Source organism: Oryx dammah, unplaced genomic scaffold, assembly GCF_014754425.2.
Source record: "Oryx dammah isolate SB20612 unplaced genomic scaffold, SCBI_Odam_1.1 HiC_scaffold_13, whole genome shotgun sequence".
Lineage (NCBI taxonomy): Eukaryota > Metazoa > Chordata > Mammalia > Artiodactyla > Bovidae > Oryx > Oryx dammah.
In genome coordinates, this window is record NW_024070197.1 from 40449381 (window position 1) to 40510328 (window position 60948).

Sequence of the window (60948 nt, forward strand, 5' to 3'; positions counted from 1 at the left end):
GAGTGTCCACCCGGCTTGCCCAGCAGCGGTCAAGGGCGGGGGCATACCCGTCTGCTCCGAGGAGTGGCCGCTGGCAGAGGACAGCCTGCAGGGGCTGGCAGACTTCTGGTCCCCTATGAGCACTGGTTCAGGCTTCTTTGGGCAGGACCCCCAGGAGGAAGCATGTTTGTGTCAGGAACCTGTAGGTGCATCTACAACAGTTGAAACAGGAGTTCTGTGAAACAGCACCCCACCCTTAATGCCGGTGAGGCCCAGTGAGGTCTGTGCTCTCGCTTCCTTCATGTTTTAAAACTGGACATGAGCTGCGGACTTGATTTCATAACCCACTGTTGATTGCGCTGAGCTGTCGTTAGGTTCCTCCTGCAAGGGAGTCACTAAGGGGCCCCCGGTGTCCACTCCCTGGCCTGTGGCCTGACTGGCACCCAGGAGGGGGCCTCGCCTCACCAGCTCCTGACCTGGTCTTTCCCGCAGGCCCCAACTCCTTCACAGAAGCCGTGGCTTATATCCAGGCCCAGTATGAGAGCAAGAACAAGTCCGCCCACAAGGAGATCTACACCCACGTCACCTGTGCCACCGACACCAACAACATCCAGTTTGTCTTTGATGCCGTGACGGACGTCATCATCGCCAAAAACCTTCGGGGCTGTGGCCTCTACTGAGCCCCGGCCTCGCTGCCCAGCCCCCTGCCGCCCTGCTGCCCCAGCCCACCCTGGAGCCCATGCTCCACCACCTCCCAGCCCACTTTCTGCCCTCGACAAGGAAGCGCCAGCGGCTGGCACCGGGGGGGTGGACAGGAAGCGCCCTCCACGGCCACCCTGGCCCCAGACGCCAGAACATGTGGTAACGGGGCTGGTCGGGACGCCGAGTGCCCACACCTGCTGCGACGGGTGACTCGCCGGCCTCTGCTTCGTCGCCGGGTCTTTTCCCTGGGGGAGAGGGCTGTGGGGTCAAGGCCGCCGGAGTGGGTGTGTGCTCTATGTGCGGTGATTCATGCTTGAAGTCTTGGGGTCTCCTCCTGTCGTCTGAGGCTGTGCAGGGGTGGGGGCGGTGGGAGCCACTGCTCAGCTTTCTTGGGGTCTCTCTGGTCGAGGGCAGCTCCGTCACCAAAAAGCCAGGGTGGGACCAGGCCACCAGCTGTGTGTGGGTCTGGGGGTGCTCAGGCCTCGGCCACTGCCTCCCTTCCTCCTCCCCTTCGATCTCCACCCCCTGGAGCCAGCCCTTCCTTCTCTGGGCTCCCCAGTACCCTCCTGGGGAACCCCCACCCCCGACTCTCATAGGTCTGCAAATGCTTCTGAGACTGACTTCTTGCAGAGGTGTCTGGGGGGTGGTGGGAAGGGTCGAGTCCCGCGGTGCCTGGACAGAGGTTGGTGGGGGAAAGCCGTGGGGAGGGGAGGCCCAGACTGCCATGGGGGCCTCACACCCTGCCTTTGCAGGCCCCAGGGTGGCTCCTCTACTTCTGCCCTCAGCCAGGTCTCAGGCGGCCATTCTGGAGTGTGAGCGGATGTGCTTTTTTGTCTTGAATTCAGGGTGAATCCAGTGCAAACATGCCGGGATCCCAGGGGGCCTGGGGACTGGAGATCCTGGGGTGGAGGAGGCCCAGGAGAGGTGTGGACACCGCCCCTGTAGCCAATGTCCCAGCCTCCTCCTGTCTTGGTGAAGAAATAGAGTCTGTTTGCAGCCTTTGGGGTCCTGCCAGCTCAGGGGCCAGAGGAAGGCATGTGGACAGGCCCACCACACTTGAGTGCCCTGTGAGGGGCGCAGCCTGGCCCCCGCACACACACCCAGTCCCCTCCTCTGGACCAAGAGTCCTCAGACCCCTTGGAGGAGCTTTGCTTCTGAGATACCTGAGCAGAAAAGGATGGGGTGACTCCTCCTGGTGACTCAGGGCCTGGCTGGCCTGGGATGGTGAACACACCACCCCCTCTCTCCCGGGTGCCCCTCGCTGGCTGATGCTGCCAACCCACAGCCTGGCAGACACTCCATGTGCTTGGGTGGTGGCTCTGCCCCTTGAATGATGGCTTTGCCTAGGGAGACATATGTGCCCAGGGGAAGAGAGAGGCTACCCCTCGAGGGGGCTCCAGCTCCTCCCTCCTCAGGCCCTCTGCTCCTCCAGCCCCCACACTGGGCTCTGCTCGGTCCCGGGTCAGGCAGCACCCCTGAACTCCCAGCGCAGCCCCCGACTGTCCTGCAGCCAGGAGCCCTGGGTTTCTTGTTTCCCACAGGCAGAGCTCTGGGTGGTGCATGGGAGAGCCAGGGCACCTGCCCTAGTGCCAAATGCCCTCAGGGGTGGCTGAGCCCCATCCCCCACCTGGCTCTCCACTTCTGCCCCTGGTCTCATGGGCACTCGCCAAGCATCCAGGCCACAGGAGCCATCCTGCCAGCCCAGGTCCGTTTCAGTCTTGTCTGCCTTGCTGTGTGCTGTGCCTTGTACCAGGTGCTGGGTCATGGCAGAGATCAGGCCCCTGGAGCCAAATGCCTCCATGTCCCCTGTGGGCAGCCCAGGCCATCTTGCCCAGTGCTTAAGACGTTGCTGTTAGTTCTGGGCACCACCACTCTGGGTATGACCAACGGTGCCCCTCAGTCTGCCCTATGACCCCAGGCTCAAAAGCAGCTGACAGGCCCCATCTCTGGCGGTCACCAGCTCTCCTGGACAGCAGGCAGGTGGGAGGTCCCCGGACCGCAGCCCACCCTGCCTGCAGCATTAGAAGGCTGGGAGCAGGGAGCCTGGGGCCTTCCCGCCCCTCTGTCCCCTGGGTGGCCTGTTCTGTCTCTGCCCTGCTCAGCTTCTTGTGCTGTTCCTGCCCTCTGACCCGGGCCTGCCCAGGCGTCCCTGGCTGTCTAGTCACGGCCCCCACGGAGCAGGTGTCTGGGGTGAAATTCCCTCCTGTCCACTGCATCTCCCATCCGCATCGTCACAGGCGGCTCCACCCTGCAGAGGAGCAACTGAGGTGACAGACGAGTTTTGGCTCCGTCGTGGGTGTAGGGGTGCTGGGGGCGGTGTTATGAGTGACCAGACCAGGTGGCCCCATGTGTGGCTCCCCAGAGGCCATGCTTCAGCCCTCTGAGGGCCTCTAGTCATCAGGCCAAAGGGAACCTGATTCTGGGAGGGGCGCCCACGCCGAGCCCTTGAAGGCTGCGCCTGCCACCTGGATGCCCGTGGGCAGCGTCTGTGTCCTGCGCCAATTGCCCCGGAAAGAGCGGGCGCTTGGCCTTCCCACCGAGAGCAGGGAGAGGCCCCAAGGCGCTCTGGCCTCACTGGAGGGGCAGTGCCTGAGGCCCGCGAACGGCCTCAGTGGGGCCAGTGGAGCCCCCTCCCTGAGGAGGGGCAGGGGCTGCCCCAGCCCTGAGCAGACAGCACGGCTTGGGGCCTCTCGCCAACAGCTCGGACAGTACGGTTCTGGGGCCTCCTTCCACGGAGCATAGAGGCCTAGCGCCCTGGTCCCCTGTGTTCTCTGGCCGCAGCAGAGCCTGGGGGCCCATGGCCACATGGGGGTAGGAGGCACAGCTCGGGCAGACGACCACCCTGGTATCTGGTGCCGGGATACCCCAGTATCTGGGCCTCCCAGCGCCCAGCGACCACCCCCCCACCACCATATCCAGCTCCACGCCCCAGAAACTGGAGGCACCCTGCCCCCATGGCGGTCCTCTGTGACTCCACAAGTGCCCTCCCTACCTGGAGCCCTCACAACAAGGCTGTCCGTAAACCCCCAGCGGGGAGGACCCAGGCATCAGCTCGCCTAGGCCCTTCCCTTCTGCTGGGGTGAGTCCTGCAAGGGGAGACTTCACCCCTCCCTGCCCTGGGACAGTTTCTGCCTGGTGCGTGATCCTGCCGATTCTCCACCCTGGCCCACGTCTCTCCTGGCCCCTCCCTCTTCTCTGACCTGACCCAGGGCAGGCCAAGCACATGCCTCTTGGTGAGTAAATCCACTGCAGTCCAGGCCCCGGCCTTTTCTCCAGACCAGGCAGTGTTTTGCCCCCTCTCTGCAAGGTAGGGCACACGAAGCCTCCTCGGGTGGCCCCTGCCCTTCCCTGAGCCTTCTGGATGCCTTCAGGCACAGCCTGGCAGTTCTCAGGAACTGAGACCCGAGGCTCCAGCTCCAGGGCCAACAGAGATTCAACCTGGGGTGCCAGAGGCCAGCACCCCCCAGAGAGTCCTCCTGACGTCAACCCACAGGCCTACAGAGAGAAGGGTCCAGCTGCCCATGGCAATGAAACCAAATAGGACAGCCAGATCAGGAACAGGGTCTGTGAGCTGCTGCCCCCGACTCCACCCTCACCCCCAGAAAGGCGAGTCTCAGTCCTCTGGGCCAGGAACAAAGTAAGGCCTTCCCCTGGGGGCTCCAGGCAGACCCCACCCCAACAGGTGGGAGGGCCTGGCCCGGGCAGAAGCAGAGAGAGCCCACCCAGACCCTGTGCACCCAGACCACCAGCCTGAATGCGCAGCCCGTTCCCTGCAGAGCCAGCGGCTCACAGGCCCCGCTCTCCTATGGCCTGTCCTCTCCTCATTGCCCCCCACACCCCTGCACCCCCATGCCTGCCGCCTCCCCGAGCAGCCAGGCCTTTCACCTCCCTGTCTCCTCTGCCTCGGTCCCCCTGCGTCCTCCCATCCTGTGCCCGGCAGAGGTGGGCCTGGACACCCCCTTCCTTCCTTAGCAAACCTCCTGTCTTAGGTACAGTGGTCCCACCTCCCAGCCCCACCACCACCCACCCCATATTAACTGTAATTTTGTAAGAAGAGTGACTCATTGGTTTAATAAATCTCTAGTCATTGTAATAATTTATTGGCTGACGTAATGTATTTATTAGTCACCTACCATTAATAAAAAGTGCCAGCTTTTTCTAGTGTGAGTGTGGTGTGTTGTATCAGTGCCCAAGTTGCTTCTGCCGGGCACCCCCCCGCATGGTGCGTGTCCTGGGGCTGGACTGCGGGCCACCCGGCAGAGGGCACAGTGCACCAGGGTAGGGGGATTCCAGGTGCGAGGGGGTGTGGTGAGGGCAGAGGCTGCCCTGTCCGTCCAGAGGGCTTGGCGCCAGCCACTGGCCATACTCTGCTGGCGAGTGGGAGAGACAGGAAGGTGACGCTGAGCTGGGGTGGGTGCTGTCGCCTGGCTGTGACCCCTGGCTTCCTTCTCTGCTCTCAGATGTTGACATCTCTTCTGAACGTGTTCTGGCGTCCGTGTTCTCTGGGCAAGTATGTACGGACAGGCTGGGCTCTTGGTTCCTTGGCAGTGGGTTCAGAGTGATGAGCGGTGAGGCCTGCGGGGTGAGGAGGGGGTCTCAGTGCCGGCGCCTCCCCTCCCCACCACCATCCCTGCATCTCCCTCCATCCAGGCTCAGCCCCCAGGTCTGACCAGGGAGCCTCACTGCCTGCAGGCCCCTCTCCTGCTCTGTGCCGCTCGCTCGGAACCGGGACCTCTTCAAGGGTGTGCATTTTCTCTCCGTGACTAGACTGTGCGCTCTCTGTGAGCAGGAGCCTGTGCTGGTCATTCCTGCAGCCCCACAGACGGTTGCACACAGACCCCGCTGGTGTGAGTGGGAAGAGCACCCGCCTGCAGCCCCGGGGCGGGGAGGGGCCGAGCCTTAGCAGAGTGGGACTTGAAGCCGGGCAGCTGGCCTGAGTCGTTCCTTTGGGCCAACACTTGGCGGCCTCCAGACCTTTCAGCCCAGCCCAGCCCATGTGCCATATGGTCAGAGTCCCTACTCTCAGCTCAGGTCTCCCTGGGGGCCTCTTCTGGTCCTGGGAATGCCCTCGGCATGTGTCCCCAACATGCCCCCCCCATGTCTATAGCTCGAATTGAGCTAGTTGGGCAGCGAGGTGGGGCCTTGCCTCTGGCCATGGGCTTCCAGCTTGTGGTTGAGCAGCTGTAGGCCGAGGTGTGCTGTGTGGTGGGGAGGCATTTCCTGTGGAATCCTTGGCTCTGCTTCCCTGGTGGTCCGGGGACCCTGGGTGTTCCCAGCCCTGTCCCCGAGCAGCGTCTGCTTGACCTCCTAGGAAACCTCTGCCTGCCCCCTTCTGAACAGGCTCCACTGAAATGGCACCAGGCGGAAGTGTCATGCGTTTTCTCTACTCGAGGGTGACTATGCAGTGACCGACCAGCAGAAACTGGGTGGGAGATTGAGAATGAAATGGACTGGTTGAGGCCAGGAGGATAGTAAGACCATAGGAGTCTGCTGGATTTGTGCGGCAGGTCCCAGAGGCTGCAGTAAAACCATTGTCTAGGGGCCCCTGAGGGGCAGCTGAGACCTGAGACCACCGTCTCCACCAACTGGCTTTGGCTGTAAGAACAAGGGTTTGGTGCCAATGCCTCTTCTAGGTCACCGGGTTTAACAACCCAGCCATGCAAGAGATGAACAAAGACTTGCGGGGCCGGCCGTTTATTCTGACCATTTATTCTGGCGCCCACAGGCTACTCACGCTGGCCGGAGAGACCCACTGTTGCAGAAGCTGTGGTCTGGCCCAGAGTCGGGGGCACGTCTCTGTCCTTCCCAGTTCCAGCCCTGTCACCTCTGTGTCCCCTAAGGATTAATGGGGTTAAATGACACGAGGCAGGGAAGAGCTGGCAGAGTGGGACTCGGTGACAGGTGGTGGTCACTTCACATTCAAGCAGCCCACTCAGCTCCACTGCCTGCTTGTCTATCTCTGGGGATAATGCCCAGAGATGCCCACACCACTGCTCTGCTTATTCTTATTCTGGTTAGAATAAGGCCGTCCTTGCCAAGGGCAGAAGGCTGTCCCCAGGGTCCTGCTTGATTGGGAGTGCACATCCTTTTGGTTCATTTGCTAAACAAACTCCTGCGTGCAAAGCAGTTCTGCACGGCTTTCAGCTCTCGTGACCTGACCTGTGGTTGAGTTTGACCTAGCCCAAGGGAGTGCGGCCATCCCCCAGGCAGGCCTGCAGGCAGCCTGTGCAGTAGCGTTTCCCCAGTCCCCGGAGGATGCTGGCAGGAGCCTGGCATGACTTCTCCCCTCAGACCACAGGAGGGGGCTAGAGCCCCTCTCCACTCCCGGAGGACACCCCCACCCACAAGTTAGGCCCAGCAGGAAAGGTGTGGACCGGAAGGCCAGAGCACAGATCTCACGCTCCTGTCCAGCAATCCCCTCAACACACACACATGCACGTGCACAGACCCACCTGGGGGCCACACACACGTGCACACAGACGCAGGGAGACCCTCTCGTGGCTTTGGACTCTGCAGAGAGGAGGGTTAGTCTCCCTGTCCTCAGCCTCTCCCAGGGCGCCCTGGTTGGTTCCCAGTCCTGTCTCTGCCACCGGCCCCGAGACGGGAGTGTGGGTTGCTCTGAACACTGGACACAAGAAGCGCCGTGCTGTGTGGGACGTTCTACCTGTCCGCCTTCCAAGGAGCCGTTGGGGCCCAGCAGCCCCTCCTGAGCTTCCAGGTAGCCCCGATCCTCCCTTTCCTGCCTAACTGTCGTCTTCTCTTTCCCTGTCTCCCTGTCTGTCCCTCTCGCTGTCTGTCTGGCTCTCTCCCCTCCCCGCCTGGGGCTGCAGAACCGCATGCATGAGTCTCTCATGCTCTTCGACTCCATCTGCAACAACAAGTTCTTCATCGATACCTCCATCATCCTCTTCCTCAACAAGAAAGACCTCTTTGGGGAGAAGATCAAGAAGTCACCTCTGACCATCTGCTTTCCCGAGTACACAGGTGGGTGCCGCATGGGCCTGCCAGGGACCCGCATCTCCCGGGCATCTGGCAGGTGGGGAGGGGCTAGAAGAGGCGAGGGTGCCACCCTGGGCGTAGTGGGAAATGAACGCTCACAATGCACGCACGTTGTGACCAGGTGACTCGGAGGGACGTGGCAGGATCGGGAGGCCGGACCGCCCCCCAGATTCCCCCTCTGCTTTCGTCCTGGCCTCCCATCTCCCCAGCACCCCTCTTTAACTCCTGCCCTGGGCCTCTGCTGGGCCACAGCCCATTTTCCTGCACTAGAAAGGGTGCACATGTGCCTGATGAGGGGGCCCGGGCCGCCTCAGCCCTGCTCCCCACCTCCACCAGCGTCTCACCTACCTACCCTCTCCTGCTCTCCCTCCATCCTGGGCTTTTCCCCAGTCAAACCACCCTGACTCTGCAGGCCTCCTCCCACCCTGCCTGTTTGCCTCTCTTCCATGCCTTCTTGAGGGCTTTTCCTTCCCAGCTGGCTCCAGGGGAGTGTGTCACACACCCCCGTGATAAGGCTGTCTCTGGCGGCTGACGGAGGCTGGCTGTGTAGGATGGCCCAGCTCTGACCTGCTGCTTAAAGCCTGGAGCAGCACTGATGGGAGGCCAGAGCCCAGCCTTTATTGCCCTGGGGACTGGGAAGCTTCTAGAGGCTCCTCAGGTGGCACCGGAGGATGTGTCCCAGGGGGGCTCAGTTGGGAGCCCTCTCTCCCTGACAGCCCCAGGGCGTAGGCTCAGCTCCCAGGGTGACATGGGTCCTCAAATCCAGCCCGATTCCAGGAGCAGTGGATGCTGCCCCTCAATCCCCGCCAACCTCTGCCATTACTGGGGAGAGTCCGCCCTCACCCTTGGGTGTGGAGGAGGGTGCGCTGGCCTGTTCTGAGCACTGCCTGTCTCCCCTGTGTGAACCTGCCGGCTACCCACCCTTCCCAGGCTGTAGGGAGGCTGAAGCAGCCCTCTGGAGCCAGACCACAACCTGGGGCAGGTTAATCTGTGTGTGTGTCCTCAGGGCCCCACAGTAGGCAGGAACCCCCACTGCTTGGGGGGAGCACAGGGAGGAATGGAGAGGATGGCACCCAGTTGCCAGGCCTGCCCCACGCCTGCCATCAGCACCTCAGTACCATCCAAAGGATGGATACCACAAATGGGGGGACTGACCGTGTTTGAGGTGCCCTCTGCAGGGTGGGGTGAGTCCAGGCGGGCACGGGGCAGGGCCAGGGTGGGATGAGCCAGGCCGTATCCCCTCTTGGCAGCTACCTCTCCCAGCCCCAGCAAGGATCTTCAGGACCCGCTTGGGTCCTCAAAAAGTGGTCACTAGATGGGGCTCGGCAGGCCCTCTCAGGCCGGTGCCACCTCCGAGGGCTCTTCCTTGTCCCCAGCGACCTGGTGTCCCTGGAGCCCAATTCAGGTCATGGGGCGCTGGACACGCCCAGGTGAAGTCGGTCTGACTCTGGGAAACACTTGAGTGCTTCAGGATCTCCAGAGAGATCCAGCTTGAGTTTGGGGAACATGACGGGTGACAAATGGTCAATGAGGTGGCCCCTGGGGGTGCCTAGGCCTGTGGGGACGAAACCAGCTGGAGGGGTTGGGGTGGGCCGGTGGGTGTCGGGATGTCTCGGGAGCTCTGAGGGACCGTCAGGCTGTGTAAGGGCACGGACTCGATGGACGCTGAGAATGGAGGAACGGGCACCCTCAGAGTCACTCCTGGGCACTCTTCACCTCGACGGGTGCTGTCCTGGCCCCCTCTCCACGGGAGGGCCGTTGGTGGGTCCTCCCTGGGACTGTGTCTAGTCCCTGAGCCGCCCCCAACTTAATGCTTCACTGGTGGCCAGCCAGCGGTGGAGTTGAGGCTCTCTGCCCTGTGGGCTGTCCGGAGCTGGTCTCCGCCCTGACCCCCACCCAGGGGTGTCTCCACCCCTTAGCCCTGATCCCTCACATTTAATTATCTGGCTGCAGACACTTTCCAGCGCCCAAGCCGCAGATCCCCCGTGACTCACTGGAGACTAGGGCAGCTGTAGGGGTGGGTGGAGGAGGTGTAGCCGCCAACCCTTAACGGCAGACTGTATCATCTCCATGCTGGGCAGCTCCTAGGGGCACTGAAGAAAATGGGGCAACTATACTTGGACGAGCTTTTAGGCAGTTCTGGGTTGGTCCATGATTTTTTTTTTTTTTTTAATGTTGTTAGAAAACCACAGAATAGAGATATGGGGCTTGGGTTGCAACTCATGGGCAAACTGTCCTTACATCATCCAGATACCCCCACCAGACCCCGGCCAGGACCGAAGGAGCATCCAAGGAATTGGGGGTGCCAGTGGGGCCCCAGTTAGTATTACAATGCCACCAGCCCCTCAAACTTCCCACCTGGGGATGGAGGGTACCCATGCCCCCAGTCCTGGTCACTCACTTTAAGCATGGGGACTGCTTAAAGACAGTCCCGGCCCTACCAGTGGAGGAAGCATTCAGGAAAGTGTAGGCATGGCGCCCCGCACGCCCAGAGCCACCACCCCACCCAAAACACCTGCAGGAGCAGCAGCAGGCCTGGTTTGGACCAGGGCTGAGCGCTGTGAAGGGCAGACCCGCCGGCCTCAGTGTGCTCCTCTGGAGGGCTAGCCTGTGGCCACTGTCCGCCCAGGGCCCGTGGGGGACCGCGGGTGAACAGAGGGAAAGACCTGGGAAAGCCAGGTGATCGCGCAGCTGTGTGTGGTTTTGAACGTGAGCTGTGACTCTGCCTTGGAGGAGGGCCCCAGGTAGCCTCCTGGAGAAGGTCACGGCTGAGTCTCCAGCCCACCCACCCCCAAGCCCGCTCTCACCAGGGCGTACCCCCAACCCCTGCTCTGTCTCCTTACAGGCTCCAACACCTATGAAGATGCCGCCGCCTACATCCAAGCACAATTTGAAAGCAAAAACCGCTCACCCAACAAGGAAATTTATTGTCACATGACTTGTGCCACAGACACAAATAATATCCAGGTGGTATTCGACGCCGTCACCGACATCATCATTGCCAACAACCTCCGGGGCTGCGGCTTGTACTGACCTCTTGTCCTGTATAGCAACCTATTTGGTAATGATTCCAGCACTCACAGAAAAGCTTGCACACATACACACACACCCCGCCCCGCCCCCACTAACAAATGCAAGTTGGTAAATTCCAAAAAGGCATAACAAACCTTATATATATAGACAAATATATATTAAAGTTTTTTTAGTCTGTACTAGAAAGAGCTTCAGACAGAACTGACCACCATTCCATTGCTCATCAATTTCCTGGGACAGCACCTGAGCGTGCACTTATGCGCATACACACACATAGACACGCACTGCGATCCAAGTCCTAATTTGGGAGTCCGTCCTTTTAAGAACAACCACATGCTTTCTCACTCTGAGACCCATTTCTGCGAGCAGGAGGAAGGCGAGGAAAGCCCTGGCCTCAGTCCAGCCTTTTCTCTGCTTCACCCACTCGGGCTGTGTGCTCTTGGTTCTGTCCTGCACTTGTGTGAATTCCAAAACTGTTTTTTTAAAAAGTGGCCAGCACCCCAAATGTCTCCCTGCCCCATACTTTGCAACAAGAGAAAACTTAAGGATGCTTCTCTTTTGGGTGGCAGAGGTTGTTAACTTCAAGAATTTAGAAGAATCATTGCTCCGATCAATCCACTGTCTCCTGAGTTTTCTTTATTCATGTTAACAAGGCAAGAGTCAGAGAAAAGGGAGACTTGGTCTGCTTCCCACCTGCAGCTGAGGGGAGGGGCCGTCACAGCACAGGGTCACCTGCAGAGCTGAAGCCACTCCTCAGGCTCCCCTCCCAAGAGGGCCGGGGCAGGGTCCCTGGGGTGAGGCCTCCCAGGGGGGCCTGGGCAAGGCTTCCCTTGGGTTCTGGATGCCCCTGCAATGCTGCCCCATCCTGCCCCCACCCCACGTCATTAAACACGCTGGAGGGTTTTTCGGTCGGTTGGTTGGTTGGTGTTCTAAATCAAGGAAAATGGTCCGACTGGACCCCTTGTCTCTCTCTCTACAGACTGCTTCACGGACTCTTTGCTGTTGACGATCTCCTGGTAGCATGACCTTTTGGCCTTTGTAAGACACACAGCCTTTCTGTATCAAGCCCCCTGTCTAACCTACGACCCAGAGTGACTGACGGCTGTGTATTTCTCTAGAATGCTGTAGAATCCAGTTTTAGTTTGAGTCTTTACATTTAGAATTTGAAAGGAAAGGAAGAACATTTCTCATGTGCTTTGTAGTGTTAAAAAAAAAAAAGGATAAAGGAAAACTCACCATCTCATCCATCTTTTTTTTTTTGCCCTTTGTGAAATAAACATACACACCGGCAGCCTCGCCCACCCCACCTGCAGAGGTGCCACCTGTCCACACCCTGGGCGCTGGTTCCCGGCGTGTGCTCAGGCCCTGCTTTCCCAACGAAGTCTCCATGCCCACAGCACACCCCCTGCCCAGCCCCGAGCCACTCAGACCACATGCTCACTCGGGGTTTGTACAGATAAAGCACAGCTCTCACTGGCCAGTAGCTGCCCCCAAAGGATACAGAACATATACATAAATAGAGCCCAACAGAAAACAGTTTCCCCCTCATTCCCTTCCTACAGAGTCCCTTTATCTTTTTTTTTTAGTTGTTTTAGGTTTTGGTTTTCTTTTTGTCCTGATGAGCACTATGTATTACACACCAGATAAGCTTTCGTAGTCTTTGGGAACCGGGTTGTGGTTTTTCCTGCTGACATTTTCGCTTCTCCGTCTCTCAGATGGATGCTCCGTGTGTGTGTGTGTATGTGTGTGTGCGCGCGTGTGCGTGCGCGTGTGCGCGCGCACACCCCTCCACCTTTTCCTTTGTTTCAGTGACCTGTGTTCGCTCTTTCTCATGTGGGGATGTTTGTGCTGCAGATAAAAACAAAAATTTTTAAATACCACAAGATGGAAAAAAAAAACAAAAAAAAAATTTAAAAAAAAAAGATGGAATGTAATGTTTACATGAAAGCCACAGTTCTCATGATCAGTCCAATGTCATTTCTACTTTGACTAGTATCCAAACCCAAAACCTCTTCACGGTTCACTTTTAAGACAATATTTGCTGAAGAAGACCAGTCACAGCCATTTCAGATAAAGAGGCAAAAAGACAAAACACAAAAAATTTAAAATGCAGAAAAAAAAAAAAAAAAAAACTTGGAAAAAAAAAGGAAAAAAAAAGAAAAAAAAAGCCCACGGGTCTTTCTAAGCCTTTCTATTCCCAATCGGTGAGGTTTCTGTGATATCTTACACACTGCCAGTCTACTTCTCTGACTAATGGAAAATTCATGTGTAGCTCAATAAAGAGAATGTTTGTCTGTATTCCTGAGTCTCACCCTCGGGCTTCATTCTGACACGGAAGGGAAGGAGGGACTTGACTGGGCCACAGCCACCGGGAAGCTGGTGTGTAGGGTTGTGCCAGATTAAGGACCCTTCATCGTGGACCTTCTTCACGCCTGTGCCAGTGTTGCCATCAAGGGGGAACCGGCTGAGCGCAGCCCCCTGGGAGCAGGGCGGGTAGAGGAATGGGCCACTCTAGCCTGCAGTGCCCTCTTCCTCCTGGTCCAGCACCCCCTCATTGGAAGGGCAGGTTTCCTGCTAATACGTGATTCTGTACCCAGGGGCTCCACCACAGCATAATGGGTGGTCCCAAGGATGAGGCCAAACTGCCCCAGCCCTCTGCACCCAAAGGGTCATGTGCACTCACTCGGACATCTTGAAAAGCCTCCCCTGTTGCACCTGAATGCCAGCAGTCCCCAGCAGGCCAAACACACGGGACGACTGAGACCAGCACAGCCTGGCGCACGGAGTCGGTTCTCCATTCCCTGGGTCTGCTGCAGTTAAACTGCAAGTCAGTTGAGGCTGGGATCTGGAGGGAACACAGCTCAGCAAAATCCTGCATCAGGTCCTTGGATCACTTAGTAGCCAAGCAGTCAAGTGCTCCACCCAGGAGATGGCAGGGGCTGGGTGAAGTCAATTAAGTGGACTCCTTCACACACCAGCAGCCCAGGAAGGCCTCTCCCTGGCACTGCCAGTGGCCCTTTAAATCTGGTGAGGATGGCAGGTAGGGGCTAATACTGCTGCAGAGATCGTGGAGTAATAAGAGACTAGTCCCCTTCTGTAACAAAGAATGGATCCAGGAGCTCCTTAGCCAGGACAAGCCTGCTGGTAAGCCAGCCAGGCCCAGCCCTCGCCCACCATTTTCCCTCACCCCAACTTATCTGCAGAAGGAGGCGCACAATCTCAGTTGATGGGAACCCTGTACTCTCAGGACTTGACTGAGAAGAAGCTTGACTTCAGGACACAGGTCTGGGGGGGTTACAGATGAAAGGCTGAAGGATACCATGATTTCTACATGTGGCATCACTTGAATTTCTCAAAAAAGGAGCCATAGGGTAACAGGGTTCTTGCCCAATTTGCTTGTGAATTCTGTAGCTAAAAACAACAGACGTTTCTTTGCCCTTACTTAAAATGGAATCCAGAAGCATTTTGCTAGGAAAGGGTGCAGGGAAAGCCCAATTATTAGAACAAGACACGTGGGGGTGGAGCCTATGCATCATGGTTTCCAGATGTTCCACAAGTAACTCTAATGTGCAGTCAGGTTCAGAACCACTCCTAAGAAAGAAGAGTGAGGAGATGGGAGATGAAGGTGTCCAGAGGCAGGCAGGCTGAGCTGTCCCTTGGCCTAGCTGGGCAGCAGGGCCAGGGCTCCTTGTGCGTGCGAGGCCCTGTCCAGAGAGCTCTCAGCTGTACCCAGAGAGGACCACATCTGCTGGCCAAAGATCGAAGAGCACACGGTCTACCCGGCTCAAGCGGGAAGCCAGGTCCATGCGGCCACCTGCACACCCAGAATCCACATCAACAGAACTAGAACATCCACAAAGATCATGGGTCTCTACGGTACATAAAAGCCTCAAAATCAGAGCGGGGAAAAACCAAACTGGGAACCCAAGATGTCAAAAGGGTCAAAAGAAAATGAAGGGAGTGAGGGAGACCACTTCCAGAAGAGCCCAGAGAGGGCAAGGGCCCCTCCACCACCATTCACAGAGCACCCAGACGCCCTCGGTTTACAGACCTGAACCAGCTGCCTGGCCTCCTCAGCAAAGCATGCTGGAGAAGCTGGCACGGCCAAGGGGCTGGGGGCGGGGGCCACCCCATGGAGTTGGGGGGCTGGCCCAGCATCCTGCCCTTGCCTTTAGTCTGTCCCAGATATCCCCAAGAAGCAACAGAAGCCAAGAGACAGTAAGTGCACAGAATCCTTTCCTATGCAGGCATAAAATCCAAGGGTGAATTTAGGACCTCTCTTTGGGGTCGTTTTAAAGGCATGTCTCTCCTGTGATCACTGTCATATTGCTGTATTCCATTGTCTCAGGACCCTCTAAAATTGACTCCAAAACATTCTTTCACACATTTGAACCATAAGAACACACGGAATTGGTATCATCTTTAAAGGGGCACATCGCACACACACACACAATTCTAAAGAAAAACCCACCAACCAAAACAGAATACACAACATCAAAACACAATCTAATTTCTGCACTTCTGAAGAAAACTGCCTTAGCTCCAAGCTACACGCACCACCACCTTAGGACAGTTTGCTTTTTATTATTATTGTTGTTGTTCTTTTACAGTAAAAACAAATAGCTATGCTCTCAGCAAAATAAATTTTAAAAGAAAAAAAAAATCACAGAAATTTACTAACAGCATTTCAAGATAAGGCTTTTGAAAGATTTATTGAAATAAATTATCTCAGCCTAAACACGTACTCATCGTGCTATTTTCAATTACTTCTCAACATCCTAAAAACTTTGTTATGTAAAATACATTTAACTTTGCCAATTTTAGGTAATACTGGATTCTTCCCAAAAGGACTACCATAAAACTATGCTTTCCAACATTAAAAAAAAAAAATTAATCCAGTAGGACATAAAACTGAACTATGTAAGCTATGATTGCGTGTTTCAAACCCTTCAAGTGAAATTTGTCAAGGATTTGAAAAAGTTCAGATCTGGGTCTGCTCCAAGGCAGGTGGAGACAATACCTCACCTTTTAACCAACACAGTTATGAAAATGAAGGGCTCCAGGGAAGAAAGCTACAAAAGGTATCATTTATTTCTTCAATGAAGCCCTCCAAGAAGTACTCTCCCATCCCCAAAGACCAAACCCACAGCCTTTGGCATTGCCTAGTTGACTTTACCAAGGAATTAAAACCACGAACCAAAGCTTGCTGCTTAACCCTGTCAGTGCTGACCTTCCCCATGTCTAGGGGCAGGTGGGCAGGGGACAATGAAATACAGAGAGGAGAGGATGGACACGCAGGGCGTACTCATAGATGGAGGAGCACCAGCATTAATGGAAGTAAAGCCAGCTCTGGACAGGGGGCTCGGAAAGTCCCAGATGTCCTGGGACACAACTGTCACCTCCTCACACCACATCCCTGGGCTTTCCCTTGCTCTGCTCCAGTTATCAAACCAAACACGGTTTTTCCATGAGGCCCCGCCGGCCCAGGGGTCCAGAAGCCTGTAGCTCTGGCCTCACTCTGTGACATTCTGAATGCCTCCTCACTAAGAACAGCAGCTGGACAACAGAAATTACCCAGAGGTGTGGAGTCAGGCTCTGTCTGTCCATCTCCACGCTGCTTTGTATGGATCCCCCTGCCTCCAACCTCCATCTGCTGCGCACACACTTCCTGCCACATTTGGAGCTAAAGACACCGGCATCTGTTAGGACTTCTGCATAAGGCAGTCATGGACATTGCCTGCTTCAGGTCTTTGGTTGCCCACCTCCTCTTGATCTTCCCCACCCCTCCAAAGTCCAGTCAATACAGAAGAGATCATACCTAGAGTTAAAATGTGCAGTGTTTCTAAGGGAAGAGAAATGTCACATAGAAAGTATTACAAAAAAGGATTAAATCTGTCAGCTGTCCAAACACTATTAAGACCACATGCTTTATACAGCGGTGATGCAGTCAAGCCCGCTTCTTCACACAGCAGGCCCAACTGGGGACAGGCCTCTTCAGCAGGCCGGGCACGCGGCTCGGGCTGAGGCGGCGAGGAAGGCAAGGAAGCGCTAGGAGGTCTGCTGCTTCTGAAGTCTCCGCTCGGCCGCAGCGGCCAGCATCCTTCGACGCAGGGTCACAGGGTCAGAGGTCGTCCCTTCTGAGGGGAGGCAGCTCTCTGAGGCCGAGTCATCTTCAGAACTTCTGTTCAAGAAACGCCTACCAAAAACCAAAGGTGCAAGTGAGGGACCCGGGGAGCTCTGGAAGGCAGGCACACAGAAACACACTATGTGCTTCCGTAATTCCCCCTTCCCCGGCACGGCCACAAAGCTGTCACTCAGCACCACCCCGTAAACAAGACATCCCGCCCTGAATGGAGGGGCGGAAGGTCTCTGCAGCAGAGGCTGCTCAGCCCCTCTCTCTCCTCCACCCGCCGAACACACACAGCGTGAAGTCCCTACTCACCAGGCTGGCGCTGGGCACCAAACCCACCCACGGGAACAACACACCAGCCCTGGCACCAAATGTTTAACCACCCAGTGCCTGCCAAGTCAAGAGAACATTCTCCCTCTGGCTGCCCCCACCCGGGGCTGGGGCTTGCGGGGATGTAGCCGTGCTCTGAGGCTGGCCGTGCAGAGTGGTCAGGACGGAGGACTCAGGAGCTGGGCACCAGGGCGGCATGAGGCACTCGAGGCCTTGGTTTCTTCAGCTTTAAGTCTGTTTAATGGGGATAATCACCGTGCTCCCTCTTAGAGTTAAGAGAATGAGAAAGTAGCTAACATAAAGGGTCTAGAACACGCTGGCACAGAAGTACTGACCATGGGAATGTGGGTTAAAGCGCCTACAGGGGACGCTGGCGGTGCTGGCCAGAGGTTATCGGGTGGCCCAGTACTGCCAGATCCTCTGGCTTTTCAGCAGAGGTCTGAGACTGGAAACTGCGGGTGACAGGCGCTAGCGCTCCAACGCTGGCGCCTGCGGCAGGGCTCGCGGGCCCAGGAACGGGCGGGCGGCGCCCGGGACGGCGCTGCGGGCCGCTCACCTCCGCGCCTGCTGCACCAGGTCATCCTTCCGCTGCGCCAGCATGCGCTGCCTCTCGTCCGCCGACTTGGAGAAGCGGCTGCCCCGGGCCTCAAAGGCCCCCCCCTCACGGGGCTCCGCCTCCAGCTCGCCGAAGTCCAGCGCCGCCTCCAGCCGAGGGCTGAGGTCCAGCGGCACCCGCTCTGTCTGGACACAAGGAAGCAAGGGGTTGCCGTGAGCAGTCCAGTTCCCCACCTGACCAGAGCCCCTCATGATGCTCTTCCAGACCCCAAAGGAGACAGGCTACCAGGCAGGGACCGAGAAACACATGCCAGCAGACATGGGTTCCTGATGGGCAGGGCCTGACTCACCACGGCATGCTCAGCACTGGGGAGTAAGCGAAGGATTACCATATGGAAAACAGAAGCACCTCGAAACTGTCCTCTCGGAAGACACACAAGTTAACTACTAATTTGCATTCTGGGAATTTTCTGCTCACCACTACTTATGGCTCTAAAATTTCAACAAGTCTTACCACATGTACTGCACAAATTTTATACCCTCATTTGACTCTGAGAACAGCTAGGCAGATAAGAAAGGTAAATTCTTAGTATCTTTTTTAAAACAGACATGAGATACTGTGCTCGAGTCACAGGATGTAATAATGGGGCTCTCTCCATTACAGCTGCAGCTGTGAAGGCCAAGACAATGCCCAAGGCCCTCCGCAGTCTTGGTTAGGGGCCATCTGCGTTGCTCGTGCTTCCAGACCCAGGCTGGCCAGCATCAGCCCAAGGTGAAGACAGAATTGAGGAGCAAGTGGCTGAGAAGCCTATTTTAAAGAGTTTCTGGTGGGAGCGCTTCTCCGGCTTCTCAGATGAGCAAGGGAGGAATGTCAAGAGAATCCCGGGGCCTGACTTACACACCCTAGAGGCTGGGGGACATGGGGGCCGATGACGACTCTCACACACCTGAGAGACCTGGCAGGAAGAAACCGGCTTGCAGCAGATTTTAAAAAGGCTTTGACGGGAACAACTGTAAGGTCCGCCAACTCTAAGGCACCACTGTGTGCGCTCTGGGGAGGAGACATGGGTCCTACGGGAGGAGACATGGGTCCTACGGGAGGATCCAGCCCAAGGCTGCTGAGAGACTGCCCAAGAGGACCACTGGAAGGGGTGAGGGGGCCCCACGAAGTAAGGGCTGGCTGTTGAAAGACAGTCCAAGTTCAAAGGAAGAATACTCAAGGTTTCTGGTACTAGACAGGATAGAAAGATCTCTAAAATAACAGCTGTAATACACACACACACCCCCACCTACTGACCCTGGGGTCACATGGCCCATCCTAACCCTCTCTCCTCCTGAGTCTGATCCTAGAGGAGTTGGGAAGAAGAGCCAATGAGTGGAGGTGGAGGCAGAGATGGAAGGAAGGGCATGGAACCCCACCCTCAGGCTCCCACAGGCCTCCAAGCCTGATCCATGCAGGCCTGAGCTTGGGCAGAGGGAAGGCCTCGAATTAACAGGCAGAGCTGATCTGCTGACTGGGCTAAATCGAGGTGTTTATTAAATGACTGTCTGTTTTCCAAGAACTTATTACTTCCTGAGAACAGCCGAAAGTGTTATATAGCAAGCTTCTTTGTGAAACAAGTACTTTAATTTCACTACATTAAAAAAAAAGTCAGAAACCTTCAGGCTCACTCTGAAAAGAAAGTTGGGAAATCAAGACAGAAATTGAATGTGCTGTACCCACAAGGCCACCCAGTAAGCCCAGCATCTAAATCAGAGCTAAGCCAGCTACGAAAACTGGAAAGGCAATGATCCTCTTCTTCAGAAGCCAGACACCATTTTACAAATACTGCACAACCCAGCTACAGATTCGGATATGAACATTTTAACTCAGCAACAGATCTGAAGAAGTCTTAGGAGTTTTTAGAGTTTCCTGTTTGTAGGGAAAGACACGTGAGGTGAAAGCAGCTGCTTCCGAAGAGCCCTGACTCCCACTGGAGGGAAGGCAGTGCCCTCCTCGGACCCCTTCCCTGTGTGGGGAGCCCCACACATCTCACACACACAAGGAAATGCAAAGATAGGGTTGCTTGGGGGTTTTCAGTCCCTTAAGAAAGTTTCCAGCAAGTACAGTCATCGATAAGCAAACGGGAATTACAAAAAATGAATGTGAACTGGCACCCCCAGGCTGTAGGGTGAAGAGCTCAGGGTGGAGGTACCTCTGCCCTGCACAGCGGACAAGGGAGCTGTTTTCGGTTGGGGGCATTCACCCCCGGTCACCCAGAGTGCTTATCTAGACAGATTTGGTTCCCAAGATAACTATGCTTCCCCCCACCCCGGGGGTCTCCTGTTGGTGAAATGTGTGGAAGTTCCTGCAAATGCTGAGCTCAACAAGAGAGGTGGAGGGGAGAATAACCTGATGACCTCGGCTCTGGAGAGTGGGGCCCACGTGGTCACCCCGAGTCCTGGGCTCAGCCCCTCCGCACCCTTCCTAGTGCTACACTCAAGTGCATGGTGGCAGGCCTGGCCAGGAGCGCATGGCCCCTTTCTCCTCCAGGTCCTGAGGATAGTCCCCAGGGAGTGGGCTGCCGGCCACACCCGGGCACAGTGAGGTTTGTTAGCCTCACATGCTGAGACAGGACTGGCATACGGCCTGCTCACTACTCGAGCACTGTCACACCCACATCAGAGGCGGACGAAGCCCACCGCCAGGCGCCCCACCCCACTCCTCCTCGGTCTCTAGGGCACAGGCCTTACCTGAACAGAAGCTTCTCCGTCCTCCTGCTCGCCGTTTGGCCTTTCCACGGGGCTGTTCAATGCGGGCCTGATGCTCTCTGACCGCTGAAAGAGATACAGCAGCACAGACAATGCAGAGCCGCTCTGAACTCAAGGAACAGGTACAGGGGGGCCTGGGGTGGTGGGGAGGAGCTACAGCCCCAACAGGCTGAGTTCAACCAATCCCCGGCATCCAAGACACGAGAATGCTGGATTAATGACCCGACAAAGGAGTCCGAGGCCTAAGTCCGAGAGTCATCAACGTTTAATTTCCCTTTCAGTAATAATAACTGCACAACAGCAGCAAAACACAACAGGAGGACAGACAGGACACTGTGGAAAAGCCCCGACACGGCCATCTCATCCACCTCAACGTCCTATCAACTAGGTGCCGCTGTCCTCACGCTCAGCCAGGCTGAGACCCTAGCCGACATGGCAGATACCTCGGGACCCTGCCCTCGTCCCTGCAAGTCTGTCCCCTCGGTGCCGGCTGGCTGGTTTCTGTATTTCATCGCCCAAGGACTCACTCTGGCTGTTTGAGGGATCTCCACACTCCTCAGAGGAGGCCCTCTGCCAACAACTGATGGGAACTGGTGTATAAACACCCCAGCTCCTCTTCCATCAGGAGGCACGTGAATTCTACACTGGATCCCAGAAGCCTCCAGTGGCCTCGAGCTCTAGACATCCATGATGCTGACCTGCTGGACAACAAGTCCGTAACCCACCTCACAGTCCCACATGCTGCCTGTGTTTCCTAGACTCCTTCTCATGGTTCCCAGAAAATGTCAGTCACTCAGTCCTGTCCAACTTAATGATCCAATGGACTACAGTCCGCCAGGCTCCTATGTCTATGGAGTTCTCCAGGCAAGAATACTGGAGTGGGTAGCCATTGCCTTCTCCAGGGGATCTTCCCAACCCAGGGACTGAACCCAGGTCTCCTGCATTGCAGGCAGATTCTTTACCATCTGAGCCACCAGGGAAGTACTGCGTGGTTCCCAGAACACTTCTCAAATTAACTACTGGCATCCAAATCCTTCTCAGCGTCTGCTCCCAGAGCAACAGCCAGTTCCTACAGGTAAGGAACACAGAGCCACCTCTAATACCTCAACCCCTTCGACTACCAATTCCAGGCTTATTCCCTCTTCAAAGATTCTCACATTTTAAGATTTTTACTAACAGATTTCCATGTTTTGGCATATCAAAACTGAGTAATTTCTTGGTATTTGATAGCCTGCATGTGGCTCAGTCACTTAGTCGTGTCTGACTCTCTGTGACCCCACGGACTATAGCCCGCCAGGCTCCTCTATCCAAGGGATTCTCTAGGTCAGAATACTGGAGTGGGGTGCTGTTTCCTCCTCCAGGGGATCTTCCTGACCCAGGGATCCAAGGCACACCTCCTGCACTGGCAGGTGGACTCTTTACCACCGAGCCACTTGGGAAGCTCTAATGATACTCTAATCACATATTCACTCCTTGGTCCTGCTGGAAAGCTTGTCTTTAAAATGTCAATACTTCTTGTACCCATCAAAGAGGTTTTATGATGGGCCAGCAGACAGGATCTTTATTAAAAAAGTGAAAAAACAAGCCTCACACAGAGAGGAATTATACCCAGTGGAAAGCCACACTGATGTGCAAAGCCAGCTGAGGGTGCTATCTCCCATGGCCAGGGTTGGCAAACTGCAGCCTATAGGACAGGTTACTCCAACGGTTTCTGTAAATAAAGTTTTACTGGAACACAGTCATGTACATTCATTTCCATATTGTCCACGGCTACTTCAGCACTGCAGCATGGAATTAAGAAGTTACAACAGTTAATGCATGGCTTGCAAGGCCTAAAATACTTCAATCTGCTAGAAAAAGACTGCAAATCCTTGTCGAAAAGTGAACTGATACTATGACCTCCTGGGCTGGTGAGGGCAAACTGGTTTGGGGTATACATCTGCATAAAAAATCAGCCAAATATTTGTGTCCTTGTCTTCAGCCAGGCCTCCTGGATGAGTCTGTTCTCAATCATAATTTGGAAAGTTAGGGAATTCACAGAAACCCTTCATCAAGTCATAAATGATACTCAGCTGTTAAGTAACTAAAACGTTAGTTTAGAAGATTAAACTTTGGTGAGGACAGAATTCACTTGTCATGCCTGAACCTCAGTTTACCTGTGTGGGAAAAGGTACTTGAATCCGTCCTTCCAGAATGTTGTCTGTTGTTATTTCAACCGAGCGCGTCAGCTGGAGGTCTTGTAGCACCAGGTGGTATGGCACCTGGGGAAACATCTCTTGAATCTGATGAGCCTGCAGGGATACAAAGAGGCCACGGATGCAGTCACTCTGCACAGTCACTCCCTCAGGTCGCGGGGTGAGGCAGGCTCTGGGCACTGAACTCGGTGACCTGCCGTGAAAACACAAGGACGGGGGCCACTGCCACACCGCAGATCACCGTCACATGGAGGACTTCTCCAGAAGGCCAAATGGGAAATTTGGTGACGGCATCAACTCCAAATAAAAAAAGCACAGACATACACCCCTCAGGCAGACTGAATTAGAATATTCTAGCTTTAAAAAGTATTCATTTTATTCAATCCTAGGGTTTGGCACCAAAAAAAAAAAAAAGCTCAGTAACAGGTATAAAACATATTCTCCTTAAAGTTATATATTCCTAGAAGGAACAATAGATGAAATTCAAATGTGTTATGTGAAAAATGTTCCACTCAAAAGGCTATGTACTGTAAAATGGTGACAGTGTTAGTTGCTCAGTCGTGTCTGACTCTTTGTGACCCCACAGACTCTAGCCTGTCAGGCTCCTCTTTTTCTGGGATTCTCCAGGCAAGAATACTGGAATGGGTTGCCATTCCCTTCTCCAGGGGAATCTTCCCAACCCAGGGATCGAACCTGGGTCTCCCACATTGCAGGCAGATTCTTTACAATCTAAGGATTCCATTTATATGACATTCCAGAATAAGCAAGACTATAAGGGTAGAAAACTTATAGGTGGTTCCGAGAGGCTGGGGTGGAAGCAGAAGTGATCGATTACAAAGGGGCACAATGGAATCTGAGGGGAGGGGGAATGGAGCCGCCCTGTATTCTGATTATGGTGCTGGTTACACTACTGAATGGGTCTGACAAAACTCATAGAGATGGTTACTAAAAACTCTGAACTTACTGTATGTAAGTTACACTTTGGCCAGCGGGGGCGGCGGCGGGGGTGGGGTGTGGTGCGGGTAAGATTCTAAAGAATGTAATTGCTAATACTGCTCCAGAGCTGAAGTTCTCAAACTGTGCTCTAGAAATGTCACAGAGGCCATCAGGGCTCTAGGTGGTCACATGTACAGAGGGAAGCAGGCAGAGATCTCGCATGCCACCACCTGTACGTTCATTTGAGCAGCTCCAGATTTTTTTCTCATGCATGTATATTTATTTTACAAACACTTATATTCACGGTTTTATATGTGGAAAAAGTCCCAATGATCAAAAGAAAAAATGAGGAGGAAAAATAGAACTGCTTCAGAGGCACAAGAAAGTCTACTGTTGGGAGAGGACCATGTTGTCGTAACTAGAAAGAGGGGGAATGTGTCTCAGCGTCAGACCGAGAGAGGAAACACCAGGGTGAAAGCTGCTTAAAGCTTTGCTTGGGTCACTGTTGGGGCAGAGAGGGCAAAACACGTGTCTAGCACAGAAGGACCTGGCGCTCTGCTGTCCTGGGATCCTATATTGTTTCTATGAACATGAGCTGATAGTCTTTCAAAACCCAGGTCAAGTCAAAGCTAACTGGGCAACAGTCCACAACAACCTGGATTCTCAGATAACATTCTTCTCTATTCATAAACAGCTCCCCCTTAGTTTCCCAAATAAAGTCAGTCCAAAGCATTTCTCCCAGAAAGTGCAGCAAACTACATATTAGATCTTTATAAAAAATATATTGTGCCAGTAAATTAGTTGTGCTAAAAATAGACTATTCCAATCCACTGTGGATGGGGAGGAAGAACACCAGGACCTGTCTGTTTAGAATTCTAAACGCATCAACTCCAAGGTAATTCTCATTCCTGGGAGGTTTATGCGCCCATGGACTCTGACTTTCTTAAGGGGGCAGGTGAGGTGATCAGCCTGAAGAGCTTCAACATCTGACTGAGCCTAAAGTACCCGCGCAGAGCACCGGGGCGGTCGCATTCCCAGGCCATCTGCTATCACGACGTTCCTCTCTCTCTCTCTGCTGATGACCTGGCTGAGTGCTTCACTGAGACAGCAGAAGCCAGCAGGAAGCCTGGTCTTTTTTCTCTTAATGGTCAAAATCATATACAATCACCCATCTTAACCATTTTTAAGTGTACAGCAGTGTTAACTACACACACACTGCCGTGCAAGACATCCCCAGAATACCTTCATCTTGGCAAAACCACAGCTCTAACACCCACTTAAGGGCAACTCCCCACTGCCCCTTCCCCATGCAGCCATTCGACTTCCTGTTTCTAAGAGCCTGAGTAATTTAGATACCTCATGTGAGTGGAATCACGCAGTATTTGTCTTTCTTTGTAACTAGCTGATTTCACTTAGCACAATATCCTCAAAGTTTTTTGGCTGGCTGAATCATACTCCCATTGTGTCCTATTGTGACCATTTTCATAATCCATTCATCTCTTACGGACACGTAGGTTGTGTCTACCTAAATGGTTACTATGCTCCATGCCTTAAAAAAAAACTGTATCTCAAAATGACATGCCTACAGCCATGTCCATCCCTCCCCCAATCAAGGTGAATGAATGCCTCTCTCCTGGCTCTGGCGCCCAGCCCATCCTCCACCTCAAGAACTGTGCCTTCAGTTAACTCTGTTCTGTACCATCAATCTCTCCCCCTCTAGTGATCATTCCTATTTGCATACCAAGCATGCTTTAGGATCTTTTTAAAAAGACTCTTGGGTACAGAAAAGAACTAAGAGCAGGGTCTCAAAGAGATATCCATACACCCATATTCATAGTCCCATTACTCACGATAGCTAAAGCATGGAAGCAACTCAAGTGTCCACTGACAGACGAATGGATAAGCCAAATGTGGTCTGTCCATACAAGCGGATATTTATTCAGCCTTAAGAAGGAAGGAAACTCTGACACATGCTACATCACAGCTGAACCTTGAGAACATAAAGCTTAGTAAAATAAGCCAGTCACCAAAAAAAATTTATGATTCTGCTTAAATGAGGTCCCTAGAGTCAAATTCATAGAGAAAGAAAGGAGAATGGTGGTTGCCAGGGGCTAGGAAGGAGGGAATGGGGAGTTCCTGCTTATTGGGTTAGCGCTTCAGTTTTGCAAGATGCAGAGTTCTGGAAATGGATGGTGGTGACAGCTGCATACAAACATGAATATACTTAACACCACTGAACTGCACACTTAAAGGTGGTTAAGTGTATGGTATGTGACGCACTGGAAAAAACTGATGCTGGGAAAGATTCAGGGCATGAGGAGAAGGGGGCAACAGAGGATGAGACGGTTGGATGGCATCACCGACTCAATGGACATGAGTTTGAGCAAACTCCAGGAGATGGTGAAGAACAGGGAAGCCTGGTATGCTGCACTTCATGGGGTTGCAGAGAATCGACACGACTGAGCAGCTGAACAACAAAAAATAGAAAAAAAAAAAAAAAAAAGATGACCCGTGGGGAAAAGAAAAAGAATACATACTTAGCACTTGCGTCTATGTGTATGTAAACATTATGAGAGAACACAACACAGAAAAACTGATCAAAAGTGTTATTCCGTGAGAGGAGGGAGTCTGGGCAGACGGAGGCAAGGACAGGAGTGTGACTTCACCAGATACTCTCTATAGGTTTTGGTTTTGATTCTGGGGGTGTTTTTGGTCATGGCTCAAAGCATGGGGGATCTTATTTCACTGACCAGGGATAGAACCTATGCCCCCTGCGGTGGAAGCACGGAGTCTTAACCACTGAACCACCAGGGAAATTCCCTACAGGTTCTGAAATTTGTGGATCAATGGCCTGCTCAAAAATCTTAAAGAAAAAAAAATCAACCAAAACTCCTCTGATGGCACACCCCTATTAAGCTACCACCTTACTTCTTTGTACCATCTTGTAACACACTGCCAGCTACTGAGTGTCTTCAGCTCCCACTCATTTTCCAATCCAACAATCTAGAATTCAACCCCTCAAGCCTTGGAAACTGCTTGTTCCTCTCTAGCTGATAACCACCTCCACTCTGCCACACTCAAGATGCACCTCTGACTTCATCTGCTAAGAATTACCACATGCCCGACCTGCCTCTTCTCCTGGGGTTTCCTTCCTTCTCAGTCGCCACCACGGCTCCTCTCTCTCTGCCAGTCCTCAGCCCTGAGCCCTCTTCTCTTTGTGAGCCACCTTCTTTCCCCTGAAGAGATCCAGTCCCCTACGACTTGAAGCTCCCAAATGTCTCTCTCCAGCTGGATCTCTTTCTTGAGGTCCGCAACTGTCTACATGACATCTCTACTTGGCTGACTCACGGACACCCCAAGGTCCCCAGCCAAACAGAAGGCCGAGGTCCTGTCCTCCATCTGCTCCTCCCTCAGTCCTGCCCATCTCAATACCTGGCACAACTGTCTGCTCAGCTGCTTAACTGAAAACCAACACTCCCTCCGCCCCACTACCCTGCATCCAAACCAAAAGCACTGTCAAGACCTATCAGTTCATTTTCAAAAAGCCTTCAATCTGCCATTTCTTTTCATCTTAATTTCCAACACCCTGGTCCAAGCCACCATCCTTTTTTGCCTGAACTATTGCAACAGCCTCCTCACTGGTCTTACTGGTTCCATTTCCGCCCCATAAATGTCATTCTCTCAGAAGTAAATTATTTTCTGCTAACAGTCCTGTCAGTCACAGTCACCTGGGGCAGGAAAAAAAAAAGCCCCGAATGGCCCAGTAACACTTTCATTACAGAATCCAAACTGGACTGTGGCCTACACATCCCCACATGACCTGCTCTGCAACCTTGATTATGTCACAGTCTTGGTTTCGACTTACATGCTCCAACCACAATCACTTCCCTTAGTTTCCAGAACATTCTCACCTCATGGCCATTGCACCTTCTGTTTCCACTGTCTCCTTTCCACCCTTCCTGTCTCAGCTTAAATATCACCTCTTAAGTCTTCTCTGAATGTCTCTTCTAGAACAGTCTGTGTTCACCACTCCACATTACCTGCCCTGCAGCCTGCAAAGCCCCCCATTGGCAATGACCTCGTCTGTCTGTGTTTACAGTCGGTCTCCCTCTCTCCCCCCATGAAGAAGTCACACTTCTTGAGAGCAGGACCCCTGTCCACCCTGTTGACAGTCCAGGTGCGACGCAATTTGTTGACATAGCACAGAGCCCATCTTGGGAACAGGCTTTCACTACACATTTGCTGAATAAATACACTAAGATAAGTTAATGGACAAACAAATGAACCAATGACTTTCTAAAGTACTGGCCAGGCCTGCCCATGTCAACCAGAGGCTCTATTCGGGCAGGAGTAACACAGTTTACATTTTTAAGACCCTTGCATTTATCATCATAATGAACACTACATTTCAACAGTGGTGAATCAGTGAAGATCAGATGACAAAGCTTTAGAAAATACACAGAATCTTGAAGTATTTGGACAATATCCTTGAATGAGCCAAGAGCATGTCTCAACATCTCACGGTGTATGTGTTTGTGTATATAAACACACACACTTGTGTCCACGGCCGTATACGCATGTATAAGGGTGTGTGTGAATGTATACTCAGTTATTTATTTTGGGAAGGGAGGAGATGGAGTCAAAATAACACATTTGGTAGGCCTACTACAATTTTTAACAAAAATCACATTCACTCAAGTCAGTAACTCCCCAAATACTTGTGGTGAACATTAAGAGGCGCCCCAAGACCAGCGAAGATCACAAGAGTGCCCCTAGTAGTGCTCAGAAAAGGTCACATTATCTGCCACATCAGTAAAATGAAGGCTCGCTTCCAAACCAGTTTCAATTTTGTTTTCTTGGTAATTATTTAAATTGTGTCTTAAAGTTTTTACAGCGTTATGTTGGTTTCTGCCATAGAGCCATGCACATCAGCCATAACTATACACACACCCTCCTCTCCTAGCCTCCTTCCGCTCCTCCCGTCCCACCGCCCCGGGTCATCACAGAGCGCCGCACTGGGCCCCCCGCGCCGCACAGTAACTTCTCAGCAGCTCTCCACCTTGCACCTCTCAGTGCACACGTGCTGATGCTGCTTTCCCCTTTCGTCCCACTCTCTCCCTCTACATCTGTGTCTCCATTCCTTCCCTGCAAGTAAGTCAGTTTCAATTTTAGAACACAGGAATTGAAGTGGTCCCGATGAATAAGATGCCCCTGAAAACCCTGTCGTTTTGCCAGAGCAAAGTGAGACCAGCCGGGTCACACACACGGCACGCGCCCTCCAGCTTCTCCTTCCCTCCTGATTAATAAGCTCCTTCTGAAAGCAGTGAGCGCTCCTTACCATTGCATTGAGCTGGGAGTTGCTTGCCTGTGTAATGCCTAGAATGTTGGTGGTGTGCATCACTTCGACTGAGAAACTCGGCAGCCAACTCGCGATCCGGGACCCTGAAACAAACGAGAATCCAGCGCAGGTTTGAGAGGCCGCCCTCCTCACGTTAGCTATCATGTGAGTGTCACACTACTAGCCGGGGCTTCCTTTACACCAGGCCTCTGACCAAGTGTCAATTCTCACTAAAACCCCACCTGGGTTTATTATTATTATTCCTATTTTACTCTCCTCAGGGATTTGACTCCAGCACTCCTGTTGGTCCCCAAGGCACTCAGAAGCGAGGTAACTTGTCCAAGATCCAGCATCTAGTTACGGTGGCCAGGACCTGAAGCCACACAGTCAGGTTCCAGGACACTTCACCGCCAGGCTTGCCCTCACCCTAGTGGCCCTGGACCCATACAGCACGGCATCCCTCCCACAGCCCGCGCTGTCAGGAAGGTGCTCAGGGCTGCAAAGCTGCTACAGGAGCTGACCTTTCACTCTTCTCTTCACACTACTCATAAACACTACTCATCGGGGGACATCATTTTCATGAAGTAGTTTCTACTTAATAATCTGGTTTAAAGACTTTATTTTTCTCATTCAAAATGCTTCTCCAACAGCACTACAACACAGGCTGTTGGACTAAGGGTACCAAGAAGTCTGCTACTGCTTCCATGGCCCTAAGGAAGGGGATCCTAAGCTATAAGATCATGGGTGTCGGCACTAAAACAGCCCCATATCAAGTCACATATTTAAGGAGGGTTTCCCTCTCCTTCACAAAGGAGCACTGAGGCCAGCAATGTAAAACAAGCTCAAGGGCCACTCAAAAGTCTTGCCTGGACAGTTTGTGCCCAAGAAAAAGCTGGATACCTATTTCATGTACTTACTAAGGAGAAATAAAGTTGCCTTTATCAATTTGGACTAGGTTTTCATTAATAATTCATAAAAAATAGCTTACATAGCCAGAACCCATGTCCAAGATCCACTTGTCTATTTCAGAAGTCTGACGAGGAAGAGGCCTTAATTAGCAGGCACAAAGCAGCCCCTCTACACCTGCTCAGCCAGCCAGGCTGTCACCATCCCCTCTTCTCAGAGATGGACTCCGCTCCTCTGGTCCTTCCTATCAGGGATTTCAACGTGTTGCCACTCCTGCTGTGCCCCACCCTTGGAAACTCAAATCAGAGACGGGAAGAGCAATCCTTCTAAACAAATAGTCTAGGGATACCTACTTTAGAGTAGGAAATGTGAACTCAGAATTTAGTGGTATTGAAACAGATGAAAATCAGCAATGGGCCAATGTAATGTGAATTAAGGGATGATAAACCAGTTCCTGATATGGTGCCCATGATCTTAGAATTTTAAGTATGGTTTTATCATGAATACAACTCTTTCTAACATTCTGGAAGGCTGAACATTCATATCTCATGGACAAAGCAAGAGGCTTCCGGCTCTGATTCTCCTCCTAGTACTCACTGGAACTACTATTTAGTGACCCTTCATTATATGCTTAAGTATTATACCAATGTAATAAATTATTAGCAATGGTTAACTATTAAAGTGATTAAGCTCGCTCCTGCAGGCATGGCTGATTCAACTGTAACTACTTCCACCTCCCTGCAGCCCCTTCCTCCCCCAATTCACATAGAATCTAGCAAAGTGCCTGGTATAGACTAACTCCTCAGTGTTATCCATACTTACTGAACATTGTCAATCCAAACTGAAATATATTATTAAACTAGCCGGTACAGGACAAGTTATAATGAAAACAGCATCCCCTAAGAGGAGAACACCCTGCGGGGGGGTTTCAGAGGTTGAAACCAACTAACCGTCGAAGTGGAAGAAGTGATTGTGCTGGTTTAAGCGAGGTCTGCCTTCGGCTGCCGCCACAGGAACCAAATTCTCATCCAGGTTCTCTCCTGGATGGTCTTCCCGGACACGATTATTGTCAGCAATGTTAAGAGACATCCTGCATGTGGGGCAGGAGGTGTCTTGTTCTAGCCAGGAACGAAGACAGGAGCTACCAAAAAGTCCAAAATAAGATATTCTTAGCATATTTTGTGAGAATTCACCAGAAGTACTCTGAATGTATCAGTGAGTTGTAATTTTACTTTCTATTCACCATTAGCAAGATTTAAACGTCAAGAAACACTTGCTGACATTGCTTCTCACCCTGCTTCACCCTAATGTACTTCTGCTGTATCCTGCTCTGAACATCAATTTGTTAACATACATGGTCATCTACAAGTTTGAAGGTATGACCCTTTTTCAGTAAGACTTCCTCATACAGCTCACCATTTTCCTCTCCAGCTCAATTTGACCAACTTCCAATCCAACACCCTTGCCTCTCATGTCTTTGAATCCTCTATTCCAATGATCTGCTCTCTCATTCTACTTGAGCTACTCACTAACATGGTCATAATCTTGGCCTTCTCATCAAAATCGTGACTTCAAAGCTCTTATTCTCCAGCTTACTATCTCTCTACCAGAAGAGTATATGACAGTAATGTTCCAAAATAATGAACGTGGAAATTCGACTCTATCACATTTTGAAATAATAAAGTACCTATAATTACTGTTTGTGATCATGCAACTATTAGCCAAATAAATGATATTTTCAAAAGTTCACATCCCTTTAATCAACACCCTTAAATCACACTTCTAGTTACACCAGCCTTGTGTGGGGCTCCAAAAGTATGTAAAATCCTTGCCTTCCAATAATGCTACAGGTGACACACTTTTCATAAGCAAATCTAATTTTACTTCATACTTCCAGCTCAAATGGATCAGTGACCTAAATGTAAAGGATAAAACCATAAAACTATTAGAAAAAAAACTATCATGAATTCAGATTTGGCAATGGATTCTTAGATATGACACTCAAAATATGAGCTACAAAAGAAAGAACGGGTAAATTGGATTTCATTCGAAATTTAAAAGCTATACATCAGAGGATATTACCAAGTGAGAAGACAAGCTACCAAATGGGAGAAAATATCTCCAAATCATACATCTGATAAGGGTTTAGTAACCAGATTACATAAAGAACTCTTACCCCCCCAACCCTCCGCCTGCAGAAAAAAAAAAAAAAGAACTCTTACAACTCATCAACGGAAAGAAAAACAACCCAAATAAAATAGGATAATCTGACTTCAACAGACATTCTCCAAAGAGAATGCACAAATGCACCAACAAGCATGTGAAACAATGATCAGCATCGCTGGTTAATAAAGACATGAAATGCAAATCAAACCACAATGAGAAACCACTTTACAACCTTTAAGATGGCTATTATCTAATGTAAAATGTAAACAGGTATACTAGCTATAGAAAACAGTACGATAGCTCCTCAAAAACACAGAATTATCACATGATCCAGCAACTCCACCTCTGGGTATATACCCTAAAGAACTGAAAGCAGGGTCTTGAAAAGAAATGTGTACCCCCATGTTCGAAGCAGCATTATTCATGATAGCCTGAGAAGGCAGAAACCACCTAAATGTCCGTTGACAGATGAATGGAGAAACACAATGTGATACACACACATAATGGAATATTGTTCAGCTTTAGAAAGGCAGGAAATTCTGACACGTTACATCATGGATGAACCTTGAAGACATTCAGTTCAGTTGCTCAGTCGTGTCCGACTCTTTGTGACCCCATGAATCACAGCACGCCAGGCCTCCCTGTCCATCACCAACTCCCGGAATCCACCCAAACTCATGTGCACTGAGTCGGTGATGCCATCCAGCCATCTCATCCTCTGTCTTCCCCTTCTCCTCCTGCCTCCAATCCCTCCCAGCATCAGAGTCTTTGCCAATGAGTCAACTCTTCCCATGAGGTGGCCTAAGTACTGGAGTTTCAGCTTTAGCATCAGTCCTTCCAATGAACACACAGGGCTGATCTCCTTCAGAATGGACTGGTTGGATCTCCTTGCAGTCCAAGGGACCCTCAAGAGTCTTCTCCAACACCACAGTTCAAAAGCATCAATTCTTTGGCACTCAGCTTTCTTCACAGTCCAACTCTCACATCCATACATGACCAATGGAAAAACCATAGCCTTGACTAGACGTACCTTTGTTGGCAAAGTAGTATCTCTGCTTTTTAATATGCTATCTAGGTTGGTCATAACTTTCCTTCCAAGGAGTACGTGTCTTTTAATTTCATGACTGCAATCAACATCTGCAGTGATTCTGGAGCCCCAAAAAATAGTCTGACACTGTTTCCACTGTTTCCCCATCTATTTCCCATGAAGTGATGGGACCAGATGCCATGACCTTCGTTTTCTGAATGTTGATCTTTAAGCCAACTTTTTCACTCTCCACTTTCACTTTCATCAAGAGGCTTTTTAGTTCCTCTTCACTTTCTGCCATTACGCTAAGTGAAAAAAGCCAGACATAAAAATATTGTATGATGTGCTATTGTGCGATAGCTGACAGAAAATAGAAAGGTAGTTGCCAAGGACTGAGGAGAAGGGGAGACTATGGAGTTACTGTTTAATGGGTATAGAGTTTCAGTCTGGGAAGATGAAAATGTTCTGGAGATGGATGGTGGTAAAGGTTGCCCAACAATGTGAATGTACTCAATGTCACCAAACTGGTACACTTAAAAATGCTTAAATGGTAAAATTTATGTTATGTAAACATTTTCGAGGGTTTCCCTGGTGGCTCAGATGGTAAAGTATCTGCCTGAAATGCAAGAGCCCTGGGTTCAATCCCTAGGTCAGGAAGATCCCTGGAGAAGGGAATGGCCACCCACTCCAGGATTCTTATCTGGAGAATTCCACGAACAGAGGAGCCTAGTGGGCTACAAGCCATGACGTCACAAAGAGTTGGACACAACTGAGCAACTAATACTTTTCACTTCATACATATTTTACCACAACAAAAACATCACATTTGAGAACTACCATTAAAAAAAAAAAACCACCATAATGAGATACCACTTCCTACCAACTAAAATAGCTATAATAAGAAATAACAGAAAACAGTAAGTATTGTTGAGGATCTGAAGAAACTGGAACCCTCATACATTGCTGATAGGATGTAAAATGGTGCAGCTTGCTATGGGAAAATCTGGTGGTTCTTCAAGGAGTTAAACATAGAATTACCCTATGACTCAGCAGTTGTGCTCCTAAATATATACTGAAAAAAATTAAAAACAGGTACTTCAACAGATATAGATACCTGTTCACAAATGTTTATATTAATAGCAGTATCATTTGGAATAGCTAAAAAGTGGAAGAATGGAGGGTCCATCAATGGACAAATGAATAAACAGATTGTTCAATTATTATAAAAATGTTTAACTCAGTCATGAGAAGGAATGATGGTACTGAAATGTGCTACACCTTGGACGACTTTGAAATTTTGACGCTTAGTAGGAGAAGGCAGTCACAAGAAGTCACATATTGCATGATTCCTTTCATAAGGACTTGCTAGAAAAGGCAAACCCACAGAGACAGGGAGCGGATTACTGGCTGCCAGGTAACGTGGAGAGGAAGGAATGGGGAGTGACTCTCTGTAATGGATATGGGGGTTACTCGGGGGTGACGTGCAGGTTCTGAACTCACAGGAGCGCGGTGGCTGGCCACACTGAGAGTGCACTAAATGCCACTGGGCTGTATACTCTAGGATGGCTGACCATTTGCTATATGGATTTTGCCTCAATCAAAAAAAGTAAACCCTAAAATTAATCTAATTAAATGCTTGAAAGCATTTCTTCTGGAGTGAAATACACTCTCTTGAGATATTCTTCTGAACTTTCTCCAAGCTCCTTAGGAACTATCTGGAAGTTTTTGAGAAACACGTGTGTCTCTGGTCTTCCAACCTCATCAATCAGCACCACCATCCATCCAGTCGCTCAGCTGCAAAACTAGAATCCTCGACACCTTATGTTCCCCACTCTCTCACAGCCAGTCTGCACCAGGTGCCTCCTGCTCCTCTTCATGCCTGTCCACCCGCCTCCTGCTTCTCTTCCACTGCTCTAGCCCACACGCCTCTCGGCGCCCGTCCAAACCCCGGCAGCCCTTACTAACTGGCCTCCCTGACCTTTCCCAGCTGCATATCTGATCTCGAACCCCTACTTTAAAGCCTTCCACGGCCCTCAGTTTCCTGCAAGGTGACTCAAGCGTGTGTCTTCTGCCTCAGCAAACACCACTCCCCATTCTGACATTCTGAGCTCTTGCCACACGAGTTCTCTTTCATTCCTTGGATACTCCCTTTTGCTTCAGTAATGTTCCCTCTATCTCAAAGGCTCCTCCACCCGATCCCTTCTTCTGATGCCTTCACGCCTACTCATTGTCAATAGTCACCTTCTCCAGGTGTCAGATTCCTTTGTTACAAGCTCTCAAGGACCACATTCTTTTTCTTTAGAGCACCTGTCTCAATTTATCCTTACATGCTCATAAACACTCCTGCTTAATCATGTCTATCTCCTCCATTAGGCTGAACACCTTGTGAAACAAAGACCACCTCTGTCATTATTTCCCGGAAGCCAACTCAGCAGCCAGCACATTAAAAAAAAAAAAAAATCAATAAATTTGTTGAGCTATTGATACTCCAGCTCCAAAATCTAACATTAAAAAGGAGAAGAAAAACTATTTGGGAATACAAATAAAGAAAGGAAGATTAAAGATGTAAAGATTATAACTTTCTCAATATGCAAGACTGATCATAGATACAAAAGGTCAAGAGATACCTCAAGGTCTATCAACATGAAAAACATCCCATCTACAAACAGAATAATTTAGGATTTAGGCTGAACAGACATAGTCCATATGAGAGCTCTAAAAATGAACAACATTAGGAGGTAAGGACTGCAACAGCGAGAGACAAGGGCTCGTAGGGGACAGGAGAGCCTGCACTGCACAGATCTGGTCCAGCCGTGGAGGTTCTGTAATCCCTGATAACACAGTCACAGTTCCGGGCTGCTCACTGTCTCTGGTCTGATCCCCATCCCATCACACTGCCCTGTTGTGTGTTTCTATGTTGCTTCTGGGCATGCGCGAAATGCACAAATAAATATTCTCAGCCCAATAAAGGTGAGAAAAAGGAATAAGCTATTGGAAAGCGAGGATTCCTCCACCCCTTTGTTTTAAGTCTTAGGGGCCTATGTGTTATACCTCAGAGCTTACACAGACAAGGAATGTGAAGACAGCTAACAACATCCAGAAATTGAGATGGCAAACTGAGTGGGGAACAATCCTGCCATGTAGAGAAGAGGCTGAGAAGTAAGGCAAACACTCCAGGGCCGCCCCCCTGCTCAGTACCAGCACCGTGGCCAGTCTAAAGGAATGCGCCCACTCTTCAGCTAAGGTTGGTCTTAAGCCCCGGCACAAGAAGCATCCTCGTGGCCTGGACAGACCAGTCCCATGTGGCCCCCTGCAAAGCTCCTACTTGTGGAAAAGATGTCCACAGGGCAGTTTCCTCGCAGCCTGCATGGAGTCCCAGCAGATGGCGCAGTCATCGTTATTGACAGCCAGCTCCTCTGGAGTTGCCACTGCAAACCTGTAAGGAAGAAAATGAAAGCCATCACAGAGTGCACCTGGCAGGGATCTCTGTCAATCCCACAGACACTGAGCATCACTTGCATCACAACTTTCACCTTCCCATCAGCACAGTTACAGAGGAATCACGTTCAACATGGAATCTCCACCCACGAAAACCATGGCAACCACGCTCTCTCCAGACATCACCAAAGAGCAAGAAACCCATACACAGAAACCGACTGTGTCGTAACGTAACAGCCCTCGTTGACGATGACATGAGCGGACATTTCTGGGTAGATGAGAGGAGTTAAGACACCTCAGAGAGCCAAACTGCTCCCCTGCACACAAAAAGGATGGCTGTTAATCTCACACCTTTCAGACTTGGTTTAGTCTCAGGATGCCAAGTAAACACCTCACTGAGGTTAAGAGTGTGAGAGACAGAATGTGTGTTTGTGTTTGTGTGTGTCTGTGTGTGGATGTAAGCATGCATGTGTAAGGAATAAAAAGGGCAGAAGCCCAAAGAGACTTCCATTTAAAAATAATGATAAAAATAACAATATAATAAAAGAACCTAATATTTACCCAGTACTGTTCTAAGTATATTATGTTCATTATCCCACTGAATCCACCCAACATTCCAGAAAGAAGGTATTGTTATTATCCCTAGGCTTAAGCAACCCAGGCACAGGGAGGTAAGTAAACTGTCCAGAATCACACGGTAACTAAGCGGGCTTCACATCTAGGCAGTCTGACTCCCGAGCCTGCACTCTTCACCATTCCATTAACAGCTGAAAAAAGCAGGGATATAACCCAGGATCTGTTATTATTAAAGATCTCAAACGTGTCAACATGGGCGGCGTCAACCTGCTGACTCACCTGGCTTCCATGTTTCCGACCACTCGCAAATAGTTCTTGTGCCGGCGGATGCGACGCTGTACTTCATGAAACAGGTAACGCAGCTGCATGAAGATGACCAAGCTGGCCATGGACAACCAGATGTTTCCAAACAACTTGATGAGAGGGAGAGAGAATAAAATGTACAATAAAGGTCAACGCGAACTGGCTAGCGCTAAGGGCGAGGCCAGCAACGGAAGGTCTGAGTCCTGGGTAAAGGTGAGCAGGAGCAGCCACTGGGGAAGCAAATGCACATACCTCTCTCACAACCCTCAACACTGCCCATGCTCCTGGGCCTACTCATTCCATCCACAGCCATCTGTTCTGAGGAACTCACCAGAAAGTTTAAAGCTTTATGCCAAATGATGTACATTCATGCAATTATAAAACAGAAAATCAGGAAACAGACCAAACGCCCAGCAGGGGAACAGTTATACTGTGAACTCACATAATGTAATATTATATACTCATTACATGTATCATAAAATATAATTATATCCTATTATATTGTATATATAACATTTTGAAGATTAATAATATGGGTAAATAATATTTTAAATGAAAAGAGGAAAAAAGTACTTCAAAAAAACTAATATATGACCAAAAAATTATATAAAGATGTGAAGAGGCAAACAACTGAATAAAATCTAAATACTCTTATTATGGGAGCAGGGTGTTCAACAGCTAGAGGTAGAGAATCGAAGGAAGGAAACTGGTCAAAAGGTACAAACTTTCAGTTATAAAATAAAAACTTAGTGGGGATATAACATACGACATGATAACTATAGTTATAACAGTGCCGTACGATGTATTTCAATTAAATCATCATACCTCTGTCGTGGAATTTTTATCTTAAAGGTATTAAAATGATTTAGAAGAAATGTTGCTAGCATAGGAAGATGCACAGAATACAACAGCTACAAAAACCTAAGCTATATGCCCAATACATGATGAACATATGGCTTTGAATAAATAAAGAAGCAGTAACCACAAAAAAAAAGTCAACACTTAACTTAGGACATTTGTTGGGGGCGGGGGGGCTTTTTTTTTTAAAGTACGTTTTCGAAGTCATTTTTTAAAAGTACACTTAGAAATGTGCTATGTTCAACTCCCAAATTTTTAAATGCTACTTTGACCAGCTTACTATATAAACAAATTGCCCATCAAATATGTTGATTCTCACCATTCTGAGATCACTGATGTGCTAACCAGGGAAGCAGGTTTTCAACATGGTGATTTCTTGCACACCGAAGTAAAATGCAAACAATGAAGTAGGAGAAATTAAGAATAAAGACTTTGCTTTTAATTACAAAGATGGAACATTTATGCATCCATGAATGTGGGAGTCCCCTTTACCACCTACAAAGTAACTGCTAAATATCAGAAGCCACAGAATCTATGAGGAGAGGAATTCTCTTAATACCAAGCTAAAAGAATTATCTACTGACTTTGTCAGCAGAGTGAGTTAGGTCTCCTGGGAGGACAGCAAGCACTTCTTGAGCTGGGCACCAAAGCTGTTCCACACTGTTTTACACCCATTGGCCAGAAAGAAAAAAAAAGGGGAGGGGCACAGTTGCATCATTTTCATAGTCTTTTAAGTGGGTCATCCACAAATGTTTCACTTATTAAACTCTGTACTAAACAGAGTTCCTGATTCTAAAAACCTTAGCTCTCTCTGCAGGAGTTCCCTCTGGGAAACTTACCAACATGTGAATATGGTGCATGAGGTCCAAGGACAAGAGAGTGAGCTCCATGACAAAATCTGTGTAATAGACATACGTCCCCTTTCCTTCCCATGTCCCTTCATGGTTGAGGTCCCAGAGGTGAATTACATATCTGCCACAAACAGAGAAGAATCATGTTAATGATTTACTGTCACAATTGAATCTGTTTCAAATAGGATAGAGTCATATTTTTACAAATTTTTTACATGTTATATTTTAAAATCAACTGTACGAGTAGACTTCCATCACCTCCCTCCCAAATTTCTACTCACCGTAAAATCACATGAGCAGTCCTCACTGTCACAAGAAGAGACTATTTTAAAAAAGAGAGATTTTTTTTTCCTTTTAGTAAAGTTTAGGATTGCTCAGACCAAATTAACTTTTGCAAAATGATAAAAGACAAACATTTCTCAGTTCAATTAAAAAGCAGGTTGTTCAATGGCTGGGGGGGTGAGGGGGACTTGGAGGATGGCAGTCACAAGCTACCGGTTATAAGGTAAATAAGTACGGAGGAGGTAACGTGTAACATGACTACAGGCAATAGTGCTGTGTCGTATCCTTCAAAGTTGTGAAGAGAGGACATCCTAAAAAGTTTCATCACAGGGAAAAAGACGTTGTGGGGGTATTAAGAGGATACTTATTGTGGTAATAATCATTTCACAAATTATTATCACCATTATGTTGTACACCTTAAACTTATACAGACTGTATATCTCATTAAAACTGAAAGAAAAAAAAAAAGCAAGTTACCAACCATTTTAGTTCATGTGCTTCAAATTTGCATGGAATATTCTCATGACCTAGAAACTCAACTTTTATTGAGCCTTTTCCTGTTTATAGGTGACAACCAACTACACCTGTTCAGCTCCTGGGGATGCCTTCCACAATCTTGAGGTCACTGAGTTTGACAATCACTTCTATTTTGTACAGCACTGTGAAATCATCGTAATTGATAACCTGAAGAGGCTGTCTGAATGCCTGGTGACCATTTACCCAAGGTGAGGTTTAGACCCTACTATCCTAGACATCTACGAGTCCCTGCCTGCTGCATAATGCTTTCTGCACCCTGTTCACTGACATAGAAGAAAACCGAATGCAGGAAATCAATAACAAAATAAGACCTTCATGGTATTTTGCATTATAGAAACTAATGCTAAGAAAAGTTTCCTCTTAATCTAGAATTAAACATAAACATTCTTAGAGATTAGAAAACTTCCATTTACAAATAGAAAATATTTTGCACAGAAGAGAAACACTATAAAAACATGATTTAGTTCAAAATATCAAATCTATAACATGATATTTTATCTTAAGAACTTAATGAGCTAAAATAAAAATATGTACTATGACCCAATAGACCTATTTTAAGTATCTTTATTTTTAGGTATAGCTTTTTTAAAGTTTGGCCTAGTAGTAATTAAAAGCTCGAGAAACAAAAAAGGAAAACAATGTACTTACACTACATTATACTCCAAAATGAACACTATTAAGCAAAATAAATTTTAATCCTATTCTAACAAATTCCCAATTAGCAGTTTAAACTTACAGTTTTGATATTAGCCATCTATTAATAGTGATACTAGATATCTATTATTTCATTATTTCATTAATAGCAATTATGGACAAGATAAAAGTGTTTTTCCTTTGGCCTGAAAAAAAAAGCAAATATAGCCACTGAAAAGAAAGAACATACAAAAAATCTGATTTCTATTGAATAGAAGTTGGTATTTTCAGAAAGGTTTTTAAAAGTACATTTTAAATATACATGCCTATCTCAGATTATTCTCTGAAAATAACGAATACAGTTTCCATATTTATTGTATTATTTTGTAAAATCTTAATTTATGGCCTATCTAAACTAACCAATTACAGGTGGTAGTTAAGTCACTAAGCCAAGTTCAACTCTTTGCAACCCCCTGTACTGCAGCAGGTCAGGCTCCTCTGTCCATGGGATTTCCCAGGCAGGATTACTGGAGTGAGTTGCCATTTCCTCCTCCAAACCAATTACAGGGTATTTCCCTATTGTTACCAAGCACTGCTTCTTAAGGAGAAAACCTTTCCCACTTTGAAGTCACAGACCTTGGATTATGCTAATTTTACCCCTTTGGAACTTTTAGCAGTTCAGCTTCCATGCCATTTTCCCATTCATAAACAGGCATGTAAAGTATTTACAACAATCCCCAGTATACAGTAAGCACTATGTATAACTGCTAGCAAAAATAATTACAGCTGACCCTTGGGCAACAGAAGAGTGCCTAATTTATCGTCAGCCCTCCATATCCAATTCCTCTGCATCTGTGGATTCAACCACCCAGGGACCGGGTAGTATTTCCTCCTGAAAAATATCCACATGTAAGTGGACCCACACAGTTCACACATTGTTCAAGGGTCAAATATACTTTTTATTAGGTTGTAGCAAGGATTACATGAAATAACATACATAGAAGCATTCAGTACCAGAACCCAATCTAAAACAAAGGAACTCCAAAAATGTTTGTTAAAATGAAAGACCAGCTATCCATCATGGGTGAAAAATAATCTGTCAACCACCCTCTAGCTTCCTTGGAAATACACGGGAACACACCAGAGCAAAAGCCTATGTCTGTATCTTACCTCTGCAGCCATGAAAGCCAATGTGTGCATCCCATGGGTGTAGCCTGTGACGCAACAGACGACTGCTAACCCACAGCAGGAAAGCAGCATGGCGATCAGGAGGGACAGAACTCGGCCGTGGCTACTCATGGGGGTGGTGGGAGAAAAAGAAAGCTGGAAGGACAAAACAGAAGACAGAAGCTCATTCTTCAGCATGGCAGGGTTAAACCTGCCTAAGAAACTCAAGGTTAATCTTGGTGTCTTTGTTGGGAGGTCTGCACAGAAAAGTATCCCATTACTAGATGGTCAAAATTCTCCAGCCAACCTCAATATGAGTATGCGCTGATACCTTGAGATCTTCACCATTTAATTTAGGGACCATAACAATATACATGATATTTTCATCTCAAATTCTCGAGAATCCTCCTACCAGTGGGGTTACAAGCCTTTAGAAGCAACTTGCCAGAGTTCTGTCATTCTCCCTCTGGCTTCAACAGGACTCGGCAACACCATGTTCTGTCGTGTTCTTTCTCAATCTTGCTGTAATCCTAACCCCTCAAAGTCAGCTGGGGGGACATTCCTAGCCTGTTCACAGCTGGGACAACTGAAGTGCACTCCAGGTGAAGATGGGCCACTATCGTCGTGCTACGTTAATGGTACACAAGCAGAGGCAACAGCTTGGAGAAGGGAGGTCTGGAGCTGTGACTCCTGAGCAGGAGACTGTAGATACCAAACCAGCTGGGGAGACAAGCAGCACCTGTTCATGGCCTGGGATGGGCACTCAATTCTGAAACAGCTCAAGGCTGTGGAACTGAGATCAACCCACAAAGCGGTGCAAGGACCACCATGGTCTATGAAGACTGCATAAAGAAAGGGGCAAGGAACACTGTGGGGTGGGTTTCACAGAGTAGGATGGCAGGTGCGCATCTGCTCTGGATCTATGAGACCAGTTAGGGAGCACTCAGGAATGAAGATTCTCCGGCACAACTCTGCAGCCAAAAGGCAGAACTTACACCCAGATAGAAAACGATTCACTTCTCTAGGGACCAAGGGAGCAAAGGGAGCTGCCTTAGCGCTGGCCCGGGGGTGGAAACAACATACGCTAGTCAGAAAGAGGAGCCCCAAGGGCCAGAGTAAGAAGGGAGAAAACGGAAGGAGATTAGAAAGCATCTGGAAGAGATCAGCTATTTTTTCAGTTTAAGCTTCCCTTTCACTGCGATCAAAACAGTTTGTGTTAGGTGAACTGACCCCACGTGGGCTGTCATGTAACACTACTGGGGAGGGGAGAAAACCTCCTGAGGGGACACTGTCCCTGCATGCCTTGGGTGCTGCAGAAAGTTCCTCAAGAAACAGGCAGGAGGTGCCTGAGCCAGGAGCCTTCCCTGGGAGAGCTGTCCTGCACACGCATGTCACGGCTCATTCGTATGACACCACTCAGACCTGCCATGTGTATGCCTAAGCAGGAAAAGCAGAGCTTGGGTAAAAACTCACATATTCAAACCGGTCCTTGCAGAGCTGAACCATCAGGTGCAGAAATACTAGTCCAGCAAACCAGAGGCACCACATGACCACTTCTTCCACTGTTTGGACATTTAGCACCCCGAAAATGAAAATGAACTTGTAGAAAATAAAATTCCAAAACTTGTCTTTGAGGTGCTAAAAAGAAAAATATTTGTAAAGGTGAGTACCATTACACCTAACCCGTTCTAGAGACGGTAAGCTGGCTTTTAAGTAGGAGAGAATATTCTATTCTCTGTTTTCTAACATTTGTCCATGACAAAACCAAAGGCAAAGAAAGAAATGAGCCCTGTGAAGAACAAAGGTAAGACATCTAGGAAGTAATCTATAGATTCTGGAATGAATTCCTCAGTCAGTTATGAAATTTTAGACATTAAGAGTGGAATAATATTAGTTTAGTATAATATTAATAATATATGTTATATAACAGAATAAAACACAGAATAAGAAAGAACGGTGACATCTACAAGTATCATTTTTACTACTTCTGCTCTCTGAATTCTTAAAACAAAGATTAGACATTCTTTTTTTTAAACATCCTTCAGATTCAAAAAGAACATATGCTAATTTTCCAGCCATAATCAATAATGTATGAAAATGTACAAAGAAAAGGTAAAACAAAAATGATGACTTAACATTTTCATGCAATTTTCTTCCTAAATGTAAAACACTGATTGATGCCAATGAACACTGTCTGAATGGACCACTTTAGTGGTTACAGATGGTCACTGAAATGTTTTTTCACCATTCAAAAAATATTGCAATGAATATCTTTGTACAAGATTCTATTTTTTCAGCAATCAAAGGTTATGGATGTTGTTATGGTTTCTAATTATAAATGTACACGCCCATATAAGTATATCTGCTTCACTGTACTCTTTCTTACACTGAGAATGTCCAATTTTAAAAATATTTACCGTCCTGAAAAAAAAAGAAGGGCAACGAGGAGCATCAACCCAACAGATATTAAAAAGCACCATCAAGCTTGGTGGTGGAACCCGAGTGTGGAGGAGGATGGAAACATGGCTCCTAAGGTTACTTTTATATAAAGTTTTTAAACTGTGTAAATGTTTCACAAATTCAAAATTTTAAACAGAAAGAAAAGCAAAATTGAAAAAAAAAAAAACCAGAAATAATTGAACCCACATGTGGAACACATTGATAACAAGACTATTTAAAGATAAGAGTTATTTTGAGAACTTTAAAACACTGTACTGTGCCTAGACACCCTTTGTTCAGAGAATAAAATGAACTAGGAATCCTTAGTGAATGCCTGTTTCCAGATCTGGGGCAGGAAGCATGAGGTGAAGCTAGAACATTCTGTGCCCTGGTTCTGAACCTTTGTTCCACCATCTATTTCCTGTGCGGCTTTGGTTACCATCCCCATGCTTTGGTTTCCCATCTGTAAGACAGGTCTTATAACAACAGCATATATCTCATAGAATAGTTGGGGGAACTAAGTAAGTTAATACATATATTGTGCACAGACAAATGCCACAGTAGGCATTAAGTGCATTAAAAAAAAACAAATCCTTGTTCTACACCGCCACTTAACAGTTTAATATTTGGCCCAGTTTAGGAATTCAATGTCTTTGCCCCTAGTATTTACTCTACTTCTTCAACTTCAAGCACCCAGAGAGTAAACCCATGTCAACTCTGTAGTGTTCTAACTCAAAACAGTGCTTAGTAAATACTACAGGATGACTCTGGTCAAAAACGGTCATCACAGAACAACATAAAAGACGTGATCTATACAGAAAAAAGAGATGAGTGACAAATGGGCCGATTATGACTACCTCCAGGTATTTAAAAGTCTCTGTAATACTTCAAGGTTAGTTTTCTGTAAATTTTGAACTGGTATTTAACATTTTAGGACACATAAAGTGGTACATAAGGCTCACAGCTGCCAGAACAATCTACCAACAATTGGACAGTTTGCTTGGCCTGACTGATTTCTCGCCCACAAGTTAAAGTTTTACTTGAAAACAGAAGAAGCATCAAAGAAAGCTTTTGGGGACTTCGCTGGTGGTCCAATGGCTGGGGGCCCGAGTTTGATCCCTGGTCACGGAACTAGATCCCACATGCCACAACTAAGATCTGCTGCAGCCAAATACACAAATTAAATAAAAAATTTTTTTAAGTTTTTGTATGCTACGAAAAAAACTATGTTCTATTAATCCCATCTGGGAGACCTCTGGAGTTGATATTTTGCAGAAAGTGCTCAATACTCACTAATGAAAAACTGGGGGGAAAACAAACAGCCCTGCTCTTCACAGCATCTGAGGGCTCAATCACACAGTAACTGCATTTTAACTCTGCCCAGGACCTCAGCTCACTTGACAACAAGAGGTCTGGGTTGAAAAGGGTATGCAAGGGGTGAGGCCACTGTGTACTGTTAATGTATTGACAGTAGGTTTTTGTGTCTTACCACTGGAATAAGACAAAGTACAACATAATTCCGCTCATATGTTATCGTTAAAAAGGCCAGTTCTAAAGTCTTACTTTAAAACACACCATTCTATACTCTATCCACTAAAATCCTTTGGGGAACTGCCAATCTGCACAGTATGTTCGTGGCATTAATTCTTTAATGAAAGCACATCCTGTTCATATATACATTCTGAGAAATAATGTTCAAATGTCAGACTATCTCACCTGAACACTGACTTGCAAAATGGGGAATCTTAATATTCCTTTCCAAAGGGAAAAACTAAAATCTCTCAGTAAATTCCTTTGGAAAAGTACCCATATTCTAAAGAATGAGATACATACAATTATTCAAACAAAAAAAGTTGGAGATTCTTTCAGAATTACCTCATAAATGTCATGGGGAAATAGCAATCAAGAACAATACTAGGACAGCCTGGTTACAATTAATACAGGCTGTGGACTACATGAAGTATTTTACCAATGCCGAACTTCCTGATGTTGATCATTGTCCTATGGTTTCATAAGACAAGGTCCTTGCTCTTAGGAAACATATAGTGCACTACTTGAGGTTCTGTATGATGTCCCCGTTCACTCTCAAACAGATCAGAAAAAACATATCTAGATAAAAGGTGAATAGATATAGATATTTATATATAGATATATAATATAGACATTTATATATATATATAAAAGGTGAATGTTAGAGCAAATGGGGCAAAATGTTAGTAACTCTGAATCTGGATAAAATCTATATGGGAGTTCTTCATACTATTTGTGCAACTTTTCTGTAAGTTTGAAATTATACCCAAGAAAGTTTTTGTTTTTTTAACTTAGTTACAAGAATGCATCCTTGCTGTGTGGACTTACCTGTCTTTCGCTCACTCGAAGAGGGCCAAACACAATACACTGGATTAGCTTAGCCACCAACATCAAAATGCAGCAAGCAGTATTTACTAGAACCTGTACACAAACCAAAGAAAGGAAGTTTATTTCCTCTTGTTGAAAAATAAATGCAGCTCTAAAAATTTTCTATTGGGAATTCAGCCAACATTTCTAATGACTGAACCTTTCCAGTTTTCTACTAGTACAAGATCAGTAACTTCTGAAGAGGCACATTTTTATGGGTGGTGGGGCTATGGATGAGGAGTAGGGAGGGAAGGTACCAGCTTGGTGGTTAACTCACAGAGCCCTGTCCCAATGTATACCCTTCAGAAGGCCATCATCCCCTTCAGTCTTAACTGAATTGAGCGTAAACTCTATACTGTATGTGTAAAACCATATACACCTTAGAAAACCGTATCTCCGAGGCATATCAATTCTCACATTAAGATTTTGAACAGTCTAGAAGAAAACTTTTCCAGAAAATGTAGTTATCATGAACAGTAAAAGTCCAGCACCCAAACTTCCTACACTGCTCTGTTCAAAAACAGGAAATAGGGAGAAGAGGGTGAATGGTGAGAGAGTCTACAAGATCATGGAGAATTGAGAATCAAAAACATACACATTTTCAAATATATTGCAATGGGACAAAAGATACCTGTGCTTGGTGTTGGCCTTAAAGGAAAGGTTCTGGGGCATTCGAGGGGAGCAGAATCAAGAAAGCAGGAAGAAAGAAGAAAACTGGCAGGAGGAGCTGAGAACTGCAACCATGAGACGCCAATGACAGTGCAAGGCCTTCTTCACTAGCAAGTGGAAAACTTCCTTAGTAACTAAGAAAGACCTTCCACCTAAACAACAAATCTAATGCTTACAAATGAAATTGTGGGCTGCCCCAACTCAGAAGTTAGTCTGGCATACCATCTTACTGATGCTCCAATGATTTTTAAAACCAAAGAATCTGAAAAAGCCAAAAGGACCTTGATGCAGAACTGTACAGAGGACTTTTAGTTAGAGCAAATGAAAATGACACCAAAGACAGAAAAGACTACTTCAATCTCTGTTTCAATAAGTGTTCAGGAAGGTGGAGGTGCCAGATTCCTCTTCCCAGGTCAGACGTCCCTCTACTTCTAAAAGAAGCAAGCGATGTTTTCAAAATGAGTAAATAAAGGAAGGTGACAAAAGAGGGTAATATAAGGAAGGAAACTCCCTAGGATCTCTTCAGGTTCCTCTCTGTACTTAACATTACCCAGCCCTTTGGTAACCCTGATGCAATATGTATCATGAATGGTAGCCCTGATTCGTTACAAAAGAATAAATTATGTTTAGTTACATTCTGCCTGTCTAATGGGACAAGGAAGCATGGGATGTATTTTCAAAGAATTAAAACAAAAATAGTGCTGAAAAACAAAACTGTTCTGGTAATTAGTTTCTTCAGATAACCAGAAAAAAAAAAAAAAAAAAAGAAATTAGCTATCCAAAACATCCTAACCTCCTTAAGTATTGTGGAACAGCCCTATTCAAAACATTCCAACAAATTGGATAGAATACTAAATTTTAAGGAGATGAAAAGGATGTTTAAAAGGCTCATCTTCCTTGTGCTCTAAATCAGTTAGTGGGAACCCCAATCATGTCAATTAAGGAAAAAATGCCATAAGACAAAACTACAACCACAGTCCCTCATGCCATATGCCCCAGCTGAACCGGATTTTTAAAATCAGCCAAACATCCATTCTCAGCCTAATTACAACACAATTTTTTTTTAGTCTTCCTGTTTTTGCAGGTAGGCATATGAAATGCAGAAATAAATTCAACATATTTAGCACCTACATGTTAAAGGTATGTGGGAGGTTAAAAGAAATGAAGTTGATTTGGACCCTGCACTCAAAGAGCTGTTAAGATCCACAGGACACAGAACTTGGTCAACATCTAACAGGCCAAGCCAGCTGCTCTCCTGAGAACAACAGGAGAAATCAAATTTAGGGTCACTCAACCATTTCTCTAACCTAAACAGTCTTCTCACATACCCTGGGGTACAAAATAAGCAATAAAGTATTACTTCTCAGTTAAAAAAATTTTTTTTTCAGTTTTCCTAAGTTCAAAGATAAGGTATAAAAACTCTGTAACTCTGATTTACCAAAAAAAAAGGTGAAAGTCTCTGATAATTCCATCATTAGTAGATAATTATTTCTACTTTAAATATAAATGGAAGATTTGAAAATTAGCATGGCTATAAAGGGGGAAAGAGATTGATACTAGTAAACTGATATTAGGAAGAGATTTCACATAAAAAAGAAAAAGATAATATTTTGTGAACTTTATATGAAAGTGAAAGCTATACAAGATTGGAAGTAACTAAAGATTTTAAGATCATGAAAATGTGCTTTTAAAACACCTCAGTTCAGCTGAGTTGCTTAGTCGTGTCTCACTCTTTGTGACCCCATGGACTGCAGCACACCAGGCCTCCCTGTCCATCATCAACTCCCAGAGTTGACCCAAACTCATGTCCATTGAGTCGATGATGCCATCCAACCATCTCATCCTCTGTCGTCCCCTTCACCTTCAAGCTTTCCCAGCATCAGGGTCTTTTCAAATGAGTCAGTTCTTTGCATCAGGTAGCCAAAGTATTGGAGTTTCAGCTTCAACATCACTCCTTCTAATGAACACCCAGGACTGATTTCCTTTAGGATGGTCTGGTTGGATCTCCTTGCAGTCCAAGAGACTCTCAAGAGTCTTCTCCAACACCACAGTTCAAAAGCATCAATTCTTCAGCACTCAGCTTTCTTTATAGTCCAACTCTCACATCCACACACGACTACTGGAAAAACTATAGCCTTGACTAGACAGACCTTTATTGGCAAAGTAATGTCTCTGTTTTTTAATATGCTGCCGAGGTTGGTCGTGAAGAGTTGGACACAACTGAGTGACTTCACTTTCACTTTTCACTTTCATTCACTGGAGAAGGAAATGACAACCCACTCCAGTGTTCTTGCCTGGAGAATCCCAGGGATGGGGGAGCCTGGTGGGCTGCCGTACATGGGGTCACGCAGAGTCGGACATGACTGAAGCGACTTAGCAGCAGCAGCAGCAGGTTGGTCGTCACTTTCCTTCCAAGGAGTAAGCATCTTTCAATTTCATGGCTGCAGTCATCATCTGCAGTGACTTTGGAGCCCCAAAATATAAAGTCTGACACTGTTTCCCCATCTATTTGCCATGAAGTAATGGGACCAGATGCCATGATCTTAGTTTTCTGAATGTTGAGTTTTCAGCCAACTTTTTCACTCTCCTTTCACTTTCATCAAGAGGCTCTTAGTTCCTCTTCGCTTTCTGCCATAAGAGTGGTGTCCTCTGCATATCTGAGGTTATTGATATTTCTCCCGGCAATTTTGATTCCAGCTTGTGCTTCATCCAGCTCAGCATCTGGCATGATGTATTCTGCATATAAGTTTAATAAGCAGGGTGACAACATGCAGCCTTGACGTACCCCTTTCCCAATTTGGAATCAGTCTGTTTTTCCATGTCCACTTCTAACTGTTGCTTCTTGACCTGCAAACAGATTTCTCAGAAGGCAGGTCAGGTGGTCTGGTATTCCTAGCTCTTGAAGAATTCTCTTCTACTTACAGAAAAAAATGTCAATTTCACACATACTGTCATTCCAACACATATATAAATTTCAACACTGACAGAGCCTTGAAAAATTGAAAATACAGGAAGAAACATAATTCAAGCTGTCTTCATTTAAAAGTAAATCCCTGGATTAACATATAAACACTGTCATATATAAAGTGCTTCCCTGATAGCTCAGTTGGTAAAGAATCCGCCTGCACTGCAGGAGACCCCAGTTCAATTCCTGGGTCAGAAAGATCCACTGGAGAAGGGACAGGCTGCCCACTCCAGTATTCTGGCCTGGAGAATTCCACGGACTGTATAGTCCATGGGGTCGCAAAGAGTTGGACATGACTGAGTGACTTTCACTTTCATTATATATAAAATAGATTAGCAACAAGGACCTACTGCATAGCACAGGCAACTCTACTCAGTATTCTGTAATAACCTATATGAGAACAGAATGTGGAAAAGAAGGGATACATGTGCATGTATAACAGTCACTTAGCTGTACACCTGAAACACAACGCGGTACATCTACTATATTCCCTATAAAACTAAAAGCAGATTGCAAATCAGACCCCACTAGGTCATCAGTGATATTCTTACAGAAACAACATTCCAGTCCATACTTAAACCAATAAAACCATGACAAACCTTCTCACCTTCAATAATCAAAATGAGACTCACTTTCAACAGGCCTAGTCTGAACTTGATCCTTACAGACCACAGTAAAAGTACTAACCTCCTTCTATAATCTTCCCTTGTGGGCAGAATCCAAACTTACACATAAATAAATCTAAGTTTAAGGAGCTCACTGGAACACTGTTTATAAACACCAGAAAAATGGAAAACAGTTACATGGCCATTAGGGAGAATAGTTCAGTAAAGTATAAAAACAGCCATTCAATGGAATACAATGAAGCCAGGAAAACTAACTCAGCAGTTCGACATTTACTAGCATTATATAGAACCTTCAAGATAACTTGCTCACTGTAAAAAAGCAAAGTGTAGAAATGTGATTACTATGCTACTTTCTGTGTAAAAAAGAAAAGAATATGTATATATACTATGGGTTTCCCTGGTGGCTCAACAATAAAGAATCCATCTGCCAGTGCAGGAGATGTGGGTTCAATCCCTGGGTCGGGAAGATCCCCTGGAGAAGGAAATGGTAACCCACTCCAGTATTCCTGCCTGGAGAATTTCATGGACAGAGGAGCCTGGCGGTCTATATAGTCCCTGGTGTCACAAAGGACTCAGATATCACTTAGCGACTAAACAATAACAACATATATACCGTATTGTATATATACTATATATATCTGTATAATAAGTTAATGCGAACTGCATCAAGGACTAGATCAATCTGGGTGTTTCTTAATTTTCTACTTAACACCAGCACTAATTACAAGAAACTGGTAAGGGCCACTTCGAAGGGAGGGAGGCAGGTAAGAGGGAGAGGGAGATTTACTTTTCATTGTAGACATCACTTGTGCACCTTTTGCCTTCTGTACCATGAGCATACGTCATTTATTAATTTTTTTAACTTAAGAATCGATTGGAAAAAAATAATCTATTCAAGTTTAGAATCTAACCTGACCAGTTCTGAAGTTTCACATTACTTTTCTCATTGTACCATGGGAGACAGACAAGTAACAAACCCAAACTGGGTAGCCTAAGTCACAAGTTAACCTGGTATAACACACTGTATTTCTACTATATTAAAATACTTCAGAAAAGTTTCTCCTATCTATAGCAGTGTTTAAAAAAACAACTTTAATATTTTTTGAAAATCTCACCAAATGCCTTTATTTTTTCTTGTCTACACAAAATAAAAACAAGTTTTCCTAGTCCTTGAGTAGCCTTAACCAAACAGACCAGGTAGTAATGACCCAAGGGACCCCTACTGAATCCAGCTTAAAGTAATTCCCTTTGCTCTGCTGCTGCTGCTAAGGCACTTCAGTTGTGTCCAACTCTGTGCGACCCCATAGACGGCAGCCCACCAGGCTCCTCCGTCCCTGGGATTCTTCAGGCAAGAACACTGGAGTGGGTTGCCATTTCCTTCTCCAATGCATGAAACTGAAAAGTGAAAGTGAAGTCACTCAGTCGTGTCCGACTCCTAGCGACCCCATGGATTACAGCCTACCAGGCTCCTCCATCCATGGGATTTTCCAGGCAAGAGTATCGGAGTGGGGTGCCATTGCCTTCTCCATCCCTTTGCTCTAAAGGCCGCATAAGAAAACTTTTCTCCCAGAACAGCTCTACTGTTCACCTAGAAGAAACAAAAACTAAGTTATGAGACAGGCTGGTCTGTGAGGAAGAGAAGAGGTGCTAACAGACAGCTTGGCCACATTTATCACTGTGTGACCCCGTGGGTGTTTCTGATTCTATAAAATGCTGGCTACCAATGGGTCATTGTACATTCCTGGTGGCTCAGACGGTAAAGCATCTGCCCGCAATGTGGGAGACCCGAGTTCGATCCCTGGATTGGGAAGGTCCTCTAGAGAAGGAAATGGCAACCCACTCCAGTATTCTTGCCTAGAAAACTCCATGGACGGAGGAGTCTGGTGGGTTATAGTCCATGGGGTCGCAAAGAGCTGGACATGACTGAGCAACTTCACTTAACGGGGTATTATTTATGACCTTGTGACAAAATGCAATTCAACTCCCAGGAACCATTTCAAGGATACAATCGATAGGGATATTACTTAGTCTCCTACTTACCACCAACACTACCTACCTCCCAGCCCCCACCCCCACCACACATACACAAACACATCTTTTATCAGTGTCCTCTTTTAAGGACACTCAGTTCAGATCAGTTGCAGTCATGTCCGACTCCTTGCAACCCCCTGAATCGCAGCACGCCAGGCCTCCCTGTCCATCACCAACTCCTGGAGTTCACTCAAACTCATGTCCATCAAGTCAATGATGCCATCCAGCCATCTCATCCTCTGTTATCTCCTTCTCCTCCTGCCCCCAATCCATCCCAGCATCAGGGTCTTTTCCAATGAGTCAACTCTTTGAATCAAGTGGCCAAAGTACTGGAGATTCAACTTTAGCATCAGTCCTTCCAGTGAACACCCAGGACTGATCTCCTTCAGAATGGACTGGTTAGATCTCCCTGCAGTCCAAGGGACTCCCAAGAGTCTTCTCCAACACCACAGTTCAAAAGCATCAATTCTTTGGTGCTCAGCTTTCTTCACAGTCCAGCTCTCACATCCATACATGACCACTGGAAAAACCATAGCCTTGACTAGACGTACCTTTGTTGACAAAATAATGTCTCTGCTTTTGAATATGCTCTCTAGGTTGGTCATAACGTTTCTTCCAAGGAGCTAAGCGTCTTTTAATTTCATGGCTGCAATCACCATGTGCAGTGATTTTGGAGCCCCCCAAAATAAAGTTTGACACCGTTTCCACTGTTTCCCCATCTATTACCCATGAAGTGATGGGACCAGATGCCATGATCTTCGTTTTCTGAATGTTGAGCTTTAAGCCAACTCTTTCACTCTCCTCTTTCACTTTCATCAAGAGGCTTTTTAGCTCCTCTTCACTTTCTGCCATAAGGGTGGTGTCATCTGCATATCTGAAGTGATTGATATTTCTCCCGGCAATCTTGATTCCAGCTTGTGCTTCTTCCAGCCCAGGGTTTCTCATGATGTACTCTGCACAGAAGCTAAATAAGCAGGGTAACAATATACAGCCTTGACGTACTCCTTTTCCTATTTGGAACCAGTCTGTTGTTCCATGTCCAGTTCTAACTGTTGATTCCTGACCTACATGTAGGTTTCTCAAGAGGCAGGTCAGGTGGTCTGGTATTCCCATCTCTTTCAGAATTTTGCAGTTTATTGTGATCCACACAGTCAAAGGCTTTGGCATAGTCAATAAAGCAGAAATAGATGTTTTTCTGGAACTCTCTTGCTTTTTCCATCATCCAGCGGATGTTGGTAATTTGATCTCTGGTTCCTCTGCCTTTTCTAAAACCAGCTTGAACACCTGGAAGTTCACGGTTCACGTACTGCTGAAGCCTGGCTTGGAGAATTTTGAGCATTACTTTACTAGCGTGTGAGATGAGTGCAATTGTGCAGTAGTTTGAGCATTCTTTGGCCTTGCCTTTCTTTGGTATTGGAATGAAAACTGACCTTTTGCAGTCCTGTGGCCACTGCTGAGGTTTCCAAATTTGCTGGCATATTGAGTGCAGCACTTTCACAGCATCATCTTTCAGGATGTGAAATAGCTCAACTGGAATTCCATCACCTCCACTAGCTTTGTTCGTAGTGATGCTCTCTAAGGCCCACTTGACTTCACATTCCAGGATGTCTGGCTCTAGATGAGTGATCACACCATCGTGATTATCTGAGTCATGAAGATCTTTTTTATATAGTTCTTCTGTGTATTCCTGCCACCTCTTAATATCTTCTGCTTGTTAGGTCCATACCATTTCTGTCCTTTATCGAGCCCATCTTCGCATGAAATGTTCCCTTGGTATCTCTAATTTTCTTGAAGAGATCTCTAGTCTTTCCCATTCTGTTGTTTTTCTCTATTTCTTTGCATTGATCGCTGAGGAAGCCTTTCTTATCTCTCCTTGCTATTCTTTGGAACTCTGCATTCAGATGCTTATATCTTTCCTTTTCTCCTTTGCTTTTCGCTTCTCTTCTTTTCACAGCTATTTGTAAGGCCTCCCCAGACAGCCATTTTGCTTTTTTGCATTTCTTTTCCATGGGGATGGTCTTGATCCCTGTCTCCTGTACAATGTCTCGAACCTCCGTCCATAGTTCATCAGGCCCTCTATCTATCAGATCTAGTCTCTTAAATCTAGTTCTCACTTCCACTGTATAATCATAAGGAATTTGATTTAGGTCATACCTGAATAGTCTAGTGGTTTTCCCTACTTTCTTCAATTTAAGTCTGAATTTGGCAATAAGTTCATGATCTGAGCCACAGTCAGCTCCCGGTCTTGTTTTTGCGGACTGTATAGAGTTTCCCCATCTTTGGCTGCAAAGAATATAGTCAATCTGATTTTGGTGTTGACCATCTGGTGATGTCTATGCGTAGAGTTTTCTCTTGTGTTGTTGGAAGAGGGTGTTTGCTATGACCAGTGTATTCTCTTGGCAAAACTCTATTAGCCTTTGCCCTGCTTCATTCTGTTTTCCAAGGCCAAATTTGCCTGTTACTCCAGGTGTTTCTTGACTTCCTACTTTTGCATTCCAGTCCCCTATAATGAAAAGGACATCTTTTTTGGGTGTTAGTTCTAAAAGATCTTGTAGGTCTTCATAGAACTGTTCAACTTCAGCTTCTTCAGCATTATTGGTTGGGGCATAGGCTTGGATTACCGTGATATTGAATAGTTTGCTTTGGAAACGAACAGAGATCATTCTGTCATTTTTGAGATTGCATCCAAGTACTGCATTTCGGACTCTTTTGTTGACCATGATGGCTACTCCATTTCTTCTAAGGGATTCCTGTCCACAGTAGTAGATATAATGGTCATCTGAGTTAAATTCACCAATTCCAGTCCATTTTAGTTTGCTGATTCCTAGAATGTCGACATTCACTCTTGCCATCTCTTGTTTGACCACTTCCAATTTACCTTGATTCATTGACCTAACATTCCAGGTTCCTATGCAATATTGCTTTTTACAGCATCGGACCTTGCTTCTAACACCAGTCACATCCACAACTGGGTATTATTTTTGCTTTGGCTCCACCCTTTCATTCTTTCTGGAGTTATTTCTCCACTGACCTCCTGTAGCATACTGGGCACCCAACAACCTGGGGAGTTCCCCTTTCAGTATCCTATCATTTTGCCTTTTCATACTGTTCATGGGGTTCTCAAGGCAAGAATACTGAAGTGGCTTGCCATTCCCTTCTCCAGTGGGCCACATTCTGTCAGACCTCTCCACCATGACCCACCCGTCTGGGGTGGCCTCACAGGGCATGGCTTAGTTTCATTGAGTTAGACAAGGCTGTGGTCTGTGTGATCAGATTGACTAGTTTTCTGTGATTATGGTTTCAGTGTGTCTGCCCTCTTATGCCTCTCGCAACACCTACCATCTCACTTGGGTTTCTCTTACCTTGGACGTGGGATAAGAGACGGACTGCAACACTGGAATGTTACTTTTCTGCAGGTCCCAGTGACAAGTATAAAATGCCAATAATGCATTCCCCTCCTTATTACACTGATAATTGTGTTCCTCTTTTCACAACATTGAGGAAATAAATGAGATTACATATATAAAGCACATAGCACGCATCTAGCAAGCAATTAAATAGCTATCTCCTTGCCCCTCACTCTAGAGATTTTTCCTGTATTTCTGGGTTGTTTATCTAGGCTTATGTCCTATCATTTACAAGTTTACTCTTTTTCTTAAGTTGCCCCAAACATTTCTGGAGCTAACATTTTTCTCTCTTCTTTGGAATATTCATCTTATCAACACTCAAACCTAGCAAATTACTTTAATTTCTCAAGTTGTATAATTATGTGAAGATGGGCTCTTTAAGGCAAGAGTCAGAAACTTTTTCTCTAATGGGCTATTAGTAAATATTTTAGGCTTTGTAGGCCACATGCTCTCAGTCACATAGTCTTCCTTTAAAAAAAATTTTTTTTTAATGTAAAAACCAATATTAGCTAATAGGCCAAATAGGTCAACAAGGTTTGCTAATCTCTGCTCTCAGTGATCAGTTCTCTTTTATCCATTTTCATTTTCGGTAACTTTTTCCTTTGACATTTCTATTTCAACTATTCTATTTGCATCTAATTAAGTCATCAGAACCTTAAAATTTGTTCCATATTTCTGTTTCTCTATTTTACCACTTCCTGCTCTTACCATTTTAAAAGCAAAAATAAAAGTGGAAGGAAAAAAAAAAGAACAGAACAGGAAAAAACAAAAACAAAAAAAAACAGGAGAAAATAATCAAACTAATGAATAAGATTAGCAAAGTTGAAAAGCCAGAAACACCTGAACAATTCAAAACAATGATGGAAAAGGATCAGGAGATACTTTAATGGAAGGGACATCTGAACAATGTAAAATTAGCCTAGAAATAAATAACAAAATAAAACCTAATCTGGAATGAAAGTCTGGAATGGAAGTTCTAGAAAGACATAAAGAAAAAAACAATCAAGACAAATCTGGGTATTTGTTAGAGTAACACGCTGAGAACCTCCCCTCAAACCTGTTCTCAATATCCACGCCAGAGGGCCACCGGAAGAGCTTTCCTCTGAGCTGGACTCTAGCCACTGCATCTCCTAGTCTCTTCCCAGTCTACACAAATCCATCTTCCCCACTGCTGCCATAGGTTCCCCCTGAAAAAATCGTCTCATCAGGACAGCACCTTCTCCCCTCCACTCCCACTGAAACCCTTCTGCCCATGAAAATGTTCACACTCCTTAGCAGAGCAGGCGAGGTTTACATAACCTGTGACCTTCACCCCCTGCCCCATCCTCTCCCTGATCACCCATCCTCTCCCTGATCAGTTTCTCAACCATTAACGAGAGGAAAATCACTAGGACATTAATTAGAAAGAAGACATATTCCTAGCCATTTTCATCTAAACTGTGCACTATGAAAATATGTTTTAGAGAGCAATATGCAAAATAATAGCTAGCAGGGTTTTACAAATTGGCAGAAAGATCAACTGATTGTTTTTGTCTTGCTTGGTTTTTAAAAATTGAATGAGTGTCCTTGGGCAGGGCAAAAAAAAAAAACAGGATCCATTTTAACAAGGACTCCACCATGTATTCACTTAATTATGCTATCTGGAAGGTCTCAGAGGAAGGCTTTGGAGACTGCAACTCCTGTTCCACTACTAGAGCAGAAACTTAAGTAATGAGTGATGAGGAAAACTGATAATGCACACATGGAAGGTTTGAGGAACCAAGGAAAGCCAAGATAAAAGTGTGAAAACCACAGAGGAAAGATGGAAGAACAGCAGCAAGACCAACCGAGAAAAGAAAAAAAAAATCATCCACGGAGAGGAAGAAATCATAAACTCACTGGAGACAAGATCTGTTGAAAAAGCTGGGAAGAAAAGGAAATTTTCTTAAAAATCATAATTTTCACAGGAAATCAACAGGCTTTAATGTTTTGTGTTTATGTAATGTTTTATGAAGAGGTGCTAACCTTGGAACTGGAATGAGTTTTGTACAAAGAGATTGGCGGGGGGGGGCTAATCATTAAACAATACTGCTGCTGCTGCTGCTAAGTTGCTTCAGTCGTGTCCGACTCTGTGCCACCCCATAGACGGCAGCCCACCAGGCTCCCCCGTCCCTGGGATTCTCAAGGCAAGAATATTGGAGTGGGTTGCCATTTCCTTCTCCAATGCATCAAAGTGAAAAGTGAAAGTGAAGTCGCTCAGTTGTGCAGGACTCTTAGCGACTCCATGGACTGCAGTCTACCAGGCTCCTCCATCCATGGGATTTTCCAGGCAAGAGTGCTGGAGTGGGTTGCCATTGCCTTCTCCGATTAAGCAATACTAGTAGCAGCAGCAGCAGTTGTTAAACACTATAGCAGTTCCATCTCAAAGGCTTACTTGTATCTTATACTTAAATATATATATATCAAAGACTATATTATAATCTCAACATTTGACAAAAGCACTCTTCACATTACTTTATCTGCTAATTAAAGTGCAAAAAACAGATTTTTTAAAATCTGGGTTTAACAGACTTTAAACAAGAGACATGGGTTGAGTTCTTTCTCTTCTCCCTTCTTCCCTACTCTAAGGTTCAGCTTTACACAGCAGTGGAAGAAGGGAACTTCACCCTTCCCTTCCTTCTACTAATCTCTTCATCAGAAGGACCAAGAGACTTAATCTACACCCACAGAGTTCATAAATCCCACTGCTTCCTGATGAAGCACAGTGGGATTCATTACAACAAATGAGCTGTGTATCATTCCGTATACTTGGAATATTAACCCCAGTCATTTACAGCCGACTCTCAACCGAAATGGGAACTTAAAGGAGGAGACAAGACTCAAGACACCACAGCAAACCCTAGGGACAGACTTCAGTCCCAGAACAACTTTTCCTGATCACTGTGGGATTTCTATGTGGCATTCAAAGGCCAAGGTGGAAACCAAGTTCTTTAGCCAAAATACTGTTGATCTGCCCGCCTGAAATTATCTGTTCTAATAAGTGAAACTAGCATTTATGCCTCCTAAAAGCTGCTTATCTTACACTGGCAGACAAACTGGAAACCTTGTTTTAACATGGATCACTAGCAGGAGAAACCCTGAGTTAAAATGAAGAGACATCTCTCGACTCCAAATGTTTTGGCTGCCTTCAGACATCAAAGGAAACTTTCACGAATTACCAGGTAAAAGCAGCAGGAAAGGAAGCACAGTCTTGTATTTGTTGTAGGTCCACTCAAAGAGGACAATCACATAATAAAGAAAGAAAAAAAAAAAAAAAAAACGCCGTGGGAGACGGTCCCTCTCCAAACAACGTCCAAACACACCCGGATGCCCAAAATTCTCCTATGCTCAACAACTGAAATTCTGTCTCTTTTCTCTTTACACGTGAAACGCGATAACATCTCCCTGCCTGACCGCGTCCGAAAAGCCTTCCCAACTCCGGGGTAACTGACTGCTCTTTGAGGTCTTCCAGTTACTTCCTGGTGGCCCCTCAGCAACCCCAACTCGGACCCCATATTTTACTTCTCCCCCGATTCCCAACCCTCCCCCTCCTCCCTCCCCCACCTCCTCCGCCCGCCAGTCCCCGGCCGGCCGCCGCGTTCCCTTGCGCCCCGCCCCCTGCGCCTCTCCAACCGCGTCCCAAAGTCCCTTCCTCAGGCCCTCAAAGACCACCCGCCCCCGGGGACCCGCTCCCCGTCACGACCCCACCGCCACACCCCAACCCTCACCGGGTCCCACGGAAGCCGTACGCGGGCGGGCCCCCCCCCCCCCCACTCCGGGGTCCGGGGGGAGGGGACCCCGGCCCCAGCCACGCCCCCCACAGATAATGGGTGACATGGCGGCCCCCACCCCTCGCCCCGCTCCGCTCCTCCTCGGCGGGCCCGGCATCCTCGCTCACCCACACGAACAGGCTGTCCGAGAGCAGGTACTGGGCCACGTCGCGGGCCCGGGGTCCCCCGGCGCTCGGCCGGACGAGCGCGGCCGGGTCTGGCTGCACCGGGGCCGTTACCGGCTCCGCCTCTGTGGGCCCGGGCCCGGGCCCGGCCTCGGGCTGACTAAGAGCGCGGTAGGCGCTGACGATGGTGCCGAGCAAGGCCAGGCCGCTGAGGCCCGTGTAGGTGCGGAGGCTGGGCCAGGGAAAGCGCTCGAGGAAGAGCAGCGGCATGGCGGCAGCGGCGGCTTCCAGCCCCCAGGCCTCCCCGCGCTGCGGCCGGGTCCCGGCGGCCTCGCGAACGGCGCCCACGAGCTCTGGCGTCGCTGCCGCCGCCGCCGCCGCCGCCACCGCGCCGGGCCGGGCCGGGCCGCTCCTGGCCGCTCCGCCCCGCGCCGCTCCCGCTGCTGCCCCTGCCGGCGCGGAAGAGCCTCGGCTGGCTCCGGGCTGGCCGCCGCCCCCAGCAGGGTGCGGGCGGGACGGGCGCGGGGGCGCGGCCTCGGTCCCCCGCCCCCAGCGGTCGCGCTGCCGCCTAGTTGGCGGAGGCCCCGGCCGCAAGCTCTGCGGCCCAGCACCCAGCATTATCTTCCGCCGACACTCTAGCTCGGCCTGGCCCGCGGACGCTCAGGGCACCCGCCGGCCCCAGGCGTCACTCAGGCCGGACGGCGCTGACGGGCGGTCGAGCGCTAGCCGCGTGGGCCCACCCGCGGGACGCGGGGACCCGGGCCACCGGGCGTCCGGCCCCTTGTCCTTAGTTTCCTTAACCTCGCCGT

The 60948-nt window shown here is 47.7% G+C and overlaps 2 protein-coding genes across 5 annotated transcripts in view; one reads left to right on the plus strand and one right to left on the minus strand.

Moving 5' to 3' along the window:
* Window positions 1–13011, plus strand: part of GNAO1 (G protein subunit alpha o1) — a 182876-nt gene extending 169865 nt beyond the window's left edge. The window contains exons 7-9 of one of the 4 annotated variants that reach the window (XM_040254026.1): window positions 7512–7665; window positions 10526–10741; window positions 11693–13011. In XM_040254026.1, the coding sequence (XP_040109960.1) occupies window positions 7512–7665; window positions 10526–10713 (342 nt within the window). In that variant the 3' untranslated portion in view covers window positions 10714–10741; window positions 11693–13011. Of the gene's footprint in view, window positions 1–471; window positions 4849–7511; window positions 7666–10525 lie in introns of those variants that run through there. The other 3 variants (XM_040254024.1, XM_040254027.1, XM_040254028.1) reach the window with 3 other exon arrangements.
* A 2283-nt stretch (window positions 13012–15294) lies between these two features.
* Window positions 15295–60542, minus strand: AMFR (autocrine motility factor receptor). The gene is made up of 14 exons (XM_040254011.1): window positions 60143–60542; window positions 46490–46582; window positions 43166–43330; window positions 41696–41848; window positions 39355–39395; window positions 39062–39194; window positions 37341–37474; window positions 36373–36483; window positions 30805–30995; window positions 28949–29052; window positions 22636–22770; window positions 20462–20545; window positions 17730–17914; window positions 15295–16909 (listed from the first exon to the last, which is right to left on the minus strand). The coding sequence occupies exons 1-14, from the start codon at window positions 60407–60409 to the stop codon at window positions 16762–16764; spliced, it is 1944 nt and encodes a 647-aa protein (XP_040109945.1). The 5' UTR covers window positions 60410–60542; the 3' UTR covers window positions 15295–16761.
* Window positions 60543–60948: the final 406 nt, after the last annotated feature.

Bases quoted from the DNA above. Each gene is read 5' to 3' on its own strand.
- AMFR (XM_040254011.1), bottom strand. From the start codon at position 60,409: ATGCCGCTGCTCTTCCTCGAGCGCTTTCCCTGGCCCAGCCTCCGCACC. The intron at 46,583-60,142 runs GTGAGCGAGGAT...GTTTGTGTACAG, and splicing joins CGGACAGCCTGTTCGTGTGG to GTTCTAGTAAATACTGCTTG. The intron at 29,053-30,804 runs GTTAGTTGGTTT...CGTTTGTTTCAG, and splicing joins TCACTTCTTCCACTTCGACG to GGTCCCGGATCGCGAGTTGG.